The sequence below is a fragment of the Oryx dammah genome, unplaced genomic scaffold, assembly GCF_014754425.2.
Source record: "Oryx dammah isolate SB20612 unplaced genomic scaffold, SCBI_Odam_1.1 HiC_scaffold_2, whole genome shotgun sequence".
NCBI lineage: Eukaryota > Metazoa > Chordata > Mammalia > Artiodactyla > Bovidae > Oryx > Oryx dammah.
The window spans coordinates 121,016,483-121,088,571 of record NW_024070186.1 but is presented as its reverse complement, the minus strand read 5'-3'; the positions used below and the strand labels follow the sequence as shown (position 1 = coordinate 121,088,571).

The 72,089-nt window shown below is 36.4% G+C and overlaps 2 protein-coding genes across 3 annotated transcripts in view; one reads left to right on the top strand and one right to left on the bottom strand.

Annotated features, from left to right (window-relative positions):
* Window positions 1-24,729: 24,729 nt before the first annotated feature.
* Window positions 24,730-56,851, top strand: CHMP2B (charged multivesicular body protein 2B). Its single transcript, XM_040226930.1, has 6 exons — window positions 24,730-25,089; window positions 42,026-42,117; window positions 46,656-46,850; window positions 50,644-50,746; window positions 54,638-54,744; window positions 54,944-56,851. Exons 1-6 carry the CDS (start codon window positions 25,056-25,058, stop codon window positions 55,052-55,054), a joined length of 642 nt encoding a protein of 213 aa, XP_040082864.1. The 5' UTR covers window positions 24,730-25,055; the 3' UTR covers window positions 55,055-56,851.
* Window positions 56,852-61,353: 4,502 nt separating this feature from the next.
* POU1F1 (POU class 1 homeobox 1) overlaps window positions 61,354-72,089 on the bottom strand; it is a 15,179-nt gene continuing 4,443 nt past the window's right edge. For both annotated transcript variants that reach the window (XM_040226907.1, XM_040226916.1), the window contains exons 3-6: window positions 65,736-65,960; window positions 63,515-63,679; window positions 62,704-62,764; window positions 61,354-61,564 (exon numbers count right to left, since the gene is read on the bottom strand). In XM_040226907.1, the coding sequence (XP_040082841.1) occupies window positions 61,354-61,564; window positions 62,704-62,764; window positions 63,515-63,679; window positions 65,736-65,960 (662 nt within the window). The remainder of the gene's footprint in view (window positions 61,565-62,703; window positions 62,765-63,514; window positions 63,680-65,735; window positions 65,961-72,089) is intronic.

Genomic DNA, 72,089 nt, shown 5'->3' with positions numbered 1-72,089 from the left:
AGCTAAGATTGAAAGCAGTTAAGATTGCTTGAATTCCTTTACAAGCCTATTATAAGCCAATATTCAATCAAAATGATTATTGCTAGCCATTAAAAAAATCTACTAAGTATCAAGGGTAATAACTCTTGCATGTTATTACTGGGAATTCCTACAAAGCCAAAAGGCTTTTGTATTACTGTTTGCAAAGACTGCTTAATTTATTTGACGTCCTTGGGAAAAAGAAAAAAAATCTGCTGTTCAACCAGAAAAGAAAAAAAGAGAGAGAGTAGTCTTGTCCCCATTATCTCTGAACAAGAAGTGTCAGGAAGCTTCAGGCTAGAATTAACATGAGATAGGCTATTACGGTTGTAAGAGCATTTAGCAGCCGTCCCTACTGACTTCAGGGTGATAATACACACAGCCCCATGTAATCTATCTCTTCTGCAGCTCTTTCTTTGCCTCTCTCCTCCTCTCATTCTTTACTAGTATACATGCTTTACTGTAACGCATAATAAGTGATAAACAGCAGCATTTTTCTACCAAACTGACACCACTGGCAAGAGTTTTACCTTCAGCAAAGTCATATAAGAGTCACTGCTTATATGTAACCATTTTTTAAAAGCCAGATATATCATTCAAGTAAAGGAATATTTCATGAGTCATGCTCTAAAGAGTAGACTATAGCTGGCATCCTTTTCACTAAAAAAGTGATTTTCACATATTAATTTTCATAGAAAGAGAATGCAAATATCATCAAATTGGAAGTTCAAGAAAAGAATTGTTTAGAATGTGGTATCATAGTTAATGAAATAAAATTCAGCAATGTTAAGAGGAGAAAAATATGTCTTGATGATTCAGAATATCTTTAATTATTACTGTAAGTAATAATATCTACCAGGAACTGAGCATGCTCCAAAGGACATTTAAACCAGAGCAGCCCCATCTTTGAAACTTGTAAGGTAGAATGTATGAGAAATGATATTTGAGTCTTTTTAGCTCCCAAATTTCTCCAGTTATTTCTAGTTTAATTTGCCTTAAGTTTCCCTAAATTGGTATTATTCCATCCCTTGAAGTTAAAAATGAAAAGCAAAAGAAAAATGACACATGTAATTCGAATCTTAGGCATCTCCAAAATCCAACAAATACCAAGCTAATATAAAATCAAATTATTTCCATGAAAATTTCTTTTAAGCCAGGTGTTTTCAACCTCAGCACTAGTGACGTGTAGAAATGCACAATTCTTTATTGTGGGGTACCATTTCTAGTATTATGACACTGGATTTAGCAGTATCTCTGGCTTCTAACCATTATATTTCATTAGCATCCTCCACACTACACCATGAGTTGTGACAAACAGAAATGTCTCCTGAGGAGTAAAATCATCCTCATTGAGAACTATTTCTCTAAGTGGAAGACCTAATCTAAATTTGATAATGTTTACTTGCATTATTAACTTTAGAAAAAGGAACTATCACCAAACTCTTAGTGGAAAAATTTGAAAATGATACACTAGCTGTGGCAAGACAGAGCTGGGCTTCATGTACATTTCCTGCACACATTCTGGGAAGCTGAAACATCATTATGCATATACAGGCTTAAGGTCCAAATACCATGAACATCTGTATATACCAGTGTCTTAGTTTTCTCTGGCTGCCATAACAAAATACCACAGACTGAGTGGCTTAAACAACAGAACTGTATTTCTCATAGTTCTGGAGGTTGGAAATCTGAGAGTAGGGTGCCAACATGATTAAGTTTTTTTAAAAGATCTTCTCTTGACTTGCAGATGGATGCCTTTTCACTATGTGCTCACATGACCTCTTCTTTGCATGTACCACGTGAGAGAGAGAGGGAGCAAGCTCTCTGGTGTGTCTTCTTGTGTGTGCGTGCTCAGTTGCTTAGTTCTGTCTGACTCTTTGCAACCCCATGGGCTGTAGCCTGCTAGGCTGATCCATCTATGGGATTTTCCAGGCAAGAATACGGGAGTGGGTTGCCATTTCCTCCTCTGGGGGATCTTCCCAACCAGGGATTGAACCTGTCTTGCATCTCCTGAATTGGCAGGTGGATTCTTCACCACTCAGTTCAGTCACTCAGTCATGTCCAACTCTGCGATTCCATGGACTGCAGCACACCAGGCTTCCCTGTCCATCACCAACTCCTGCAGCTTGCTCATAACTCACGTCCATAGAGTTGGTGATGCCATCCAGCCATCTTATCCTCTCATCCTCTGTCATCCCCTTCTCCTTCTGCCTTCAATCTTTCCCAGCATCAGAGTCTTTTCTAAGGAGTCAGTTCTTCACATCTGGTAGCCAAAGGGTTGGAGATTCAGCTTCAGCTTCAGCCTTAGTCCTTCCAACGAATATTCAGGACTGATTTTCCTTTCGGATTGACTACTTTGACCTCCTTGCAGCCCAAGGGACTCTCAAGAGTCTTCTCCAACACCACAGTTCAAAAGCATCAAGTCTTTGTTGCCCAGTTTTCTTTATGGTCCTACTCTCACATCCATACATGACCTCTGGAAAAACCATAGCTTTGACTAGACAGACCTTTGTTAGCACTTTGTCTTTACCACTAGTGTTACCTAATGTGTCCCTTATAAGGCCATTAATCCCATCATCCAAGACCCAATCCTCAAGTTCTCATCTAAATCCAGTTACCTCACAAAGGCCTCAGTTCTTAATACCATCACATTGGAGGGATCTGTTTCTCTGTTGCTGGAAGATAAATGATTGTCAGCCACGTTTTAGTATGTCATACATATAGGGTGTTCACATTAGATAAGCCTAATTAATACTACTTGACACTTTCATTGAAATAGTTAAATTAGTTAAGTTTGAATTATTCTGGATCTTGAACTTGTCATCCTATATATATATGTACATATATATATATATGAATAAAATACAAACTGATACATATATATATATATATAAAATAAAGAGAAAAATAAAAAGGCACAGATTTATTCACATAGGACCAAAACAACAATGTAAAATAATTTCTTACTGTTTACTACAGAAGTTTGAGTGTGGCTACTGTTGGACAAGGGAAAGGTTTAGAGACTGAGGAATCATGGGTGTAGCTCTGTGGGTCCCTCTGAATGAGAGGTAACTGAGAATGATTCTGGGGGAAAATTTCATAATGAAAGTTGGGTACTCTTCATTATTCATCAAGTTGTATGCTTAGGGTTTGTGCAACTTTCCTTATGCAATTACTATAACTCAAATGTGTAAAGACTTCTCTTGAATTACATAGAATCTGAGTCACACATTTATTGCTTTCATGGATTCAAAGGTAAGTAAGACAGCCTCTATCCCCAATTGAGTCAAAGTCTAAAGAAAGATTCAGACCTATAAACAGATTGCACAATACAATATGATAAGTGATAAATGACATACATGAGCAGAGTTGTTTGAGATACGGAGGTAATTAACTCTGTCTGGGGAAATCAGGAAAGATCTTTTAATAAGTAGCGTTTGAACTGGTCAGGACACATGGTAAGAGCCCATCTTGCTTAAAGAAAATGTGTAAATAGAGGTTACCTGATTGGATTTCAGTTTTCAGGTAGTTTCTATACTTTTGATTAAGATAAAAAGAAAAAAAAAAGAAAAAACATGAATCAGATGCAACTAAGAAATCTCTTACTTTATTACCCATAACTTAATCTAAATAGTAAAATGCTAAACATAGTAGGCATGGATATCTGCTTATACTCTTATCTTTGGGTGCCTTTGTCATTGAAACAAACTTTAAGAAACAATAACAAAGAGTGAGAAAACAATAGAAGAGATAAAATAATAAACTATCACATAAATGCTGATGGAGTACATAACACAAATTTATACTATGCAAATATTTAAGCTTGGTCTTAGTAATGAAGAGATAGAAAACCATGAGCAAATTTCTTCAAAAATGATTGACAATTTTCAGGGACTGATCATCAACACAAAAATTAACTGCTGAAGAAGAGGAATGGTTATTGTTCTCACGAATCCAAGCTTTAACCGTGAAGAAAATACAGGCTTCTAGAAGTAGATTAACAGCAGTACCCACATTAACCAGCATTTGGGGTTCAAAAGGTACTACTGTTGGCCCTGTGTACTAGTAGTAGCTTTGTTTAAGATAGCAGTGAGAAAAAGGATCACTTTTCATGAACTCAGAAGTTAGGTATAGGAATCAGTGTGTTTTTGTAAGAGCTATATTCTTGAGAATTATTTTTCTTTTTCAAAGCTGCTAGTGAAAGGTATTGGAGAAGGAAATGACAACCCACTCCAGTATTCTTGCCTGGAGAATCCCAGGGACAGGGAAGCCTGGTGAGCAGCTGTCTATGGGTTCGCATAGAGTCGGACACGACTGAAGCGACTTAGCAGCAGCAGTGAAAGGTACGCTAGAAGAATTACTTAACTAGGTGTAAAATTCAAAATTTTAAACTATTTACTTTACCAGATATGATTTTAATTTGGGCATTTCTCATTCCTCCTTCTTTAGCAAAATTATTTCACGATGAGACAATAGAACTAGTCGACTCTCAGGGGTGATTCTGAAAGATTAAATCCTGAATTTCTTCTCACAATCACTTATTATTTCATAGTGCTCGCTATTTGTCTACACTACATTTCTGCTCTGACACCAAACAACAATTCTATAATTAACCCCAGCCTGGTTAGCAGCTCTGTGCTGATTTCATACCAATGGTACTTTCACCACCTTCCTGAATTCTCTTCCTTTCTCAGCTTTCTACTATTGTACCCTTAGTGTGGGTGTTAGTTGCTCAATCATGTCCTTCTGTTTGTGACCCCATGGACTATAGCCTGCCAGGCTCCTCTGTCCATAGAATTCTCCAGGTAAGAATGCTGGAGTGGGTTCCTATTTCCTTCTCCAGAGGATCTTCCCAACTGAGGAATTGAACAATGGACTAGTGAGCTGCAGGCAGATTCTTTACCATCTGAGCCACCTGGGAAGCCCGTATAACCTCACTATCCATGGATCATTACAAGAATTGCCTTCAATTCTCCTTTATTATCAATGCCTTACACACTGGTAATGATGAATCACATGAAAATATTTATTGGAATTCACTCAAGTTCTAGTTTCTCATTTCAACTATGCTACTAAAGTGCTTACTACTATAATTCTCTTCCAGTTCCTTGAGACATTTGCTGTGCTTACTATTATATGCCTTTCAAAACCCCAAACATATTCTACTCTGTTTAAAAAAAAAAAAACAAAAACTGAGTATCACTCAAAAACTCCATAACTTTACTACCACGCTCAGTTATCTGTATGTAATGCCATACATTCTTTTTTTCCTTTTCTTTTGTGAATCTAGATTTTTCCTATTCTTAGAGAGTAAACTTTTGACCCATGAACTGAAAATTTTATTCTTCCTATTCTGGGCTCTCATTCCACTTAATATCCTCTTTATCTTTACATTATTAAAACTCTGTTTTTCTAAACTAATTATTATAAACCAATTTGAGTTTTGTTCAGTTTGTTCAATCTAAAAACTCTGCCTCTCACACCAATCCCCTCAAAATAAATAAATAAAACAACTTTCCTCAATATTACTGTCTCCTTCAGTTACTGACTCATCTTCTTCCTTCCTTTTGTGGTCAAACATCTTGAAAGAATACTTTGTTCTTAATTCTGTAAATATGCTTGTCAATGGTATATGGAGTAGTATAAACCTGGCTTTAGCCTTTATAGTAGGCTGTATATCCTTGGGCAACTTATATAAATTTTCTAAGTCTATAAAATTTTAATAACTATGGCGAAAATTTTGTAGGACAATTATATGTCATCATGTTACGTAACACTTGCAGAGTACCCAGCACTGTGTAAGTGGTCCATAAATAGCAACTATCATCATTCTTATTCTTTCATATTCTTATTATTCCTACTATTGTTTCAACTCACTATATTTCACTTATGCCCATGACCTCATCCCCAATTATCTTATAAAACTGCGCTTCCTATACTCACCAATGACTCCTAATTGTCAAATCCAATGAACTATCTAAAAAGTTTTATTCTATTTGAGTATTAATATTTCATACAGTTAGACGCTCTTGTCACTTGAAATACTTTCCTTTCTTATGTTTTCATTGTCTGCCTCTCAATCTTTTCTTTCACTATTCTTTCACGGTCTCCTTTATTGACTCTTTGTTCTTTAGGCAAAAGTGTTAGTCTCTCAGTCATGTCTGACTCTGTGACCCTGTGGACTGTAGCCCGCCAGGCTCCTCTGTCCATAGGATTTTCCAGGCAAGAATACTGGAGTGGAGTGCCATTTCCTCCTCCAGGGCATCTTTCCGACCCAGGGATCAAACCTGCTGTCTCTTGTGTCTCCTGCGTTGGCAGGCAGATTCTTTACCACTAGCACCACCTGCCTTAAATAATCCCCCTCCTACAAACTTTATTTTAGTAGTCTCTATACTTCATGGGAAATAGATGGGGAAACAGTGGAAACAGTGTCAGACTTTATTTTGGGGGGCTCCAAAATCACTGCAGATGATGATTGCAGCCATGAAATTAAAAGACGCTTACTCCTTGGAAGAAAAGTTATGACCAACCTAGATAGCATATTCAAAAGCAGAGACATTACTTTGCCAACTAAGGTCCATCTAGTCAAGGCTATGGTTTTTCCTGTGGTTGTGTATGGATGTGAGAGTTGGACTGTGAAGAAGGCTGAGTGCCAAAGAATTGATGCTTTTGAACTGTGGTGTTGGAGAAGACTCTTGAGAGTCCCTTGGACTGCAAGGAGATCCAACCAGTCCATTATGAAGGAGATCAACCCTGGGATTTCTTTGGAAGGACTGATGCTAAAGCTGAAACTCCAGTACTTTGGCCACCTCATGTGAAGAGTTGACTCATTGGAAAAGACTCTGATGCTGGGAGGGATTGGGGGCAGGAGGAGAAGGGGACAACAGAGGATGAGATGGCTGGATGGCATCATGGACTCGATGGACATGAGTCTGAGTGAACTTCTGGAGTTGGTGATGGACAGGGAGGCTTGGCGTGCTGCGGTTCATGGGGTCGCAAAGAGTTGGACACGACCGAGAGACGTAACTGAACTGAACTGATCTTCTAGTCTCCAGTTCTAATTTTGGTCCTATCATACCTCAACAAAAATACTCAATTAATTGTCTAATGACTTTGAACTCCAGTTTACCTACCACAAAATGACCTTCTCAAATTTAATGTTAGCCATCCAACATGAATGTACTTATACTATGAAACTGTACACTTAAAATGTTTAAGACAGTCAATTTTTTGTCATGTACAATTTATAAAAATAAATTTAAAAATCAAATGCTGGAGAAGTCTTCAGTCATTCCAATTGCTACAATCTCATTGCAAACTAAATATTTCAAAATCTATTTCCAGTTTATTTCTCTAAGTTCCTCTAATACTGCTGTTTCAGTCACTCTGATCTTTGCATATATTGTTCCCTTTACTCAAAATGTGTTCCCTTTTTGTCTAGTAAGCACTTATTTATGATTTAACCCCTAATCTTTCTTCTGTTTTCTCAGAATCTCCCAGGCAGAGCCAGTGACTTCATAGTTACTCCAATAATAGTGTTTGTACATACACACACATAATACAGTGCTTAGGCTTTTCTGGTAGCTCAGCGGGTAAAGAATTCAACTGCAATGAAGGAGACCCTGGTTTGATTCCTGGATTGGAAAGATCCCCTGGAGAAGGGATAGGCTACCCATTCCAGTATTCTTGGGCTTCCATGGTGGCTCAGATGACAAAGAATCTATCTGCCATGCTGGAAACCTAGGTTCGATCCCTGTGTGGGGAAGATCCCCTGGAGGAGAGCATTGCAACCCACTCCAGTATTCTTGCCTGGAGAATCCCATGGACGGAGGAGCTTGGTTGGCTACAGTCCATGGGGTTGCAAAGAGTTGGACACGACTGAGTGACTAAGCACAGCACAATACAACGCTTATCACCTTATAACTATTTACTTCTTCTTTTCTCCTCAGCTAGACTGTAATGACATTAATCTCAAGACTATACCTCATTAGACTTTTTATCTCTAGTTTTTAGTAGAATTCCTAGAACAAAATTGCTACTTATTATGGATTGTACAAACAGATGGATGAGTGAGAGTAGACAGAAAAAATGATGACAAATAACATTGTGAAAATCCCTATTATAGTACTTTATTTAATCTAAGATGACATCAGTTCTCAGAAGTACCATCTCTTATATGCAATTGAGAAGGAAAAAAATCTGCCAATAAAATGATATACTTTCTTGAAAAATATATATTTTATTTTATACTGTTAGAAGAGCTTTTAGACTTATTTAGATGTAAAAAAATAAATATAATTTATGAATATATTTAAAGAAAATATAAGACTATATCACTTTGGGGAGGATACATAATTTTCTAAGTCTCAAATTCAATTGATATGCAATTTCTGAAATGTGTTTACTTTGAGAGACTATTTTTTTGAATTTTTTTATTCCTTCATCAATGGGCATGATTTCATATTAATTGTCATCTTCGTCCTGCTAAATGTGTTTCTGATGCATGGTTATTTTTTACATAGTCACTATTTCCTTCAAGATTTTCACTTAGATTCCTAATGGGCAGTTTTTATATCTGACACTAGATTAATCTTAGCAGGTGTTAACAGATAGCTGTCTTTCAGCAACAAGGCCTCACACCCTCCTTTAAATGGTCCTGAAATGATTGGTTGATTGAAAATCATGAGGTTGCAGTTATCTACTCACAATGGCAGCCTTTAACAACTAAGTCATTATAGTTTTGGGTAAGTTTGTGTTCAAACTGGTTCAGTGCATGCCCACTAAATAAATCAAGAATGAAATATTGCAACTCACTAAGATAGACTCCTACTTGTTTCTTCCAGAAAACATATATCCAGTCTAATAGTTCAGACAATTTTCAACCGACTGTGTGTACATGAACCTATGTATGTGCATACAAATATGGAGTAACATTTGCAACATGGAGGAAACATTTGACCATTGGCAATTATGCACAGTTTCTTAGTGATACAGTGCCTTTCTTCATCCATGCCCATAATCTTCATCTTCTCAGTGCTTTGGTATTGATGGTCTAACTTGGAGGCATGTCAAAGAGCTGCAGGATTCATCAGCTTATCCTATTTGACTAAATTGTAATTTATTCAGTTTTCTTCAACTGAATCACATGTTGCTGGAAGTGAAAGTGGTAATATTAAATTAGCTGAAGTTTCTGGCAAATGGATGTCAAGCATTTTAAAAATAATCTGTGTTACAACTAAGTTGGTCATACCATCTTCTCACTAGCTTGAAACTTCATCCATCTAGGCTGAGTTACATGGAAATTTCTCTTTCCTTTAGTTACAGAGCCTGGTGCGTGATTGCCAATCTTTTTACAGATATCTCATTAATAAATATGCATGTCTTATGTTCTTGGATCTCACTAATGCTTTTGGTTGTTTTTTTGGTAAGAAATTATAGAATTGCATTCATTTCCCCTCTGATTAACATTTGCTTCATTAATATCAAATTCAGGTCCCGCTGCTTTGTTCCCATGTCTTTCTAAGTACAAAATAACTTACTCTTTCAACGCTGAATCACAGAGTAATCATTTTGATGACATTTTCAAACATTGCGCATAACTCAATTTAAGTCACTATATGAAGTGCCACGATGGAGTCCCTACATGTGCTGGAAATAGCAGTTACGTTAAGAGTTAATCAGCACTGATTTTAAGTTGCCATCAATGGTTAAAATGTTAGACAAATATTATCCCTTAGGAACAACAGAATATTATTGACTTCTATGGAATTCAGCAAGTAACAATTTCAGAACTTCTTGATTATTTTGTTGTTGTTGTTCTTGATTTTTATCCAGTCACAATTCAACCCATTCACTTATTTCTCAATAGAGGGCTTTATCTCCTACGTCACTCAGAGAATCCAGATATTGTAAGCTAGTTATGTGATCGCATGTTCACTCTTCCATAAAGCTCATCCAATCTCTTTCTCTCTCTCTCTTTCTTTATTTGCTTAAATCTCAGAGGCAAAAATATTAATTTTCCTTTCTGAAGCTTAGCTTTCCCATGCTCTTTGCCTGGCACACCTATGACATAGATAAATTTCACATTGATGGTGATATAGGTAGTCTTCACCTGTTTGAAAAGCAATGGTGCCATCAGTTTCAATCTTTGTCTTCACTAGCAGCTTTCATGATATTATAAAAACACTCATGGGAGAATAGAAGTTTCTTGTTCCTTTTGTACCCTTTCTTCCTTTACGGTTGTCAATATTAGTAGAGAAATGTTTACCTTTTACATGTTATACTCAAAGGAATCCAGATGCTCTAAACTATTCCAAACTCAGGACAGGATGAAATCCAAAACCAGTATTAGTTGCCCTGACAGCAAGGAACGCTGTTGACGTTGGTCCTTTGGGAGTAAGGAAAATCAGAAGGATGAAAAAGATAAAAATTATGAATAAATTTTTTAAAAAGGTAAAAATACTCATGGGCACCCATTCAAGGTTGACAGTGTGTGGATTACAGAGAGTCCTGTACAAAACTTGAAGGCGTTTCTCACATTTCCCATGAGTATGCTTGGTCCACAAACTGAAAGAGTTTTTCCAGACCCATACACTCAGCCCACAAGATGTTGTGAGGTTATATCTCAATTATCTTGAAAAAAATCTACTTCTTTTTAACTCTCAAAATTTTGAAGTGTATTCTTTACTCGATGACCCCACTTTCTTTCTCATCATCATTTGCTCTGTATCTTAAAGCATTTTGATCTTCTGCTCCTACGTCAATGAAACTGCACTTCCTTTTTCTTTCACTCATACTTTTCATCCACTATTCATGCTTTTCACAATTTTGACTACTCATCCTTGAAATTCTCTTTCCTTTTGATTTTCCTAACACTAAACCAGAGATCCTCAACTTATTTATTTGTGTTGTTTATTTAAAGAAGCTGAGCGAGATTGCTTTCTTATAAAAAAAAAAACTGGAATGTTGAGAACAAAGTTTTCACAGAAAGTCATACAAAGAAAGGAACTGGAGACACACAACTTCACAACTTTTAACCCACATTTCAAAACTCTGGTTTTCTTCAGTGGTGGGTAAAGGAGTTAAAGCAAAAAGGTATTTATCTGGCAGCAGAGACAGGAAATGATCTTTTAAGCATGAAGAGAAGAAAGTTATCTTTCTCCCATATACCAAAGGATCTAACTTGCTTTTAATAACATTTAGTAATATGCTTATAGAAGTCAAGGGGTGATTTCTTGGTTCACAAATATTTTCCTGTATCTGCGAATAACCCACTAATAGGTTAAGTGTTAGTTGCTCAGTCATGTCTGACTCTTCACAACCCATGGACTGTAGCCTGTGAGGCTCCTCTTTCCATGGAATTCTCCAGGCAAGAATACTGCAGTGGGCAGCCATTCCCTTCTCCAGCCCAGGAACTGAACCTGACCTGGGCTGCTTCTTCCTGATCCAGGAATTGAACCTGCGTCTCCTGCGTTGCAGGTACATTCTTTCCTGTCTGAGCCACCAGGGAAGCCTGATTATATTATACTCTAACCTGCCTGTTCTGAGTGTGTCTGAATATCCAGGGTAAATATTTGATCTGAATTAGGCATATTGACTTGGTATCCTTGGAATCCCAAATGTTGAAGGAAGAAACACAAAGGCTTGCTGGGTATTTTACCTGTGTCACGTTAATAAATGTCAATACCTGGAATAAAAAGGCATTTCTTCAGCTCCTAACAGTCATCCTCAGTGCAGTTCCGTTCAGTCGCTCAGTCGTGTCCGACGCTTTGCGACCCCATGAATCGCAGCGCGCCAGGCCTCCCTGTCCATCACCAACTCCCGGAGTTCACTAGTCCCTCTTATTCAACTAAAGTATACTTTTCACTCTTTCAATTAAAGTTGTAATTCAGTATTAAATACTGCATAGATTCACAGTGAGAATGTACCATTTGCTGATCCCTCACATAAGACACGTTGCAGGGTTGGGAAGTGTGTTTCTCTTTTGTTGCCCCTCACAGACTCCGGAATAAAACCAAAAGTCCAAATCAGGCACATTTTGTGAAGAAAACTGAGCCTTATGAAAATCTTGGTAGGTGAACATTGTCAGAACAGATTTTTTGTTATCAGGTTAAATGTGATTCTCAGAGTTTTATTGGAAAGTTCAACTCACTTACTTTGTTTCTCTTAACCATTTGTTTTCCTTATCATCTGGGCTCTGAGAATACTTGTATGTTCAGTTACTTTTTATTGTCTGCTCTTTACAACACACCTGTGAGTTAGAGAAATATGATTATTCATACTGTACAGATGGTGGGACTAAGGTATAATGCCATCTACAACCTGAATAGCAGAGCCGGAACCAGAATTTATGATTCCCCAAACCTCGCATAGAGCAGTATTGCCTGTGATATCCCTGCCCTCCCCTTAACATTCGTGAACAAAAAGCTGCAGATAATTGCAATCTTTAATCAAAATGCCAACTACTTTTCCAGAATGGGTTTGGCTCTTTCACTGTAGGTAGAATATATTATTCATTAAAACATAGGTAATGATTATTAGTAGTACTCAGAGATAAGTTTTAGCTGATTATTGGAAAGTATTATCTTCTGTGTTAGGTATAAATTTAATTCCTTCCTCATTTGATTTCTTATTTAGGACATTAAAAAATTTATTTTATAATGGAGTATAGCTGATTTACAATTTGGCTTTAGTTTTAGCTGTTCAATGAAGTGGTTCAGTTATACATACACATATAGGACATATTTACTAAAACAAACAAAACTCTCTGGTGGGAAAAAATGTATTGGAAATAGCATGGAGCTAAGCTCTTAACCCTATGTGGAAACTTGCCAGCTTAGTCGCCTAGGGTAAATGACGTTTTGTGTCAGAAACATATGAAAATTCAGACTAAACTTATTTTACTACTCATAAAGAAAAGGAGGACATAGGGAGAAATATAATTTGGACTGATACATTTTTGTTATTTATAAAGTAGCTATACATTAACATTAATAAAAAGGCCTTTCCCCCTCTAAAGACTAGGTATAGAAAGAGAACTTATTGGCCTATAGTATGTATTTCCTCCACTCTTTTTCTTCTCTGGCTAATTTTGGAGAAACTAAATTAATTGAACATACAGAATAATATTATAGTTAATTTTCTATTATGTAGAAATTAAATACATCTTTGCCATATTGATCATCTCTATAATATCCTAATTAAGATTTTTAAAAGTGTTTTCAAAGTTTAGTTTACCATCCGTGTTGTTGAGACTTTTTTTTCCTGTTAGTTAATGAAGCGCAGGGGTAACCTAATTCATGTGATCCCCATCTGTCATCGCTGCAGCCGTGATGAAGCCCAAAATGAAATTCCATTCTTCATTTAGTTCCTGTACCTTGATATTAGTCAGGAAATCAAGCACAACTCCCGGGGTCTTGCATTTTCAGATGAAGAAACTAAGGTCAAGTGACTTGCCCTGTGTCACACAGCAAGACATCTAAGAACAAGGAAAAGATCCAGCATCCTTGGACTTTCTCAGACGTTACCAAGACCGCCGAACCATACCATCTTGTCAGGTAATTGCTTTCTCTGACATCGAGTGGGTCACATTTTCTTCCTTCTATTTTTTTTTTCTTTCTTTCTTATTTCTCTTCGTCTTTTAAACAGGCATTTAGAAATGCTATTCTCTGCTTAGCGTTTCTGGTAATTATCTTCAAGGAAACCAGAATACAAATTTAAAGTAGTCATTAACATGCTGATTAGAAATTTCTCTCAAAGACTCAAAAGGCTGGAAGAGACCCCCAGAGATCATCTGATCCAGGCCCTGACTTCAGGCATGTTTCACCTAAACAGTTTCCAGCAGATGGAAAACTATATTTATGACCCCCAAGGAGAAAGTCCCCATCCTCCCTTGGTAGCAGAACTCTGTGCTTAGATCTGCTTTTCTACATGATGCGCTATGTGCAAAATGTAGAAAAAGCAACCGCCCACTTTTGTAACATCAGATATTACTAAAATGATGGTTAACCATAATTTATACTTGTATTCATATGACTTATCTCACCAACATTTCTGACTCAATTTTGGAAAGTCTTCCTTGTCATTAAGCATTATTTTGACATAAAATTTTTTGTAATTTATTTTTCAATTTTTAAATCATATTCTGGAAGATACTGCATCTTCATGATTTTAATTTAGGTAAAATGCTTGCCCTGTCTATTTTTGTGCCTTTTGCTTCTTAAAAGCAGAATGTGTCCCAAAGAAATACTAGAATTTTCTGTCAGTCTCTATTTCACCATTCTAACCTGAATAACCTTACACTGAATTTGAGTGAACTGTGAGACTTAAGAACTGTTTCTAATGGTTTAGAATTGAATGATGAGCTGAGTGCATGTATATATTCTGACTTGTTCACGAGAACTGCCTTCATCACTTTCTAACTTCTCTAGCAGATTGTGGATAAAGGCTTCCTGCCCTCATGTTCTCAATCCTACCCTCCTGTTCCCAATCCCACCCTCATGTTCCCAAACTCTTTTCTGGATCATTCCTTTCAGGGGCTGAGTTTGGCTTTGCCATTTATGCTTCTGACCTAAAATAACTTTCTGTCTTCATTAAAATCAGAATATACTTATAAAAATATTAGTGTTCTAAATCTCCATATTGATGGCAGAAATCACTTGTTGAAAGAAAAAATTTCCTAGCTCAAATGTATCCTCAAATGCATCCAAGAGAATGGGGAGTTTACCCAAAGGGCTGACCTCTCATATTTACGCAACTGACCTCAATGAGCTACATGAATTATAACCTGGGCACTGAAAGTGGTAGGAATATATCATCATTTCTTCATAAACCAAAATGTCTCAATGCCTGCACATTTCTCAGAGACTGCCTTCCAAATCCTTTCTTTATTCTTCTTTATTATTTGCTTCTTTATTAAGACAGATCTATAGGATAGGACAAACACTGACTTGAGACCTGAGTCACTGGGGTTCCTTGTAGACCTACCACTGAGCGACAGTGAGCTTCGGCAATTCTTTGTTACGGGTCATGATAGCTATTTGTAAAATGTTGAGCTTGTAATAGATAACTTTTTAAAATCCCCTTCACCTCTGAAATTCTAGCATAAGTGAATGAAAAAATGAAGAAATAAATGACTGAATAAATTATTGAACATTCTGGTCTGTGCTCAGTATCTCAGTCATGTCCAACTCTGTGATCTCATGGATTCATCATGGATCTCATCAGATTCCTCTGTCCATGGCACTTTCTAGGCCAGAATACTGGAGTGGGTTGCCATTTCCTTCTCCAGGAAATGTACTTATTTCTTACAATAAAATTGAGTGGCATTAATCCAATACGCATTTTTGAAAAGTACTTAAATTATATGCTAAATGATGGTTGAATATGGTTGACTTGATATAAAGTTTATTGAAAACTTAGTTGTCAAACATGTGGAGGATAAAAGAAAAAGGAAGTCAGTCATCTAAACATTTAAATATGTTGATTGTCAGCACTATGAATGCAGCTTGAGTCCAAAATTAAATATCAATTAAATAAAATTGTCATGAAATACAAATGTACTATATCCATAAAAAAGAATTTAGAACAAAACATTAAGCCAGGTCTGTTTCAACGAAAAATTCCACGTCAGGATAGAAAAGTTCCATTCTGATGGATCCTGATCTTTTGGACAAAAAAGATCCTGATCTTTTGGACAAAAGACCTTTGTCCAAAGATCTTTACTTCCTTTCACAGAAATCTGCTACAGCTGATGTGAGAAAGCATCAGGAAAACTCCCACAAAAATGAAAATAGGATAGGTTAATATTTTGAACACATCTGACTATGATGTATAGTAGTAGAAAAGAGCAGTCTATTCACGTCAGTGGGGTCAACAGTGCTCTTTAGAACCACATGGGTGGTGTTACAAACCACTGGGGAAACAATCTACAACTCAAATATCCCAAAGAATGCTAGGCAGCCCAATGATTCATGCTTTTTATGAAAACATAGCCTCACTTCTGGCAGGCAGAATGCTATTCCTCAAAGATGTTTGCCTCCTAAAGCCTGAAACATATGAATATGCTTTGTTACATGGCAGAAGGAAATTAGTGTCTAGATGGAATTCAAGTTGCTAATCAGCTGACTTTAAAACAAAGAATTTTCCTTGAATGTCTGACTGCATCCAATGTAATCACAAGTTACCTTCCATGTAGAAGAAGGTTAGAAGACAGTGTCAGAGACAGATTTGAATATGCTAACCTGCAAGACTTGAAGATGAAGGAAAGAGCAAGGGCCCAAAGAATTCAGGCAGCCTCTACAAGGAATACATCCCTGATGAAACCTTCATTTTAGTCCATTAAGACCCATTTTAGATTCCCAGGCTCAATAATTAAAATATTACATTTGAGTTAAGTCACTAAGGTTGTGATAATTTGTTACAGCAGCAGTAGGAAACTCATACAGCATCCTTCTGGTAATAAAGTCAAGGGTAGCCATTCAAGGGAAAAGTTGGGAGTAAACAACTTCTGTACAGCCTTCTTTATAAGTCATATCCTATTCCAGCTGATCTCATTCTTGTACTTAGACTTCCCACATCTCCAAATGCAATAGCTGTTATCATAAAAATGGTTTTAAACTATGAAGACTGTTCTGATATGCAAATCAACTTGCTATTCTTGACTACAAATTTAACCCTCCTAATACAATTAGTTTTCTTGTAGGGTTATTTGTCATCACTAAAATATGTTATTCTTAATTTGGCAATTAACTTATCTAATATTTCTTCATACTTCTTTATGCTGTACATGGAGCAGATAATCACTAAATATGATTATTGTTTGTACTATTGTAAAGACCATGTAAAAAGTTAGATTCAGCTAGAAAGAATTCCACAACTGAGTCTAAATACATATTAACAAGATTTCAATAAACTGAATGCCCAGATCTCTTCTGAGTGATTGTCTAAATTTTTATACTATAGAAATGCTAAATTTTTAATTATATGTTTTGAAAAGACTAGTTTGTAGCCTAAATTGTAATTTTCACATATAAAGTACAGAGAGAAGATATGAAATTCTCATATTAAACCCTGAAAATGTGATACACCTGTCCTCCAGCATATGAACATTGTACATAGATGTTACTTATCACTGCAATTGTATCTATCAACAAGGTCCAGTTTATGAACTTTAGACGCTCTTACATTTTTTGCACCAAAAATAACTAAAATTATTTTCAAAATTATTTTAATTTTTCATCTACTCTTGGGGATCTTTGAGATTCTGAGCCAATTTTTTGAGTATAACGTATTTAAGAAGAAATGAGGCTTAAAATGAGGTTTAAAAATGAGGTTATATCTCTAAATACAATACATTAATTATAGCCCAACTATCTGAAAGATCTCCAAACTTAAAATTTATAGCCATACCTTCAATTAAAGATGCAATTTTGTTAGTGGCCTCAAGAGACCATATATTGTGACATTTAATTCTTGAGTGCATGTGTGAACGCTCATGTCATGTCCAGCTGTTTTGCGACCCCATGGACTGTAGTCTGCCAGGCTCCTCTGTCTATGGGATTTCCCAAGCAAGAATACTGGAGTGGATTGCCATTTCCTTCTCCAGGGTATCTTCCTGACCCAGGGATCAAACCCACACCCCCTGCATTGACAGGTGGATTCTTTACCACTGAGCAACCAGGAAAGCCAGGGGCACATTTATCTTTTTAAATTGTTTAATTCTTGACATACCACTAGTAATTGTAATAAACTTTTAAGTTCTCTAGAACAATCTTCATGTCTAACTCGTTTTTAGATCCCTCAGAGTTACTTCCCTTGTGACTCAGCTAGTGAAGAATCCACCTGCAATGAGGGAGACCTGGGTTCAATCCCTGGTTTGGGAAGATCCCCTGGAGAAGGGAAAGGCTATCCACTCCAGCATTCTGGCCTAGAGAATTCCATGGACTGTATAGTCCATGGAGTCACAAAGAGTCAGACATGACTGAGTGACTTTCAGAGTTACTAACTAGCACTATATATTTCATAGCACATGTGTTCTTTCACTATTTGTTACTGAATAAGCAATGACAAGAAAGCCACATAAACGTAGCTTGAAATGAGTACTACTCTAAAAGGTCAACTTATTTGTATAGAAAGTTCAATGTCATTGTTTTAGTAAATTATTCATACTTACTAATTTACCAAGATCTAATATCCAGAGCCTTTCTTAATTTCTATTCATGTGAAATACAAAGTGAGATAGCTATTAAGGTTTATTTTATTGAAGAAGCAAATCCATTACCCCTATGTTGAAGTTCATTTCTATTTGTATGGTAGCAGTTCTGTACTCTAGTGCTCTTATTGGATTGACGAGCAAATATACACATATGCTGTGTTGTGCCAGGGGGCACAAATTCAGTCTTGATTTACTCATGTGCAACTCCTATTAACACTGAGAAATTCAGGGCAAAGTTTAGTTTATTTTTCAAAAAGGATAACACTGTTACATATTCCAAATAACACAAGAACACTTTGTGACTATAAAACCAATGATGTGCAGCCATACACATTTAGGGTACTCATTTAGCTTTTCATTGACTAAATGTCTGACTTGTCCAACTCATTTTTTATAGCAGATATTTTATAAAGCAAGATTTGACAAAGAGAAAAATGAGGTGAATTTCTGGAACTATAAAAGCATGGAGGCAGAACTTACAGGGAATAGTTGAAATTTTAATGCAAAAACATGGTGAACATGCCAAAATGTGGGAAAATGTTGCATTGAGTTTGCACACATTATTTGTTGCATAAATGGTGCATACATTATTTGGCTTGAAATGGATATACATGTGTTTGAGATAATGCCATTTGAGTGTTTGACCTTTATTTAGTCAGATGGAATAAGTGATGCCTCTCTGTTTTGAATTTGGAGAAGCTGAGAGAGGGGGATCCATGTATAGATATTGAGCCCTGACAAGAGATGGAAGCCAGGAAATGAAGGTAAAACAGGTCCTTCTCCAATGTACCTTTCCTTGAAATCAAACCTTGGGTTCCTCTGTGAGCAAATGTGGGAAATAGCAACTTTAGACAGCCCACACTCTGCTGTCCTGGCCCCTGAGTACACACAACCTACCCATTCACAGTCACATGGTAACTGACAAACAAGAGCCAACATAATTGACTATGAAGCACGAACTCAGCAAAGGAGTCTGTCCCCACATATTCTGACTCAACGCCGGCTAGCTGTACAGCTTTGAAAAACCTTTTGATTTCTCTCTTAACTGTTATGTGTTTTAAGAAAAAGAGGTTTTTGAATTTTACCAACAACTCTTTCTGCCCTAAGTTTCTAAAGTACTTATAAGTGAATCAATACAAACATGAATGAATGTCTCCAGTGATGCATGATAACTTTTATATTTGGGCTACAATTACCCATAATCAAGAATAGGATGGGAAGACTGAATAGGAATTTATATTTTTTAAAAACACTAAAACTTTTACTTGACTAAAATTTCGATGTAATTAAAAAACAGTAATATAATTAAAGGGAGTTCTATCAGAAATTCCATGTAGATAACAAATAGCATAATTTTAGGATCGCATGTAAATAATTATGTTCCATGTGAGTGATGCACAATGAAGAGAAATGAATAGGAAAGCAATCTGGATGGTAAAAGTTTGGACATATGATGAAATAACAGAAGTTCAATGTGGAACAGTTGTGTATGTGTGTGTGTGTGTGTGTGTGTGTGTGGTCCAGACATAAGTATTGAGATTATGTTGATCTCCTTCTGAGAAATAGAATAGCATGCTCTGCCCTGATTCACATTTTGACAGGACTAAAAGTGGTCCTTTTGATACTCTTCTGATATAAAAGAAGAGTGAGGTGAAGATGAAAGCAGGGAAATATCAATTACATAGATGGTTATGATCTGGAGGAAAGTCAAGGTTACCTGAATCAGGATGATTCAAAAACCATAAAATATGATTATCCTCTTGGCTTTACCATATCTTTAAAGGTGAAGCCAATAAGATTAGGGAATGGAACACCCTGTCCCAAGATACTTGGCCTGAGCTATATTTTATTCGTAAAAGAATTTCAAAATTTAAAAGAAATTTAGAAACCTTCCAATCAAGCTTTTGATTCTTCAAAAGAATTCTTTCTACCACAACTTGCTCCTGCTTGAGCATTTCTGGGACAAAACGCTCACTATCTCATCTAGCACGCATCCTGTTTTTGAAAAGTTCTGCTCTTTTATTTATACCGAGCCAAAGCTTGTTCTGTGATGGACATGTATGCTATCATCACGTATAAAAAGAAATACATATTTTGTCTTTATCTTCATTTCTGACATAAAGCTCCTAAAATCCTTGAAAATTCATAACTGATAAAAGCAATAAATATGTGTTGACATTCATAACAAACCCCTTTCAAACACACCAAGTTTATGATAACAAAGTGACTTTTGTAAAGCTTCTAAGGATGGGGGCTGTTCCTGAGAGGAACGAGCCATGTTAGAGGGTTGGAATTTTGAGTCTCCTTCCTCCAATCTCTGGAGAGGGAAGAGGGGCTGGAAATTTAGTTCAGTCATCACTGTTCAGTGATTTAACCAGTCCTGCCTTATAAGGCATTAAAAATCCAAAAGGTCAGGGTTTAGGAAACTTCCAGGTTGGTGAGCTAGAACACATCCACATGCTACCTTGTTTGGGCTCAAAACTCCATGGGGACAGAAGATCCTTCATTCAGAACTTGGCCTTAGGTATCCCTTCATCTGATTGTTGATTCATATCCTTTAATATCTTTTGTAATAAACTGGTAGTCTAATGCAGGTGTCCCCATTCTCTGGGCAGGTTGGCTGGAACCTCCTGTCAAATCAGCAGCAGCATTAGATTGGAAATAAAGAGCACAATAAATATAATATGCTTGAATCATCTCAAACCCCCTCCCTGCCTGCCAGGTTTGTGGAAAATCTGTCTTTCACGAAATTTGTCCTTGGTGCCAAAAGGTTGGAGACCACTGGTCTAGTGAGTGAACTGGTTTCCTGAGTTCCGTTGAGATAATCTAACAAATTAACTAAACCCAAAGGAGGTGCTTCCTAGGTAGCCTTAGTGGCAAAGAACCTGCCTACCAATATCGGAGATGTAAGAGATGTAGGTTCGATCCCTGGGGTGGGACGATCCCCTGGAGGAAGAGATGGCAACCCACTCCAGTATTCTTGCCTGAAGAATCCCATGGATAGAGGAGCCCGGCGGGCTACAGTCCATAGAGTTGCAAAGAGTTGGACACTACTGAAGCAACTTAGCACGCATTCAAAGGTGGGGGTGGGTGGGCTATAGGAACATCAAGTTTATAGCTGGTTGGTTAGAGGCACATTTAACAATCTGGACTTGCAACTGGCACCTAAGTGGGGGCGTTGGTGGTGGTGGAATCTTTTGGGATCTGATGCTATCTCTGAGTAAATAGTGTTGGAATTGTTGGAACTGAGTTGAATTGTAGGACACCCAGATGGTGTTGGAGAACTGCTTGGTGTGGAAAAAAAATCCCACACATGGGAGTTGGAGTTAGAGTGTAATAAGTGAATGATAAGAGATGAAAAACCTGGTAGGAAGGTGGGTAAGAGAAAATGGTGGAGGAACACAGTTTGTTTCTTCATAGCATGTCCCCAACACATAACATGGTATGTGTCATTAGGAATATAACAAATATTTTTCAATGAATAATTTGGAAGACTAGTATTATGTCATAATCACCATAGGATATTAAATCATTATTTCTTAAGATTTAAAAATAACATTAGAAAGTTTTATCTGTCCACTATGCTTATACTTCCCTGATGGCTTAGACAGTAAAGCGTCTGTCTACAATTCAGGAGACCTGGGTTTGATCCCTGGGTCGGGAAGATCCTCTGGAGAAGGAAATGGCAATCCACTCCAGTACTATTGCCTGGAAAATCCCATGGACAGAGGAGCCTGGTAGGCTACAGTCTATGGGGTCGCAAAGAGTTGGACACATCTGAGCGAATTCACTTTCACTTTCTTTCACTTTCATGCTTATACATGTTTCTTTTTGATTCAGTGAGTTTGTAAGTGATAATGTTGGTTTTAAAGAAATGAAAAATACCATAGTGTTCTACATTATGACTCCTTGAAAGTGAAAGTCTCTCAGTTGTGTCCCACTCTTTGCAACCCCATGGACTATACAGTTCATGGAATTCTCCAGGCCAGAATACTGGGAGTGGGTAGCCTTTCACTTCTCCAGGGGATCTTCCCAAACCAGGGATCAAACCCAGGTCTCCTGCTTTGCAGGCGGTTCTTTACCAGCTGAGCCACAAGAGAAGCCTAAAAATACTGGAGTGGGTAGCCTGTCCCTTCTCCAGTGGTTCTTCCCCACCCAGGAATCGAACTGAGGTTTCCCGCAATGCAGGAGGATTCTTTACCTACTGAGCTATCAGGGAAGCCCCTATGACTTCTCGGTATCCTAAATCTCAGTTATATTTATGTGCACATGACCTTTAATAAGGTGGTGGTGGTAGTTTAGTCTCTTAAGTTGTGTCTGACTCTTGCAGCCCCATGGACTGTAGCCTGCCAGGCTCCTCTGTCCCTGGGATTCTCCAGGCAAGAATACTGGAGTGGGTTGCCATTTCCTTCTCTGAGTGATCCATAAAATATAAACAGGTACAGTTTGGCCACCAACTAATCAGAATAGATTCCAGTTTGCTTATCCAGCTATCAGCCTGCTTCAAACTAGGGGAGAATGACGCTATTCCAGTGCTGGGTTTAAATATACACATCTCTATTTTGTCTTTATTGTAATGATGAAGCCCCATCTTGAGCTCCTGCTGTGCACTTTTGGAAGGTCTTCCATATGGTTGCTGCTAAGTATTTTGGCATTTTCCCAACTGTTACAATTGGGTCAGTGGGGGGGATTGTGTAGGAGTAATAAAACAAGGGTGACTGCAGCAGGGAAGAACAGGATCACTACACACATAACAGCTTATTGCCTCTCAGGCATTCAAGCACTACTCAATGCCATTCATTACAACAGGCAGCCAGGGTAAATTGCCTCTTTGCCATAGAGCTTACTCCAGGAAAGACCAGGCCTTGGGCACACAGACTGTGTCCTGCTTACCTTTTTTTCCATTTCTTTACTTTTTCACCTTCCCACAATATCTCAAATAACCTGAGAAGGAGTAAGATGATTACACTTTCCCTGAGAAAAGAAAGTTTTCCTGAGCAGATTCTCAGCTAAATTTTAGTAGCAACGGCAGGAAGAACAGTTAGCCCTGAGGGCTTTGATGTCTCTGCTGCTGCTGCTGCTAAGTCACTTCAGTCGTGTCCGACTCTTTGCGACCCCATAGACAGCAGTCCACCAGGCTCCCCCATCCCTGGGATTCTCCAGGCAAGAATACTGGAGTGGGTTGCCATTTCCTTCTCCAATGCATGAAAGTGAAAAGTGAAAATGAAGTCGCTCAGTCGTGTCTGACTCTAGCGACCCCATGGACTGCAGCCTACCAGGCTCTTCTGTCCATGGGATTTTCCAGGCAAGAGTACTGGAGTGGGGTGCCATTGATGTCTCTAGAGGGGGATAAATGAGGAGGGGAAATCTGACTACCTCAAATACTTAAAAATCCTTGAGACATAATTCATAAAACCAGAAGTGATTGATAATACTGATACTGTTATTGAGGTGTCTTCCTATCAGAAATCACATCTTTGGGAAAAAATACTATTATTCTCATCCTGTGGAAGGCACTGTTGCTTAAAGCACTAATAGATTGGGAGAAAAAGAGTTCAATGCAAAATTAAAATTATAAATAGCAAAGTAATATATTAAGCAGAGATGCGTACAAATACAAACACACAGAGAGTAAAAGCGGGGGAAGGAGGGAGGGAGAGAGAGGGACACATACATACACACACAAAAATGAACAATGAATTTAAGATCTTGACCCAAACATAATATTTCCCATATTTATGCTTATACACAGAAGGATTCTTTAATTCTTTATGCTTTTCCTTGTACATAATAAAAAGCTTTTGTTCCACGGTGAACACCAATATACAGGTATGTAACATTCTAATAGGTTCACAGTGTAGCCATAAATTTTTCTTGAGCAACTGCAAGAAACCGATATTAAAAAACAGAGTTGGAGACATTTAAGCCTGTGTACAACAAATGTGTGTGGATTTCTTTTTTCTTGTTACCAGTCAAGAGCCCTAAATAAAAAACGTTGCATTAAGAAATGTGCTCCCCACCCTTCTCCCGGCCACTTCCAAGCCTAGAAACCGGATCTCTGGAGACCCACACCGGGTGATAGGAGCCCCGGGCCCAGGGCCGCAGTGAGCGCCTTGGGTCCGCAGGGGCTGCGCGGGTGGGCGTCGGGGAGATTGCTGAGCCAGTCACCGCGGAAAACTCCCAAGACAAACACCACCAGGGCATGGACCTCAGCATTATCATCAGCCCCTGCACTTATGAAAGGCTTGATACAGACAGCAAGGGGATGGTCATAAATCAACTGGTTTTAGGACGACCCACGCTTGTCCTAGGATTCTGGGGACCCCTACTTCCAGCTTCTTGATGGGCACGGAGAGCGCTAAGGATCATCTCTGTCCGCATTTAGCGTGGAACCCGGACAGAGAAGCCACCTGACCCCGCCGGCGATCCCCCAAGTACTGCTAACACCGCTAGCGGCGCATCACTCCCGGCGCCAGGACCGGGGCAAGCTGGAGAGTGGGCAGCCGCTGAAGTGAGGGCAGCGGCCGCGGCTTCAGGCGCCGCAGTACGCAGGCGCAGGCGCAAACCGCGCAGGCGCCGCCTAGAAGTGACTTCTCCAAAAAGTGTCTTAGTTCGCGGTCACCTGAGCTCCGGGCAACTCGGCTGCGGCAGGCTTCGTGGATACCCGCTCTCCGCGGGTCCTGACTGCAGACCCCGCCCTCTTCAATTGCCCATCCGCTCCGCCATCCCGAAGCTTTCGAGGGTCTGTCATATCCCTCCTTGTTCTTTCTCAGTCGCGGGCCGGATCGGGCCGAGCCGGGCTGCCCGGGTGCGGTTCCTGACCATGGCGTCCCTTTTCAAGAAGAAAACCGTGGATGGTGAGTTCCGTGCCTGGCCGAAAAGGCCTAGCTCTGCGTTTCCCAGGCTTATTTGGGGGACTTCCGGCCTTGACTCTTGTTGCTGTCCCTGGGGGCGGGGCTGGATCAAGTGGCCCCACAGGTGACCGCCTTCGTGCGTCACTTTTCCACTTCCCTGTCTCTTCGGACTCGCCCTACCTGTCTCACCTGGGCAGTCTGGCTTCCTCTCTCTGATAACAGAGTCCTTAACAGCTCCGCCCCGTCCCCAGGTTTCTCCTTCAGCTGTATCCTGAGCATTTCCTGGAGGCAGGATGCGGTTGACCCTTGAGTGTCATTAGACTTGGTGATTTGATGAATTTCTTGTTGGTTTCCTCTGCGTGTTTACTGCTCCTTCGGTTTGGAGCTGTACTACTTGGGAGCATCCAAACCGGAAACCCGTGTTGACGTGGGGGGGAGGGTGTAATAGGCTCCAGTTACCAAAAGAACTTGGTCTGGACCAGTCTTCCCCTGAGAACACACCATCAACAGAGATGTGAAATAAATGCTTCTAGACTGACACCAGTAGAAAAAAGAAATCCAAGGGAGGTACCTGGATTTCGTTTTCATAGTTGACTTCTGTCTCGTATAAATATCTTGCTGTCTAAAGTAAGAAATGTGGTTTGCATTATCTGCATAGACGCTTATGTTTGAATATGCTTGCATTGCTTCGGACCATTTAACTCAATGTCATTTTAAGGGGAAAAAGTGAATACAGGAATATACAAATTGGTGTCTGTAAGCAGTGATTGTCATATATGCTTATATAGCTGTTTAATTAGCCTTGATATTTTCATTGACTTTACCAGGAATCAAATTCATTCAAGTTATTTAGAAATCGTGTTTCACATTACATGTTGAGTCTAGGTTGTTGCTGATTCAATCAAAGAATCACTTCTTTGTAAGGGTCTAACTGCCACAAAAGGAGCAGTGGTAGCTAGACAGTGATTGGTACAAACAGGGTGCTCAATCCAGACGTGGGGTAACTCCTTCTTTCCTTTGTATTGACTGTTCCAGTGCTGCCACAATTATTTTTTGGAGGATGACAGAGATAGCATCTTTACCCTCCGCACTACCTTTTACTTCAGCACATGTCTTTTTACCCCTAATTTGTCACACAGCATAATACTGTGTGATACATAATAATAATTTTTGGTTATTCTGAATGAGTGAAATTGACTTTTTATTAACTGAGAAATACCACTTAGGATACTCGCAATAACTATCAAGTTTGGATAGGAAGTAATACAATTATGTGAAATGAGTTTTATGTGTATTTTACCTGAGAATGTTAATCTTTAACATGACACTTTATTTTTTCAGTGTTCAGTACCAACATTATGGTTTTCAATTATTGTATAGTACTCAGGGAGAGGGGGAGGTATATTTTTTTTTTTGGTTGTTTAAGTCTCATAGAGTGAGAATTTAGTAAACAGGGAAAGGGTTGCATCTTACTATGATATTACAAATTAATTTTTTTAATTAACATTAAAAGCCAAACGCCCTAGCTCTAATTGCTTGATGTCTGTCAAATTACAAAGACGTAAAAATCAGTTCTATATTCTCAGGGCTGTGCTTCCTGGTGCTTTTGGCAATCCAGTGACTATTGTACTTGAAGTATAGAGCAGAAAAAAAAGAAGACAATGAAGATGTGCTGTGAGGATGTTTAGCTGTATACTTATTTGCAGCTGGGTTAATTCATGCAAGAAATGATGTTTTTGCTGAATAGACTTACTTGCGAGAAAAAGATCTTAAGGACTTTTGGAAGGAACTATACTACTGACTTAAAGATCTGAGTGTGAAATTTCTGAATATAAATTTGGCCACTATGTACATTTTACTATAACCAGCAAACTGCATACTTGATGTTTTCTTAAATTATCATGTCAATTGAGATCAATTAATGACATCTTAATTGTAGATCTGTACTCTTATTACTTTGATCTGGAGATTTGCTGATGCTTTTATTCTTTATTTTCTCAGGGGAAAAAAAACATGTTTTGTTTAAAAGGTGACAGCATTCATCTTAGCAATAATGAGGCTATATATTTTGAAAGTGAACGTATTCTTATGCATGTCTGCCAGATCCTCAGACTCGTTGATTATTGATCATAAGATCTTTTACTGTATGCTGTCTTTTTACCTATTTCAGCAGTAATGAAATTCTGATATATAAGAAAAATATGTAACTGCTTATAGAGCTGGAGAATAATTGAATCTTTCTTGTCTCTTTGGATTGGCTAGAAGAGTTGCATACTATATCATTAAAGAATACTGCATATGTAAATTAAAAAGGGAGAAAACATTACAGCATTTATTACTATTCAGAGTTATGTTTAATTCATTTTTGACACAAAGATGAACAAGTCTCTGCAGTGTATACTTTGTTAGAGAAATTAATGAGAATTGTAGCTCAGTGCTAAGGAAGAGAAAGATTCTTTTGAATTTGAAATTACAGTTGACTACTTGCTTTTCCTTATACTGATTTCTAAGAGATATATATGTATGTATACACACACATACACAGACACATTATATAGGCCTTTCCCAGTAGCTCAGCGGTAAAGAATCCGCCTGCAGTGCAGAAGACATGAGAGACGTGGGTTCCATCCCTGGGTCGGGAAGATCATCTGGAAGAGGTCATGGCAACCCACTCCGGTATTCTTGCCTGGAGAGACTCCATCAATTGAGGAGTCTGGCGGACTATGGCCCATAGGGTCATGAAGAGTCGGACACAACTGAAACAACTTGTATATATGTACATATATATATACACATATACATGCATATATGTTTTTGTTTTGTTCTCCTTTTGTATTTTTTCCCTAAGTGGACTAATGGTGACCTATTTTTTAAATCTAATTATGAACCTGTAAGTCAAGATGCCATGAGGACTTGTGAATGCACAGCTAAATATGCCTGTTAAAAAGTAAAGCTCTTTAAGCGCTATATCCTTTTTGTCTGTTATCCTCAACAAAGACAAATTTGAGGTGCTAGTCTAAGCCAGCTGGAGAAGGCAATGGCACCCCACTCCAGTGCTCTTGCCTGGAAAATCCCATGGATGGAGGAGCCTGGCAGGCTGCGGTCCATGGGGTCGCTAAGAGTCGGACACGACTGAGCGACTTCACTTTCACTTTTCACTTTCATGCATTGGAGAAGGAAATGGCAACCCACTCCAGTGTTCTTGCCTGGAGAATCCCAGGGATGGGGGAGCCTGGTGGGCTGCCATCTATGGGGTCTCACAGAGTCGGACACGACTGAAGCGACTTAGCAGCAGCAGCAGCAGCAGCAGTCTAAGCCAGCACACTGTGTTAGCATGTTGTATCTTATTTAATTCTTACAAAGCCTATAAGTACTATTGTCATCTCCATTTTATAGATGAGGAAACTGAGAAGCAAAGGACTAAGTAACTTCCTCAGGATCATTCAGCTACTAAGTGACAGAGTCATGACCTCCTCTCTTTGAGCATTATCATTGTTATTTATTTCTTACTGAAAAGCCTGTGGCACGATTTTAATTTTGCGGTTCTTGCTAAGTACATGGACTTCTCAGCATTTGGTAGATACCATGTAAGGCATACCTTTGTCTATAAGGCAAACTTTTCTTAGAGGAAATATTTTCCCTTAACCCAATGTTTTCTTAGGAAGTATTTTCCAACTCATTTTACTCTTCATCTAAATCTCTCAAAGGACTGGTGATGTCTCCTATCCCCACTTCTCTACTTCTCTGACGTCCGCCCCCCGCACCCGCCATTGTACAGCAGTTTGATGTACATCTCATGTAATAAATGAGATCTTGCTAAGATCATCAGTGACTTCTAGATCACTGAATCCCATTTTTAGTGATCATCTCTTGGGCTACGTTTTGCATTTGATTTTGATAATAATTTCTTCCTTGAAATTCTCTTTTGGTTTGCATAACATAACACTGTCTTTATTTTCCACAGATTGTTCTGACTACTCCTTTTCCTTTTATGTTTTTCTTTTCTTTCTTCCTTCCTTTCTTATTTTAACCTTGCCTTTAAATGTTAGTGTTTTTCTTGGTTCCATCTTGGATTGCCATTATTCTAACCATACATTTTCTCCCTACGTGATCTTATCTAAACTCTTATTTTAGCTATAACCTAAGTGCTGATGGATCCCAACTGTGTATCTTTAGATATATTTTTCTGAGTTTCAGATCAGTATATCTAATAGTTTGCTAAGTATCTCCACCTTGATGTCCCAGAGTACCTCAAATTAAAAGAGGTCCCAAAAAAGATTCATCACCATGTTTTTCAAGTCAGTTCTTTTCCTGGGTTTTCCTCTTCCAATGTGTAGCAGTCCTTGATTTTGCCCTCTACCTTTAATTAATTACCAAGTCTTCCTTTTGTCTCTTAAATGTTATGAGTTTTCTTAAATGATATGAGCTTTCTTTTTCTCATTCAGGTCCCATTTATCTTAAACTTTTTTACATCACTTTTCTGTGTTTCCTTCTTGTAACTTCGTAGCCTTTAAATCATTCATCTGTAAAGGTGCCTGTGTGATTGATATATATATATATATATATATATGAAATCCAAATCTGACTATGCTCCTCCTCACTATAAATCCATTTATTGAGTCTCTGGCATGAAAGCATCGAGTGAGTGCCACGCTTGATCTGTCCCTTGTCTTGCTTACTAGCCATGTCATTTCCCTAAGAACCCTTCTCATATTCATCTGTACATACCATACTCTTTCTCACTCTGATGTATTTTTAGTTATGATACGTTTATGTGTAGAGTTCTCTTTTTTTCTTCCTGTAGCTAATTTGAACAGGTTTTTTTCTTTTTCTAGAAATTCTTCTTCAGGGCCACCTCAGTTCAGTTCAATTCAGTCGCTCAGTTGTGTCCGACTCTCTGTGACCCCATGAACTGCAACACTCCAGGCCTCCCTGTCCATCACCAACTTCTGGAGTCCACCCAAACCCATGTCTGTCGAGTCGGTGATGCCATCCAGCCATCGCATCCTTTCTCGTCCCCTTCTCCTCCTGCCTTTAATCTTTCCCAGCTTCAGGGTCTTTTCAAATGAGTCAGCTCTCCGCATCAGGTGGCCAGAGTATTGGTGTTTGAGCTTCAACATCAGTCCTTCCAATGAACACCCAGGACTGATCTCCTTTAGGATAGACTGGTTGGATCTCCTTGCAGTCCAAGGGACTCTCAAGAGTCTTCTCCAACACCACAGTTCAAAACCATCAGTTCTTCAGTGCTCAGCTATCTTCACAGTCCAACTCTCACATCCATACATGACCACAGGAAAAACCATAGCCGTGACTAGACAGATCTTTGTTGACAAAGTGATGTCTCTGCTTTTTAATATGCTGTCTAGGTTGGCCCTAACTTTCCTTTCAAGGTGTAAGCGTCTTTTAATTTCATGGCTGCAGTCACCATCTGCAGTGATTTTGGAGCCCAGAAAAATAAAGTCTGACACTGTTTCCACTGTTTCCCCATCTGTTTGCCATGAAGTGATGGGACTGGATGCCATGATCTTAGTTTTCTAAATGTTGAGCTTTAAGCCAACTTTTTCACTCTCCTCTTTCACTTTCATCAAGAGGCCCTTTAGTTCTTCTTGCTTCCTACCATGAGGATGGTGTCATCTGCATATCTGATGTTATTGGTATTTGTCCTGGCAATCTTGATTCCAGCTTGTGCTTCTTCCAGCCCAGCATTTCTCATGATGTACTCTGCATATAAGTTAAATAAGCAGGGTGTCAATATACAGCTTTGATGTACTCCTTTTCCTATTTGGAACCAGTCTGTTGTTCCATGTCCAATTCTAACTGTTGCTTCCTGACCTGCATACAGGTTTCTCAAGAGGAGGTCGGGTGGTCTGGTATTCCCATCTCTTTCAGAATTTTCCACAGTTTATTGTGATCCACACAGTCAAAGGGTTTCGCATAGTCAATAAAGCAGAAATAGATGTTTTTCTGGAACTCTCTTGCAAACTATGTTAAATACCTCACTCCTTGTGCCCCCTCCCACTTTTTTTTTTTTTTTTAACATCTTCTTGATTTGTATTTTCCTGAATGAAAGTAGATCTTCACATACTTCCAAAGTTGGATTATGCTTTTCTTAAGTTTTTCCACATTCCACATTTGGATGGTTACAGAGAGTCTTTAGCATAAATGAGAATGACTCTACAGCAGTTTAGAATTTATAGACTAAATGCCAAAATAGTGGCATTTACTAACCAAGAGTGGTGTTCCCAGTATCCAGAACATCCTATAGTCTACATCTATATTATCACCACCCACCTTGAACCTTAGTGCAAGTTTAGAGATAATTTGAGGACTGTCATTGACAGTAGAGGAACAAAGCTTCTTGGGTTTTGCCTTATTGGGTGCTATTTATGTATGCTGGTTTTCCAGAGTTCAAAACTTGTGAAATTTTGACTAAGTTGGATAAATCTGACAAGAGGGGGTAAAATTTATCATCTACATAAATTAGATCCCCTTCAGAAATATCCCTGCCTTCTTCCAGATAAACTACAACATTCTCATGGTGCTACCTACAGTACCCAGATCTTTCTTTGCATGGTATGTGTTCCCAGAATGATCATTATCTTGAATATTTAAAAACTCAAATTTTGCTTTCTGGTTGGTTCCTAAATTCTTCGTACACCAAAAAAAAATAATTGAATAAGGAATTCACAAACACAATACTCTTCTGAGCATCTTTCTGAGCAAAAATATTGCAACATTTTATTTATAGGAATAGAGACTGTTTATTTTCTTCTTTTTTTTTTTGGAACAATTTCAGATCTAAAGAAAAGCTGAAATGACAATATTCAGTGAATACCCATTTTCTCATTGCCTCAATGTACCAATTATTAACATTATGCCACATTTGTTTTCTCTCCCTTTCTATGTGTGTATGTCTTTTTAAGTACATTTGTACACTTATGTGGGTTTTTGTTGTTGAATTATTTAGGGTAAGTTATAGACATCATGAAACTGTGACAATCCAGCAAATATTTCCCAGAATAGGATATTCACCTGTATAACCACAATGCCATTATGACTCTCAAAAAATTTAATAGTGTACAGAAGTGAAAGTGACAGTGTAAGTCTCAGTCGTGTCTTACTCTTTTGCGACCCCATGGACTGCAGCCCACCTGGCTCCTCTGTGCATGGGATTCTCCAGGCAAGAATACTGGAGTGGGTTGCCTTGTACTCCTCCAGGGGATCTTCCGGACCCAGGGGATTGAAACTGTGTCTCTTATGTCTCCTGCATTGCAGGCATGTTCTTCACCACAAGCACCACCTGGGAACTCCCAATAGCATTATTTAATATGGAGTGAAATTCCAAATTGCCTTAGTTGTCTACCCCCTGCACCCCCCAATTCATTACTGCTGTTTTTGTTGCTGTTGTTTGTGGGGGAAGTGATTACCTGGGTGATAAAAAGACTTTCCTACTTATGTGGCATTTGAGAGAAAAACACAGTGTTGAGAAAGAAATAGTTATGTGATGATCGGGTACCTGAGCCTTCTAGGCATAGAGAACAGTAAAGTAGGAAGCCCTTTCAGAAGCCCAGGAACAGATATTTCTGTATGAAATGTCTTTCCTTTACATTTCTCCGTTCCAAACATGATACCAAAGGCTGGTATTTCTTTTCATGCTACCATTTTCTACCTTCAAGTCCATCCATTTATCTGTGAGATTGTTCTTTCAAAGGATCTTTCACTCATTCCTTTACTTATCCAAGCTGAAAAATGCCCTTGGCAGTTTTCTGAAGCTTTTACTGATGAGCATGCTAAAGGCTGTGTCTTTGAGACCCACATGAGACCCAAAGATCTGCTGACAGGTGACATCTTAAAACCTTCCTTAAATTCCTGAAAACACTGATATTTTAATAATCATGAACAAATTCATTCAATGAGTTCCTCAGGGCTTGAGTTACTTTTGAGACTTTCCTGGTGGGGGAAAAGCATTCCTTGTTGCTTCCTTTTATGCTACCATAGGTCTAGACTCCTATTCTCTTCTTAGTGTTCCACCTTTTCCTTTCAAGTGAGTCCTGCTGAGTTTTTCAACTTCAGCCTGGTTTTTAAGCAAATCCCTGGCTGTCTGGACCAAGTACAGAGTAAAGCTGTTGGCATGATTCTCTACTCTCCTTTCTGTTTCCCATAGTTGTTTATTTATTTTTTGTTTTTATTTTTTCTTTACCATGTATTAAAACTGGTTACTTAGGTGATATATTTTCTTTCAGATTTCTGATATACCATGTCCAAAGCCTGAGAAACAAGTTTGCTTTGCATATCAAATTCTGATTTCTTCTCACCCACTCTCTCACTGTTATTGTCCTTCTGCCTTTGTAAATTTGGTTTTCAAAGCCAGTATTCTCTAGTTACTGACCTCTAATATTAGTATTTCTTTCTTACCCCTTAACCTTTGAGTTTGTAGCATTTTTGCAGTTTTTTTTTTTTTCTCCTCATCAACCTAAGGAGATGGTATATCCTCACATGGCCAGTACCTCATCCCCCTTTATTGTTCATTGTGGAGCTCCACATGACAGCTTTAGCTGAACTCACGCTCCCAGCTCTTCTGTTTATAGCCATGATCAGAGTTTATCTAATACTCCTTCTACCAGTGCCACAGTAGCCACTATTTCCTCTGATACTAGCTTGCAGACCTTGCACATAAAATGCAAAGAGGACACTCGCTTTCCTCTTGGATCTTAATCCCCAAAAGCCAGTTCATGGAGATGGTAAAGCAGGATGTGGAAGCATCTTGTGCTCCTTTTTCAATCCACGTGATCGTTAGATTCAGGATAGGCAATACGGTTGCATAAATCAATGATTTTTCTCTGAAGAAATACATTTAAAAGCAGACAATATGGTATATGTTAAGTTAAAAAGTCCATCATGACCTTACAGTAAAGTGGCAAACCCAGTACACGGTAGAGCCGGTGCTGTCTAGGAGACCAGCTTAAACACAGCTGAGTGGTATAGTCATGAGTTGTGCCTTAGTGTTCCTGAGGCACAGTAATCCTGACTGCAAGCTTGAGCTCCCTCCCTTCTCTCAAAATATAGGCACTTGAAAGGATGAAAAAAAAGAAAAAAGTGGGCTTCCCTGATAGTTCAATTGGTGAAAAAAAAAATTAGCCTGCAATCCAGGAGACCCTGGGTCAGTTCCTGGATGGGGAAGATTTGCTGGAGAAGGAATAGGCTACCGCCTCCAGTATTCTTGGGCTTCTCTTGTGGCTCAGCAAGTAAAGAATCCACCTGCAATACGGGAGACCTGGGTTTGATCCCTAGGTTGGGAAGATTCCCTGGAGAAGGAAAAGAAAACCCACTCCAGTAATCTGGACTGGCCATGGTGTCGCAAAAAGTAGGACACGACTAAGCGACTTTCACTTTTCATATTTGCAGCATGTAATTACTTTTTGCTTTAATCCTCAGATGTGCAAACAGTATGGAAATGAACAGAGTCTAGAAATAACAACTATGATTCAAGTTGGGCCTTGGACTCAAACCCAGTAGAAAATTCTAGTGAGCTAGATCACATGGGAGACCCTTTTATATTTCACTTTTTATTTTTGGGCTCTCTGTTTTTCTTTTCTTGGTAATCAGATAAACCTTATTGACTGGGAACCAAAGAATGACCTTAGGTCTGTTTGTATCATCTTAAGTCCAAAATTTAACTCAGTGATCTTATCACTCTTATACATATGTGTTACTTTTTCAATAAGAAGAGCCTGAAAGGCTTTAATGCCCAGGGTGGAGCTGGCCTGAATGGCCTTTTCTCAGTGTTGTGCTGGATGTGGGTGAGGATAAGATGGTGGGTGGGGCAGCCCCTGGATCCTTCCGACATGTCCAAGTGGTAACAGAGCGAGCACACCATAGGCACATCCCTGCATTTTCACAGTTTGAAAGTTCAGTACTCCATTTTTCCTTTGTAGAAAATGTCATAAAAATCTGTCATAGGTCAGATTTTGCCATTGTTATATTGTCAACCATCTTTCTTGATAACTAGTAGATTTTATTGTTAAATTATTAGCCATCTTTCTTGATAACCAATAAATTTTATTACATATTTTTAAAGAACCTGTTAAATTATGGCTATAAGATAAGTTCTTTCATATTTTGGTATATATATGTTTGTACTCCCTTAGATTACAATTAACAGATATATTGGTATAGTTGTTGACAGGAAGTAAAATGTAAATACAAATAGGTAAATAAATAAAATATACTTCTTGCTCTTAAAGAGCTTGTAATCTTAGGAAGAAATCAGACCTACTAAGAAATAAATTTAATGGGAAATAAACTTTGACTTCAGAACATTAAGAATGTCTCCTAACCTTTCTCATGTTATTCCTTCTGAATTATTCGAAGACCAAATTATTAACTATGAGTTTAGTACAGGAATTGTTTTTAAAGAAAATTTGTTTTATAGGATACACCCATTATCTCATATGAAAAAAAAATTTACTGTCTTTTCCCTCTTACCTTAATATATTTTAAAGTGTTACAGTTTTGTTTTATACAGTCTAGTGTATAACATTAGATGCTCTCGGATTATAGCTTAGAACTCTTTAAATATTAATAGGTCATTAACAACAGGCTGTGAAATATGCGGTCGTTAATTTTCTTTATTTTTCCTTCTCTAATATACAGTGACAGTTACGGTACACATAGTTACATAAAATTAAGAAAAGTGAAGTCAAACAATTTTGATTAAATTATGTTTTATTAAAGTATCATGTCATAATACTTGTATTTCAACAAAGATGGCTATATCTATTCTTTACTCTGATTCTCTGACACCAAGTGGGTGTCTCCAGCACTTTAGTCCAATCCTAACAGCAACTGTTTGGAGTTAGTACAGACCCCAGGGTTAAGGGCTCTGTCCACAAAACTGTCCTCATTTAAGAGGCCAGTCACAAGTCTTAGATTGCCACCGGTACTTCTGACTGACTGGCTGTAAACACTAGTGTCAGCCCAGCTACCTCTTCAGATTTGAAAACATACTAGAACTCTCAGAACTCAAGAAAGTACTTAGTATTACAAGTTTATTTATAAGAGTACAACTCAGGAACAGCTAAATGGAAGCAAGGTACTATGCAGGGGGATGGGGTGAGGGGTGGTGCTCAGAGTATCTGTGCCCTCTCTGGACATGTTACCTTCGTAGAACATCAGTATGTTCACCAACCTGGAAACTCTTCCAGTCTCTTCAAGATTTTTATAACCCTGTCTCTGGCTCTACTCCCCTCCCCTGAGGGATGAGGTTGAAAGGACTCACCTTCTAATCAAGCATTTGGACTTTCTGGTAAGCAGCCCCATCCTGAACTCTCCAGAGGTACACTTCCTTAGATCAAAAGACATCTCTGTCACTCAGGAAATTCCGAGGGTTTTGGGAGCTCTGTGCCAGGAATTCAAGACAAAGACCAAATATAAATTTGTCATTATATGACCTTAGTAATGAAAAAATATATATTGATAACATTCTAGATCTTTCTAGATCCAACAGTCAGTGCTTTCAGCAGTTGCTTTACACTGTGTCAATTACCTAGTCACAATTCAACTTATCAATATGGTGGCTTCTCTCTCAGCTCAGTACTTCTGTAACTTCAGAAGACCGTCATCACTATGTTAATATTTCATCTTATCCTAGTTGAATTCAGGGAGTTTTTAGTGCACAAAAGGATTGTATTCCAAAAGTTCACTTGTACTACTATAATGTAAAGTTTAGGGCATATTTTCTTTTGAAATAGTAGGATAATTGGTCAGTGTTTTCATACCAATCCATTGTCTTGGACAAGATAGGGGAACTATGTCCAAAACAGGGAAATTGAGAAGGTTTAAGTAGTGAGGATGAAAAGGCTGATGATTGTTTTGAAAGATGGGGAAATGAGAGCTTTCTTTGCTCTTTTGTTTAGTGTCAGTCTGTAGATTTCAGAGGAAAAACATCATGTGTGTAGACCTAATTAAATTATGTCCACCTAAAATTCATATGTAGAAGCCCCAACCCCTAATGTGACTGTATTTGGAAACAGGGTCTTTACAGAGATAACACGTTAAATGAGGTCATGAGGGTGGAGCCCTAATCCAGTAGGACCAGTGTTATCATCATAAGAAGAAAAGATACCAGAGAAAAGGCCATATGAGGACACAAGAAGAAGGTGGCTATCTGCATGTCAAGGGGGAGGGCTCAGAAAAAACCAGCCCTGCCAGCACCTTAATCTTGAACTTCTAGCCTTCAGAACTAGGAGAAAATAAAATTCTGTTGTTTCTGCCACCCAGTCTATGGTATTTGTTGTAATAGCCGTAGCAAACTAACAAGTCATGTTTTTTAAGAGTAGGATCCCAGCCAGTGCTCCATGAAACATTTCTACCCAAAAAATGCTAATAGAGGTTTCTTTAAAAGGATTCCTGGTTTAATGACTTTGGAGAATAATCGACCACATATTCTTCCCTTAAAGGTTGACAATGTACTTTTGTATATTAAATGTTCTTAGAAGCCTTGAAGCAAAGAAATTGGTTTAAAATTTTTTCAACTTGAGCATTTCCCAAATATATTTTCCTACAGACTATCCCCTTCTTTTAACTTTTATTCAGTCGTTGTAGTTGATTTTATATAATGACACGAAATGTTTTTCATTCTGTTTAACAGTATTATTTGTTGATATCTGTCTCTATTTGTAAGGATTATGTCCTTGATAACTTTATTTTTTGTTTTCCTACAAGCTTCATAGTCAGAGGCTTTGGAATCAGAATGCCTGTGGGGTGAAGCCTAGCACTTTTTCTCCCTTAGGCAGATTACCTCACCAAATACCAATTCCCACCTCTGAAACAAGTGAAATAATAGTACCTACCTTTGGGGGTTGTTGTGAAGCACTTAATATACCTATTACTCAGTATAATTAGTTATTTTTATTCTGAGTAAAGTTTCATTATAATAAATGTGTAGAATATAAGTTGTGATGCTCCATCACTACAAAAGATAATGGTTGCTGGCTTTGCTGTTATTTTAATGGAGCTGAAATTCACTTAACATTAATCACTTTAAAGTGAATAGGTCAGTAACATTTAGTACATTCACAATGGTGTATAACCACCATCTCTAATTCCAAAACATTTTCATCACCGTAAAATAAAGCCCTGTATCCATTAAGCAATGACTCATCAGTCCCCCATCTTTCCAGTTCGTGACATTTGGGTTGTTGCCACCTTTTGACTATTTTAAATAGTTCTGAATTTGTGTAGAGTAATGGTCTAGGTACTTTTTTTTCAGTTCTTTTGGGTAAATAGGAGGGAAATTGTGAGATGAGTTGGAATTTTATGTTCAACTTTTGAGGAACCACTGAACTTTTATCCACAATGGCTGAAATAATTTACATTCCTACCCACAAGAAGAACTAAAGAGCCTCTTGATGAAAGTAAAAGAGGAGAGTGAAAAAGTTGGCTTAAAGCTCAACATTTAGAAAACAAAGATCATGGCATGCAGTCCCATCACTTCATGGCAAATAGATGGGGAAACAATGGAAACAGTGACAGACTTTATTTTGGGGGCCTCCAAAATCACTGCAGATGGTGACTGCAGCCATGAAATTAAAAGATGCTTACTCCTTGGAAGAAAAGTTATGACCAACCTAGACAGCATATTAAAAAGCAGAGACATTACTTTGGCCACAAATGTCCATCTAGTAAAAGCTATGGTTTTTCCAGTAATCATGTATGAAAATTAGAGTTGGACTATAAAGAAAGCTGAGCACTGAAGAATTGATGTTTTTGAGCTGTGGTGCTGAAGAAGACTCTTGGTTATAGCCATTTTGGCAAATGGGAAATGGTTTCTGATTTCCCTAATGAGTAGTGACACTTTGTATCTTTTCCAAGTATTTATTTGCCACTTATGTATTTTCTTTGGCGAAATGTCTGTGCAAGGTGTTCACTCATTTGTTGAGTTGTCCTTTGTTTTTGAATTGTAAGAGCTTTATATGTATATATATATATATATAATGTTCTGGATTCTAGACTCATATGTAATTGACGTATATATTCTCCCGTTTTCTACGTTGTCTTTCCACTTGATAATGTCCTTTAGTCAGTTTTTAGTTTTCATGGAGTCTGCTTTATCTATGTTTTTCTCTTGTTGCTTGTGCTTTTAGTGTCATATCTAAGAATCTATCGCCAAAACCCAAATCCTGTAGATTTACTCCTATGTATTCTTCCAAGACTTTTATGATTTTAGCTCTTATGTTTGAGTCATTCTTCTCTTTTGAGTTAATTTTTATATATGGTGTGAGGCAGGAGTCCAGTTTCTTTCTTTTTTCTCATGTAGCTGACTAGTTTTCCCAGTGCCATCTAATGAGGAGACTCTTCTATCTGTTGTAGTGGTGGTAGTTTTAAATTCTACCTCTTTACTGAAAAGGTCCTCTAGTAAAATGATTAAGACCACTGATTCAGGAGACAAAACTTGGGTCCAAATCTGGCATTACTACTTACTACCTTGTGACCTTGGGCACATTATTTAAACTTATTAACACATATTTTCTGATACATATAAAATAATAGAAAAACCAACTCCATGGCATTATTGTGAACGTCATACTGAATTGTTGTTTTTCAGTTGCTAAGTCATGTCTGACTTTTTGCGACCCCATGGACTGGAGCACCCCAGGATCCTCTGTACTTCACTGTCTCCCAGACTTTGCTCAAATTCATGTCCACTGAATCTGTGATGCTATCTAACCATCTCACCCTCTGCCACCCTCTTCTCCTTTTGCCTTCCATCTTTTCCAGCATCAGGGTCTTTTCCAGTGAGTTGGCTCTTCATTTCAGGTGGCCAAAATAGTGGAGCTTCAGCTTTGGCAGCAGTCCTTCCAATGAGTATTCGGAGTTGATTTCCTTTAGGATTGACGGGTTTGATCTTCTTGCAGGGCAAGGGAATCTGAGGAATCTTCTCCAGCACCACAACTCAAAAGCATCAATTCTTTGGTGCTCAGCTTCATTACAGTCCAACTCTCACATCCATAAATGACTACTGGAAAAACCATAGCTTTGACTATACAGACCTTTGTCAGCAAAGTGATGTCTCTGCTTTTTAATGCACTGACTATGTTTGTCATAGCTTTCCTTTCAAGGAGCAGGTGTCTTTTAACCTCATGGTTGCAGTCACTGCTTCCACTTTTTCCCCTTCTATTTGCCATGAAGTGATGAGACCAGATGTCATGACCTTAGTTTTTTGAATGTTGAGTTTCAACCCAGCCTTTTCACTCTTCTTTCACCCTTATCAAGAGGTTCTTTAGTTCCTTTTCACTTTCTGCCATTTGGTATTATCCTCATATATGAGGTTGTTATTTCCTCTTGCAGTCTTGATTCTAGCTTGTGATTCATCCAGCCTAGCATTTCTATTGATGATACTCTGTATAGAAGTTAAATAAGCAGGGTGACAATACATAGCCTTGTCATACTTCTTTCTCAGTTTTGAACAAGTCAGTTGTTCCATGTAAGTTTCTAACTGTTGCTTCTTGACCTTCATACAGGTTTCTCAGGAGACAGGTAAGATGGTGTGGTACTCCATCACTTTAAGAATTTTCCACGGTTTGCTGTGATCCACACAGTCAAAGGCTTTAGTGTAGTCATTTAAGCAGAAGTAGATGTTTTTCTGGAATCCCTTTGTTTTCTCTGATCCAGCAGAATGTTGAGAATTTGATCTCTGGTTCCTCTGCCTTTCCTAAGTCCAGCTTTTACATCTGAAATTCTTGGTTCACATACTGTTGAAGCCAAGCTTGAAGGATTTTGAGCACAACCTTACTAGGATGTAAAGTGAGTGCGATTGTGTGGTAGTTTGAACATTCTTTGGCTTTGGGATGAAGACATCTTTTCCAGTTGTGGCCACTGCTGAGTTTTCCAATTTTGCTGACATGCTGATTGTAGCACTTTAACAGCATCACCTTTTAGGATTTTAAATAGCTGCCCACATTTCCTCAGAACTCTTCACTATGACTTGTCCCTCTTGGGTAGCCCAGCATGGCATGGTTCGTAGCTTTTTTGTTACACAAGCCCCTTCACCGTGACAAGACTGTGTTCCATGAAGGGATCACATACTTTATGTAAAGTACTTAGCAAGTTTCCTCACAGTGAGGAAACAGTTTGGCAAACATTACCATCCATATCTGTGATCTTTTGAAGTAATCACTATTTAGTAACAATTAATCTAAATTGTGGTCAGTTAGACTAATACTTTAATTCTTCAAAAGGTAAGACTGATGGATCCTCATGAATTGAAATAAATGAAAGACATTAACAATGAATGGCACTTACAATATATCAGGTCATTGTGAATGTTATTTGTACCTTCATGACAGTTTTTATTTTCTAAGAAACTGAGGTTTAGAGTGTTAACTGACTTTACAAGAAACCATCATATAATGATCCAGTAGCAGATGTGTGATTCAGATCCCTGTCTGCTTCATTGGAAGGCTGGCTGCTTCTCTTTATTCTGTTACAATGATGATGACATAGTGTAGAAAAAAAGATTTAATAAACACATTGCCAGTCTTCCTTTTTGGAATTTCATGTAATATTGAAGTAGGGAAGAGATGAAAAAGGTTGTGTGTGTGTGTGTGTTTGCTCACTTGCTTGCATACATGTGACATATATATATACATGTCATAAAAGCAATGTATAATAATCAGTTCTCTAAGGGAGTATTTTAGTGTGATTTATATATTCTTTTGACTAAATCTCAGACTATAATGTAGTTGTACTTCAGTGTTTTTTTATATAATCAATATTTATAATTCATTCTAACATTTGATTAATTTTTAGTTTATTGAAACAAAAAAATTTAACATCTTGTAATTTTTTTCAAATTGAGGTTTCTAATTCCAATATTTTAAGTAGTATTAAAGAAGATCTTACAATTCATACATTTAGGTTTCTTTTCTGATTCTCTTAGATGTAATAAAGGAACAGAATCGAGAGTTACGAGGTACACAGAGGGCTATAATCAGAGATCGGGCAGCTTTAGAGAAACAAGAAAAACAGCTGGTAAGTAGAACATTAAATTTCAGTTTAACTTTTCTAACAAATTTAGAAGTCAGTGTTGGAGTAATTAGCTAACTAGGAAAAAGACACATGGCAGGTGGTAAGTGATTTACTTTACTAAGAAATGGCATTTAATACCTTCCTGCAATTTCTGGTTACCTTTGTTTACTGTGTCATTCTTCTGATTTTTATCAGGAGTCTTTATTCTGCTGAATATAAAATCAAATTATTCTTCTGTTTGTGAAAGACATAAATGCCTAGGAAGAAATATTGCTCAAAACAGCCATCTTCTTCTCAATCAACAGCAAAGATAAAATAGACACAGATGTATAGAACAGACTTTTGGACTCTGTGGGAGAGGGAGAGAGTGGGATGATTTGGGAAAATGGCATTGAAACACGTATACTATCATGTAAGAAACGAATGGCCAGTCTAGGTTCGATACAGGTTACAGGAGGCTTGGGGCTGGTGCACTGGGATGACCCAGAGAGATGATATGAGGAGAGAAGTGGAGGGGGTTCAGGATTGGGAACTCATGTACACCCGTGGCAGATTCATGTCAATGTATGGCAAAACCAATACAGTATTGTAAAGTAAAATAAAAATAAATAAAATAAAAACAAATAAAAATAAAATAGTCCTAGAAAACAAGAGACCTACACAGTATTGTAAAGCAATTATCCTCCAGTTAAAAATAAATTAATTAATTAAAAAAAAAGAGGGTTGCAAGAAAATAACTATGTTAACCAATGGGGTGCCTTACTTTATGTTTTAACTGTTATTGACAATGTCTGTGATAATGAATATACTTTTAAAATAGATTGGCTATCTTTAAGTATTTTTCTGCTATGTTTTTAAATGTATATTGCTTAAAACATTTTTTAAAACCAACATGCTTGAGGTATGTTGACATGCAATTGATTGTCCATGTTTAAAGCAAATAATCTGACACATTTTAACATATGTATTAACTCATGAAACCATTACTACAGTCAAGGTAATGAACATAGCCATCATCCCAAAAAGTTTCCTTATTCCCTTTGTGATCGCTTCTACCCATCCCCTTTCTTCCTATTTCCTCCTCAGTTAGGCAAACACTGGTCTGTCATTGTAGATTTTACATTTTCAGGAATTTTATATAGATGAAATCTTAAAGTGATTTCATTTTTATATGGCTTCTTTCATTCATAATTATTTTGAGCTTAATGTCATTACATGTATCATCATTTTTACTGATAACTGTTATTCCATTGTGTGGACATTGCAAAATTTGACTATCCGTTTACCAGCTAATGAACATTTGGGTCATTTCCTGGGTCATTTCAGGGTTATACTGATCTTGTGCTACTTTTATCATATTTCTGATATTTTTTGTTGCTGGTATATAGAAATACATTCATTTTTTTGTACATTGATCTTTTATTCTGTAACTTTCCTAAACTCACTTAGTTGAGTAGCCTTTTTGTAGATTCTATTAGATTTCTACATAGGCAATCATGTCATCTGTGTAAATAAAATTTTTCATCCTTTTTTCATTAAATATATTAGCTATAGGCTTTTTGTAGAGGCCCTTTCTCAGGTTGAAGTTCCTTTATCTAGTTGTTAAGGGTTTTTATCAGGAACTAATTTTGTCAAGTGCTGTCTTTTTTTGCATCTATTGAGATGATAATTATGTAGTTTTTCTTCTTTAGTCTGTTAGTATAGTGAATTACATAACTGATGATTTTCCAAAGTTGAGTCAAACTTTTGCTATTGGGATAAACTTCCTTAGTAATGATGAATTTTTAAAAAAATATTTTATTTAAATTTGTTGAAATTTTCATAAGAATATTAGTATCTCTGATCATAAAAACTATTAATCTGTAGTTATCTTTTTGTGTGGTATCCTTATGTAGTCTAACATCAGAGTACTGCTGACCTTAGGGCATGAGTTGGCTAGTTTCCCTTTCTGTTTCATTTACTGGAAGGGTCTGTATATTTCTTTTTTAAATGTTTGATCGGTTTCATCAGTAAAGTCATTAGGAGTGAAGTTTTCTTTGCGGATAGATGTTTGAACTTAACAAAAATCTCTTCGTGGCTAGATTTTTAAATTCTAAAATTTGCAATTTTTAGAAAATAGGTATGGAATGGATCAAATTTTCTACGTTTTGAATGAGGTTTGGTAGTGCACATCTGTCAAATAATTTATTTATCTCTACTAAATTTTAAAATGTAATAACATTGTGTTTATAATATTTTCTTACTATTCTTTAACATCTTTTGGTTGTTAAGTGATGCCCTCCTCTGCATTTTCAGTATTTGTTATTTGTGTATTCTCTGACTGTTTTTTTCTCTCTTCTAATTGGCAGTGGTTTATCAGTTTGATCAATTTCTTATAAAAGAAAAAGCTTTTGATCTCATTAATTTTCTGTATTTTTTTCCTCCTAGTTTATAGAGTTCTTCTCTTGTTTATATATTTATTTCTTTCTATATACTTTGTGTTTTATTTTCTCTGCTTTTTTTCTTCTTTCTCTATTTTGAAGCCTACTAGATACTCAGTTTTTCTAAATGTAAGCTCTAACACTTTAAATTTCTAAGAACTGTATTTACAGCAACTCACACATTTTGATATGTGCATTTTTATTTTATTAAGTTCAAAATATTATCTCATTTCCCCTGTGATTTTTTTTTCTGTGTTGTTACTGTTGTTGTCATGACCCCATGTACTGCAGCACCAGGCTTGCCTGTCCTCCACTATCTCCCAGAGTTGGCTCAAACTTATGTCCATATAGTCCGTGATGCCATCCAACCAACTCATCCTCTGTCTCCCCCTTCTCCTCATGCCTTTCATCTTTACCAGCATCACGGTCTTTTCTAATGAGTTGACTCTTTGCATCGTGTGGCCAAAGTATTGGAGCTTCAGCCTCAGCATCAGTCCTTCCAGTGAATGTTCAGAGTTGATTTCCTTTAGAATTAAGTGGTTTGATCTCCTTGTTGTCCAAGGGACTCTCCAGAATCTTCTCCAGTACTACAATTGGAAAACATCAATTCTTGCATGACTTATTTTGAACCATATTGCCTAATTTCTGCTTGTTATTTTTATTTCTTATTTTTCTTACTGCTTTCTAGTTTAATTTCACTCCAGTTAGAGATCATACTTGTAGGATTCCAATCCTTTTATTTTTGTTGAGCCTTGTTTTCTGATCCAGAATGTGGTATGTTTTTGGTAATTCCTTTTCCTTTTTTTTTTTAAATGTGCACTTGCAAAGAGTATTCTGCTGTTGGCGATGGAGTTTTTAGTGAATGTTGGTTAGGTCAAATTGTTGATAGTGCTTTTGTAAATCTGTATCTTGATAGTTTTTCTGTCCACTTGTCCTAAAATACAGCAATATACTTAAGAAAGGAGTTGTTGATGTCGCTTATGCTACCTGTGTCTTTGTCTGTTTCTCCTTTCAGTTGTATCAGTTGCACTTAATAAATTTGGAAGCACTGTTTTAGGTGCATACACATTTAGGATTGGTTTGACATCTTTATGTATTAATTCCTTTGTTATGAAATGCCCCCTTTTATTCTGGTAATATTCCCTTTTCTTTCTTTCTTTTTTTTTAAATCTATATATTCTATATAAATACTTAGTAAAATTTGGAAATTTGAAGTGGTTACATTAACTAGATTAAAAAAAAAAGAAAGAAAAGGGAATATTACCAGAATAAAAGGGGGCATTTCATAACAAAGGGCTAATTAAGCTTCCCTGGTGGCTCAGAGGTTAAAGCGTCTGCCTCCAATGCGGGAGACTTGGGTTCGATCCCTGGGTTGGGAAGATCCCCTGGAGAAGGAAATGGCAACCCACTCCAGTATTCTTGCCTGGAGAATCCCCTGGATGGAGGAGCCTGGTAGGCGACAGTCCATGGGGTCACAAAGAGTCAGACACGACTGAGTGACTTCACCTTCACCTTGCTAATTAAAGTTGCTTTCTTGAGATAGCATGTATTTTTATGTTCTGACAAGGAAATGACCACCCACTCCAGTATTCTTGTGTGGAGAATCCCATGGACAGAGGAGCCTGGCAGGCTACAGTCCATGGGGTCACAAAGAATTGGACGTGACTTAGCAACTAAACAACATCTAATTTGCCAATCTGTCTCGTACTTAACGTAGTAAATGGACCTTTTCATTGAAGATAGGTGTCTGTATTACTAGCTTCAGATATACCACTGTACTCTCTTTTTTTTTTTTTCTTTGCTATTCTCTACCAATTCCTCATTTTTTTTTTTTTCCTACCTACTTTTGGATTGAGTTTTTAAATTTTCTTTTTGGCTTTATGTGAGCACTGTTTTGTAGACTTGCTTTATATGTGTAGAACACAGTACTAGTTCCGTCTTATCCATATAAACATGTAAAACAGTTTGCCCTCTCAGATGACTATTTGTATGACTTTGTAAAACCCTCGTTCTTCATAATCAGGGTAAAAGGGTATAATGTTATGCTCAGTCTAGTCTTCTCAAATCACTGAGGACTTGCCCTTTAATGATCTTACTCCTTCTTTTTATTTCCTCTGATAGGAATTAGAAATTAAGAAAATGGCCAAGATTGGTAATAAAGAAGCTTGCAGAGTTTTAGCCAAGCAGCTTGTACATCTAAGGAAACAGAAAACAAGAACTTTTGCTGTAAGTTCAAAAGTCACTTCCATGTCCACACAAACAAAAGTGATGAATTCTCAGATGAAGATGGCAGGAGCCATGTCTACTACAGCAAAAGTAAGTGGAAACCTTTATATCCATAGCTTTGTGATTTCATCTGAGACGTTTAAATATCAGCATTCAAATTAGATTTAAACCTCCCTCTTTTATGTATGTGTATATAGGAGAAGGAAATGGCAATCCACTCCAGTACTCTTGCCTGGAGAATCCCATGGAGGGAGGAGCCTGGTAGGCTACGTATTATAAAAATAACATTTATATGGTATAGAATCTTTGTAATTTTTAATCAAATGAGTTATAATTAAACATAATTCACATAAATATTTCTAGGCTTTTTATCAATTTGTTTTAATATAAAATTTTTGTTTTAGGCACTTCCACTCTTCCAGGATTACATGTAACGTCTAAATTTTTAAAATTGACTTAAAACATTATTTAGTTTTTTTTTTTTCCTTAAATTTTAAAAAGATTTTGGGGCTTCTTATTTCATATGCTAGATATTTTGATATAATAATTTGAGTTATAGTTTGTTCTTGATTCATTTTCATGAATGTGTCAGAAAGATGCATGAATATTTTCAGAAGAATTTATCAGTTCATTTTATCAGGAATGTAAGTTTAACTTACAGTCCTTAGATTAAAAAAACTTAAGATTTTACTGTAGAACTTAAAAGACTGTGAGCCTTTCAGACATTTAATAAATAGTGAGCTCTTTGCTGTGTATTAAGAATTGTGAGAGACCAGAAGAAGTTCAAGACAAAGGCTCTGCTCTCACATATATTACATAGTTCATTTTGAGGGTGGGAGAAGGTTGAGATGTGCTAAAAAGGAAGCTTACGCTCTACAACATTCTGTTCTCCATGTTTCAGTCAACTGCACAGATCCTTGAATAGATTGATGTGAAAGACTTTCTGGAAGACCAAAATTATCAGCAGGCTTTAAATAAAGGGAAGAAAAAGCATGAAAATGAAGAACAAAAAGAAAAGATTAACCACAGAGGGGAGAAAGTATAGGGTTATATATATTAGGAAAATAGTCCATAACCATTAATTCTCATTATTTGCAGTAGTTACATTCTATAAAGTTTGAGGAACACTGAATTAGGGAATATCGAACCATTGTTCCTAGGGGAAATGGAGGGTTAGGTTTCTGTGAGCCTTTGGTCACAGTTGTTGTTAACTTGTCCAGACCATACTTCAGTCCTGTGCTTAGGGGAGCATTTTAAACAGTGAAATCACCAACCAAAAGGAAAAAAATAGACCACAAAGATGACACTAATTTACATTATTAGTGCTGAGTCAAGACGGCAGGGTGTCATCTTGGGAGACCTAAGCTGGAATTATGCTTGTTGGGCCACTCAAACTTTGTGCCACTCTGTGCATGTCCACAAACGAGCATAAAAGTCCTGCAAGTATTGACTTGAGGTTACAAATACATTTTAGTGAGTAGGCAAATTCACAAATAAGGAATTCAGAAATAATGAGGATTGACTAAAATTGCCTTTTAGACCACAGAACACATGAAATAGAATGTGTCCATTTTATGTACAGTAAGTACAGTGGCACATTGTGTTCCTTAAGAAACAGATTGTTTCAAAGCTGTTTATTCTGAATAAAGCTTATTCGGTCAGTTTACTTACTTTTGATGGATCTTAGTCATTTACAGTGGAAATGCATGGTTAAGAGCAAAAAAACTTTATTGTCCTTTTTTAGTTTTACAAATCGATAGAACTAAATATCTGTCTAACTTGAAGATAAGGTCCTATCTTAAGATCACACACCAGAGCTGGATAACTTTTCAATAATGTTGAAGAGGAAGACAACTCATTTTGTAATTTTCTGCAACTGATAGGGGAAGAAAACATACCTAATGTGGTCCTGCCATATAGCAATGTATGAATTAGAATTTTCACTTAAATTTCTTAAAAATTTATTAATTCAAGAGATATTTGTTTAGGTCCACTAAGTAGGAACTATAATAAGTGATGGGGATGAAATGGGAAGCATAACCAGGCAAGTGCTGATTAAAGTCTGTTTACAAAGCAGCCCATTTGAGAGGTAGTTTTAGTTCAGTGATTGGGCTTCCCTGTGCTCACATGGTAAAGAATCTGTCTGTAATGCAAGAGACCCGGGTTCAGTCCTGGATCAAGAAGATTCCCTGGAGGAGGGAATGGCTACCCAGTCCAGTACTCTAGCCTGGAAAATTCAACGGAGAGAGGAGCCTGGCGTGCCACGGTCCATGGGGTCGTAAAGAGTTGGACATGACTGAATGACTAACACTTTTTACTTTTTTTCCCTTTAATTCAGTGATTAGAAACATGGGCTTTGGAGTCAGATTACTTGGGTTCATATCTTACTTGATAGCTGTGTGAACAAGTTCTTCATTCTTCATTTGTAATAGAGAGGAAATGGTAATACCTAGCATATAAAGACTTGTTAGGTTTAAATGTATTTAACTTTAAATATTATATTGAATACATATAGTGCTTAGAACAGTGCCTGGCAGACAGAAATAATATATATCAGCATTAGCTGCTCTGTTATCACTGTCAGCATTGTAGTTGTTGTTAGTATATTTTTGTAAAAGTACTGTAATTTGCAAATAAAGTCATATAATTTACACCAATACATAAACTTTTATCTGTAGTGGGTAGGATTTAACAGGAATATCTATTCTAACCTAGGGTGTCAGAAACTGCTGCCCTAAGGTGGGAAACTAAAATCTGAAGTATTTATAGTGAAAGCAAGTAAAGAAGAGCATTCTAGCAGAGGGACAGTATATGCAGAGGTCCTATGGTGGGAGGGAACACAGTACAGTTAAGGAAACAGAAGATCAGTGTACCTAGAGGGCAGTGGTGCAGAATGTGACTGGCTTGTTAGGCAGGGTTAGGATGTTTGGTCTCACAGGTCAGTTTATGGAATTGAGTTTTCAATGCTAAGAACAACGCAAAACCCCTAGAGAATTAGGTATGTGTGAGCTGGTGGGGGATGGGAGGGTACAGTCTTGTATTTGAAAAAATTACTTTGGCTGCAGCATGCATAAAAGACTGTTTGCTTTCTGTCTTTGAACTGACATTTTATGTAACACACATACAATAAACACATATACCCAGATACATATATGATAATAATATATAAAATATTTTGGCCATACTTGATATCATTAATTTGTTTTAATTAAATTAGTTGTGAATATAAAATGTTCACATATTTTTTGCAAAGCTCAATGTTTTTATCATTTCTTGAAATCATGGTTAAGTGAATAAATAGGTTAAATAAGTAAGTAAAGTCACTCAGTCATGTCTGACTCTTTGTTACCCTGTGGGCTGCAGCCCACCAGGCTCCTCAGTCCATGGGATTCTCCAGGCAAGAATACTGGAGTGGGTTGCCATTTCCTTCTCCAGGGGATCTTCCTGACCCAGGGATCGAACCTGGGTCTCCCGCGTTGGAGGCAGATGCTTTAACAGTGTCCTTTAATTCAGACATGAAAATTTTTGGAAAAAAATTAATTAAAATTTAGACATTACCTGCTTGCCACATAATAGGCAAATGTAGTTTTCCTATATGAGTAGCAATGGATTTTGTTAGCAGTATTTTTTTATTACATAATTTTTTGCCTACTGTTCAGATAAATTTTTCCACAGTGGTCTTTATTATATAGATGTTAAGCAGATGGTTTCCAAATGAGTAGTTTAATTTTTTTAATAATATTAACACTTTCATGTTTGATTATGGCAGAATGGTTATCTTTAAAAAAAAATCTACCTTTATTGATATGTTTCCTTTGGACTTATTCCATAGTAAAATTTTCATAATTATGTACGTAACATGAATCTTTTCATATATTTAAAGACAATGCAGGCAGTAAACAAGAAGATGGATCCACAAAAGACATTACAAACAATGCAGAATTTCCAGAAGGAAAACATGAAAATGGAAATGACTGAAGAAATGAGTAAGTTTAATCACTTGTAATGAAATTTTCAGTTTTTTTCATCTTTCAATTAGCAAGTTTCTTTACTAACAGCCTCATATTCTCACCCATGAAGACACAAAAGAGAAAAGAAATGATGCAGCTCCCTTTTAAATAGACAACTGCATTGGAATTTCATCGAGTTTTTGTGTAAGGCTCAAAATTCTGTTAACATTTAGCTGAAAGAAAAATGTAAAATATGTGATGCCTTGTTTCTGTGCTATTTGGCCTCAGCAGGTTACTTTATAGATTAGAGAAACAAAACCAACTTGTGACTAAAACAATGCTTCCTAGTATAAGTTAGATAATTTAAAAGTTGTGTTGATTATTTCATACTGTAGAAGATCTATAAATATATAGAAGATATATTTATACTTTTTCATATTATAGAAGATATATATTTCATACTCTAGAAGATCTATTTATATTAGAGGTAGAGATAATGGAGCTTTTTCATTCTTTTTTCTTTTTCCCCTTCCAGAATCTAAATTTAATATTTAATTTTCTTCTTGTTGAGTATAAACTACATACTGTGATAGAATTATGAGGAATAAGAGGAATAAAGCTATAAACAAATTTATCATTATACCACCTATAGTGTTAATATTATTTCTTTCCTATATTTTTCTATATCTTATAAAGTGAGATAACATAGATGATTTTGAATCTTATCTTGCCTTTAAAAACATAGTAGTATAACATAAAGATGTCCTCATAACCTTGAATTTTCTGTTTTTTAAAATGGCTTTAATATTATATAACATCAATATATCCTAATTTATTGAACAGTTCTTATATTGGTAAGATTGTTTTAAAATGTTCAGTTTATTTGACAGTCCTTTGATAAATATGTTTCTGTAATATCTTTGTCTGAGTTTCTTCAGTGTTCTTAGACTATAACTTTTATAAGACTTTTGGTTCATCAGTTCAGTTCAGTCGCTCAATTGTGTCCAACTCTTTGTGACCCCATGGACTGCAGAATGCCAGGCCTCCCTGTCCATCACCAACTCCCAGAGTTTACTCAAACTCACGTCCATTGAGTCGGTGATGCCATCCAAACATCTCATCCTCTCTCGTCCCCTTCTCCTCTCGCCTTCAATCATTTCCAGCATCAGGGTCTTTTCAAATGAGTCAGTTCTTCGCATCAAGTGGACAAAGTATTGGAGTTTCAGCTTCAGCATCGGTCCTTCCAGTGAATATTCAGGACTGATTTCCTTTAGGATGGACTGGTTGGATTTCCTTGCTGTCCAAGGGACTCTCAATTTGGTTCAAACTACCAGATTATTTCAGAAGGACTATCCAATCTTTATTTCATCGATAACAAATGAGTGACCCTTCACAGCACCCTGGTCAACATTGAATTGTTACTTGTATAATACATTGAATTGTTACTTGTATAATATGTCAAAACTAGCATCACTGTTTCACAAAGATATTGTCTAACTATTTTACAGCTGTATAGGGATATGTCAGTTTAGCTGTTGTTTATCTCCTAGCATTTTAATTTGACAGCATTTATTGTATAAAGTAGTATCTAAATTACTAGGATTACTAAATTCACCATAGTCCTAGTATTTTATTTCAGAGTATCTATTTTCCTTATGAGGTTTAACAACACTGTGCTTCCTTGGTGGCTCAGATAGTAAAGAATCTGCTTGCAATGCGGGAGACCCGGGTTCAATCCCTGGGTCAGTAAGAGTCCCTGGAGAAGGGAATGGATACCCACTCCAGTATTCTTGGGGCTTCCATGATGGCTCAGATGGTAAAGAATCTGCCTGCAATACAGGAGACCTGGGTTTGATCCCTGGGTTGGGAAGACTTCCTGGAGAAAAGGGGAATGGCCACCCACTCCAGTTTTCTTACCTGGAGAATTCTCTGGATAGAGGACCCTCATGGGCTATCTTTCATGGGAATACAAAGTGTCAGTCATGACTGAGCACACATGCATATGTCTTTACAGTTTCAAAAATTCTTTAGTTTTCACTTTAACCTTTACTTTTAAAAATATAATTTTTCAAAAACATCATTAGTGAATTTTTAGTGACTGAGAGAATTGCCATTTATATAATGATCATAGTATCTAACATGTTTATGTGGATTCCAGTGATGGCACAGGTGTGAGCAGATCTTAGTGGAGGAATTAAATATTCCATTAAGCCATAATGAAGAGAATCAATAAGCCTGTATTTAAAATTCGTGTCTATCACTGTTGTTCTCATTTGTATTTTAGTAATTTGCAAGTCTGAAAGAATAGTAGTTATTGGTGGTTACTCATTTTTTCAGTAAAGTGTATTAACATTAGTATTTTCATCCAGAGATAAATACAAGGTTTAGATGGACATATCTTTTTCAAATTAGAATTTATATTTTATAGTGTTGTTCCAGTGCTTGTTCACATTCAGGATTTGGAAACAAGATCTTTGGGAAATTTTTATTACATCTTTAATTTTGTTAATACTTTTCCTGAAAACATTTTTCTCTGCTAATCCTGATTACACCATTCTGGTGCTGCTTCTCTATCCTCTTCTTTCATTTTTTTCTGTGAGTAGTTTTTCATTCAGGCCCTTATTAACTCTAACCTGGACTCCCTATAGCCCTTGTAACTTCACTACCATCTGAGTATCACTGCTAAATAATTTTTCTGGAGGCTTACTTCTGAGCATGCTGATCAGATTCCCATAGTGGCACTTTTCTGACTACAAAAATAAAGTCCCACATCATAAATCAAAAACAATTTTCAGGTCAAGCCCCTTTCTTTTCTCAATGCAAATATTGAGGCCCAGAGTGGTAAAGTGACTTCCCATAAAGTTGGCCAGTTACTAAGTGTAAGAACTGAGATTCTAAATAAAAGTTTAGCATTCACTTTACTTCTTCAGAGATGGTGTTCCTTTTTTTTTTTTTTTTGGTCTTAAGCTGTTTAGCTTTTTCCAGTTGATTTTATACTATTAAACTAACACAGAAAATCAAAATTATCAATGCTCAGTAGAGATCTTAATCAATATCAAGCTTTATTAGCAATGTCAAGGATACAAGCTGTTAAGATACTCATGCAGAACAGGGAGAGGGGTGGGGCCATCCGAAATGACTCTCCAAATCTTTTCTTCCCATAACAACATAAGCATCATAGATGATATGTCTAATCTGTTTGCTTATTTCATGTTCAACAGAACATTTACAAAGTGTAGGAAATATATTTATACTTCAGATGGTCACCTATCTTATATGTTATTTTCAAGGAACTCATAGATATAAACCCATAGGTTGTAGCTACAACAATCCTAAAACAAAAACAGCCTGCTAAGTTCATAAACAGGGACTCTCTTGCTGGCAAATATTAGTCGGTTTACTGGACAACCAATTAACAGGGTACTTACATGAGATCAGGCTAGGTTACTTGTCTTTCTTCCTCTGGGACCTTCCCCAGTGATCATGTTAATAACAATCATAGGCCAGTTTTTTAAATTCTTTCCTTCCCAACCACTTTCCATTTATACATCTTACATAGTCAAACAGAAGAACTTACTCTTCCTTACGTGTATCCCTGTTGCTTTCCACTGTGACTTTGCTCATGCTACTGTATCTCTGTGTGTCCTTCAGTGACCATCTCAAGTATTTCTTCCTTCCAGATGGGTGTCATCTCTTCCATTTGAAACTTTTATAATCATTTACCTTTCCATTTATCAGAATCTGTTTTTTTTTTTTTTTTCTGTTCTCCTTAAGTGTAAAACTATCTAAGGTATTTACTTTTCTCCATCTATTCATAGATTTTATTTGCACTGTGTAAATTACATTGCTGGGCCTTTTTCTAAAAATATAAACCTAACCTGAAATCTGTTTGAAAGTAACTGCTTTGTTTCCTCTTCTCCCCTCAAGTCAATGACACACTTGATGACATCTTTGATGCCTCTGATGATGAAGAAGAAAGCCAAGATATTGTGAATCAAGTTCTTGATGAAATTGGAATTGAAATCTCTGGAAAGGTATGAACGAATGTCCTATTCTCTCAGATGGAAATACTTTCTCTTCACGTCATTATTTTAAGGTTTCCTTTATGTTAGGTGTATGTTTTTTAATATCTGTTTGAAAAGTAAATTACACCTCTTGCAGCATATCCTTTATGTCCTAACCCGAAAGTTTGTTAATACATTTTTTTTTTCTCTTTTTCTCTCTTTAATGTAGATGGCCAAAGCTCCATCAGCTGCCCGAAGCTTACCATCTGCCTCTACTTCAAAGTCTACAATCTCTGATGAAGAGATTGAACGGCAACTCAAAGCTTTAGGAGTAGATTAATTTAAAAAGCCATTATATTTTGCCTATTATAATTATTTAGTATAAACCAGGCACAGTGAAGATTCCTTTTACAAAGCACATTTATTTTGCAAAAATGAAGACCATGAGTAAACAGTTTTTCCTAACCCATGGCTATTTTGAATCTTTTGCCAAAGAATGACAATGATGCAAAAATGGGAACAGTTTGGATTTTAATTAGAACTCTTTGAGAGTGATGATGTGTAAAATGTTGACTTCTTTTCTGCATGGCATAGAGGAATTATATTCATTCCTTAGTGTATTTATGTTCTGAATCTTTTTACACAGAATACAAATCTTGTTAAAGCCATGAGGCACCAACTTAAAGAGACTTGTAAGAATATTGAAAGTACCATTAATTTTGTGTCTGTTACTTGTCCTTTGTAAGTGATATTGTTATGACCATAGGCGGTTCAGCTGTCAAATTATTTTTAAATCACCTAAAAGAAGAGTGCTATTTGAACATCTGTCTTAAACAAAAACTGTTATGAGCTTTTCTTTTCTTTCCCTTTGGGAGAACACTCTACTTGGTAAGTTTATTACCTTTGAAAATGTGCTTGGCACCTGCCTTAAACAGGACAGACGTATTGTGCACACCTTTAAATTATTTTAATGGACAGAAAAGAACTACATTTTAAACTCAAATTGAAGCCTCTTGCAAAAATTAGCCAGGCACTTTTTTTAAAGCTTATAAAGTGAATTAAATATAATAGCAAAAACAGACACTGAATTAATAACATTTTATATTAATAAAACAATATATTTTGGTCTTTCTTCCAGAACTGAGAAGATTTCCTCCATATGAATTATAATTTAATGTCTTTAGTTTTGAATTGTATTAATGTGTATATCAAACCCTCATTGGGGTTTGATGAAGCCATCGTTCTTAATTAAGTAACACTACTAAGACAGTACTCAACCTAAATTTTAAAAATTAACATTTTTTTCTTGGTAAATAAACTACACCTTTGTCAGAAATTGCTGCCTGAATGTGTATTAATGTATTAACTGCATTTTTTAAGGTAAAGTTGCTATGTTATTTAATGTATGGATAGAAAGTGAGAAGAAATGAAGACATGGCAGATTAGTTAGATAGAATTTAGAATTACGTTAGCTTTGAAAAATGATGTTGTCATATATGGATTTTAGTACATCCCACCCTTTAAAAACTCTTATGGAGGAGGTCAAATAACTGTAACCTGGCTAATTTGGGACAATGAATGTTTTGGACTAATATGGACAACATAAATACATTTTAGGACTAGTGGACATATGGCATAAGGATTGATGAGAAAAATGAAAACCTAAACTTTGTAATCCATAAACCATTTTATAATGTTCAAAGATAAGATTTCATTATTGATGACATTAAATACAGGTACCCTGAGCATTGATGGGTCAAAATATTTTACTTGATTATGGAATGTTAACACAGGACTTGTTTTGATTCTTGGATGTACATAATAATGCCAACTAACTTTATTTACTTTCTTGTTTACATGTGGGGTTGTTTTTAAAATTATTTTGTTTAAAAGAACCTCAGTAAAGATTTATTGCTGTTATGTTTTTTTTCCCCCTTATCTCTTTTACTCTATTTTTGATTTCTGCTAAAGTTAAAAGTTTTATGCATATCTGGTAATTTTTCAAAAGAATGATTTTTATTACTTTCTTGGAAGGAAAAATTAGATAACAATGCTGTTTATACGTCTGTTTAAGAACTAGCAGTTGGTATAGAACTGATGCTTGTGAATGGAATAAATCTAATAATTGGTGGTTTCACATGAAATTTATCTGATAATTTCTTTCCTGGAACTTGCAGGGGATAACCATTTCTAAATCTTTAAACAGATGTCTTAGAGATTTTTAAAAACAATTTCAGTCAAACATAAATGCCATAGAAGACTTTGGGACCCAAAGGAAAGAATAGAGTCATTTTGATTTGGCTATATTTATAAAATGCTCTAGTTTTCATGAGCATTGTCTGTAAATTTGTAAGTTATGCTGCTTCTTGTTCAGTCAATAAGTCATGTTTGACTCTGCGACCCCAGGGACTGCTGCACGCCAGGCTTCCCTTGGCTCAAACTCATGTCCATTGAGTCAGTAATGCTCTCTAACCATCTCATCCTCTGCCACCCTCTTCTCTTTCTGCCCTCTATCTTTCCCAGCATCAGCATCTTTTCCAGTGAGTCAGCTCTTCACATCAGGTGGCCAAAATATTGGAGCACGTTCAGCATCAATCCTTCCAATGAATATCCAGGGTTGGTTTCCTTTAGGATTGACTGGTTTGATCTCCTTGCAGTCCAAGGGACTCTCAAGAGTCTTCTCCTGCACCACAGTTGGAAAGCATCAATTCTTCGGTGCTCAGCCTTCTTTACGGTCCACCTCACATCTGTACTTGACTACTGGAGAAACCATAGCTTTGACTATATGGACCTTTGTCAGCAAAAAACAAAACTTCCTTTTAGACCCTTAAAATTAGTAAACAAGGATTCTTACACACTGAGTTTAATGAAACAACTGATTTATATGTTTACTTGATTTTCCTCATTTCCTACTTTTGGCAAAAGGATTTCTTTAGCAACTGACAAGTTTGCTAATAGAAAGTGAGCGGAAGAGGATAGCAATTTCTCTTAGTGAAGGATGCAGCCCAATGTCATATTCTATTACTGGATGTTAATGTCATGGATGGAGATCACTGAGTCTGAGAGAAGTAGAATTTGGTACAAAAATATCAATACTCATCTTAGAAAACATAAAATGACCATCTGTCAGCTGATTGTGTTGCACAGACTACTCTTATGTTTGGAGGGGGAGTGTCTGGTTATGGCAGAGGTGTGGAAATGAGTTCAAGAAATTAACACAACCTTGTAAATCGACTATACTTCAATAAAATAAATTTTAAAGCAATTGTGCCTGTGTAGACCAGAGTGGAAAATCTGGTGACCTGTGAGCTTCATGTTACCTGCACAGTGAGGTGTATTATTTGTAATGAATGCCTTTAGGAGAAGCCCACCCTCACCCCATGGGCATTCCTTACTAGCCCAGTAGCCACACCCCTAGCTTGGTCCTGGCTGGCCCAATTTAAATCTGTACCCCTGTTTCAGACATTCCCATGTTTAAACTGTGTATGTGCAAATCTGAAAAAGAGACCTGTGATGACTTTCTCTTTTGATGCCATTACTCTACATGAATAGGGTTTTATAGTTACAGTAGATTAACTTTTCAATTTCTATAGAATCTGAGTCCATAAATGTGTTTAAGACAATTCCTATTACTTAGTTCTTTCAAGAGTCAACTGGATTGAATTTCCTTTCAAGGAAGCCTGAGGATCCTGAAGTCTGATTTCAGGTACCCAGCTATAGGAACAGCATACACATTCCCCCTCCCCACAAGCCATCCTCCCAAGAATCTGAAAGTATGCATGGGTGCACACACATCTCTGTCCCAAACACTGAAAATATTTCTTTTAACTATTTTTACCATTAGATATGGAAAGTGAAAGTGTTAGCCATGCAGTTGTGTCTGACTCTTTGTAACCCCACAGACCATAGCTTGCCAGGCTCCTCTGGCTATGGGATTTTCCAGACAAGAATACTGGGGTGGGTTGCCATTTCATCGTTCAGGGGATCTTCCCGACACAGGGATTGAAACTGCGTCTTCCGCTTTGCAGATAGATTCTTTATTTTTACCATTAGAAATGGAAAGGTAAGTTAAATGAATTTTTCAGCCGCCTCTATAGGGTAAAACTGAGTTACCAATAGGTATAAGTGACAAACAGAGCCTTCCGTTTTAATGGAACTCTATGAAATTCTTGACAATTTCTCACAGAAGAGCTCATAAAAACAAGAAATGGAAAGGCTGTGTGGCTAATGTCAGCTTTGGGTGTATTCCCAAATGTTAAACACATAGACACTGCACAGTAAATCACATTTGTCACTTGTTTAATTGCAGTTTAGAATTCTAAATAACATTCACCATTTTCTATTTTTAAGGAAGCCAATATCTATTAAAATACTATCTAAATAGTTAGAAAATATAGTCTCAAAACTCATTTATACAAATGAGTTAATAGCAAACACCAGTACATTTACAACTGGTAAATAACTAGTAATAAGGGACTATTATTATTATTATTACTAGTAATAAATAGTAAATAAGGGATTGCTATTTCAATATTAAATATTGCCTCGACGTTTTTTAGGGAGAAAAACTGGTTTCCAATGCTAATTGTATCTAAAGTTGGAAAGAATGACCTTATAGAAGAATGTCTGATTATAATCTAAACATCTGTAATGATGACTGAGGCACATATCTGTGCTTGTTTTTGCTATATAGAGTCAGATTAAACATTCCCAGAAGTTTCATGTTTAAGTGCAAAGAGTCACTGTTCTAGATTTATAATGCATTACATTTGCTTTTATTTGCAAGTTTTAACAGCACACATACATGTATCTTTAGGAGTGTCGGTCTGTATGTACATTTTGCTCTGCCTTTTACAAACTAATGAATCACTTCCCCAACTAATGCATGTTTTAAGCAAATGAATTATCAAGAGAAAAGTTACAAATCCACACAGCTGAATAATTTGGAATTTACTGTCATGAAAAGTCTTTATATATACATAGTATACATAAAAAAAATATATATATATATGTATGTATCTGTATAGTATTTAACACCTCCTGGGTGCTAGATGTGTACTTAAGCATGGGTTATCAGGCCACTGAAAACTGATTTTGTTTTGTTTGCTTTTAATAATATATCAGTGTTTCCAGCTACCCAATTGATGTTGATTATGTGCACACATATATATATATATAATCTACATAGATTATGATCTGCATAATCCTTAGTCTTTATTAACATTACAAAAAGCAAGAGACAGGACAGTATAGTTTATTTAGTAAACATTCTAAATAAAGAAATTTAGTCTAACTGTTCCCATTTTTTGTTATATAAAATAAGTTAGGTAAACATTGCCAGCAGATTGACATTCAAAATACAAAACAAAGTCGCTATTTGATTGTGGTAACACATCACAGTTTGCTTCTACCTACAAGTTTTAAAGAAGTGCATTCTTTTTTTAAATTGAAGTATAGTTGATTTACAATATGTTAATTTCAGGTGTACAACAGTGATTCAATATTTCTATAGATTATACTCCATTTAAAGTTACTATATACTATTGGCTATATTCCATATGCTGTACAGTGGTGCACAGTCTTATTCATTAAATACATGTTCCTTAAGGTGCAACTCCCTGAATTGAAAAGCTCAATACAGCAAATTTTTTCATTAACAATAAATCATATTTTAACTAATTAAACCAAAAATGATCCTCTTTTCTGATGGGACCCCAGATGATTTTCTAGGTTGTGAGATTTCAAAAATGAGCTATGGTATTAAATTTGACTCTCTTCAAGTTTGTAGCCACTGTTAAGAGTAAACTCCCTTGTTCATTTCACAAAGATTTCTTTCCGCTGTGAGCAAAGGCTTTCCCAGGCACTGGAGAAATAGCAAGTAAGCCAGACATCTTCCTTGTACTTTTATAGCTTATAGAAACAGTAGTGTGGGGCTCAAGAATCCATAAAGCATATTTTCCATAGCTAAACATCAAAAAGCTAATGTCTGGGAAGAATAAAAAGATCATAAATTAATATTTCTACAAATTTCTTTTGAAACACTTCTTTGGGCTCTGTGCCCTAATTATTACTTCAAAGGTGTCACTTCTGATTAAGATTTATTCCTAAATGCAATAATAAAATTCTAAGGCACCTCTGGTTCTTAAGTGCAAAACTTTTAGTTCAAACAAACTATTAAAATTGATGGCAAGCAAGGCATCAGGTAAGGAATTTTCTAATTGGATCTTCTCTACCGATATTCTTTATGTGACAGAACTGACTAAAATATTAAAAAGCAGATATACAGCCTTTGCAAAAAGAATCTTTAAAAGACCACATGTGCATACTCCTGTGTGTGTGTGTGTGTGTGTGTGTGTGTGTGTGTGTGTGTTAGGGAGAGATAGAGGGAAAAATATAGTGAGAGGGACAGAATCATTGTTTTAATCCTATTAGTTTTTGGCTTAAAATGTACAATATGCCTTCTGAGAATAATTCATCAAATAATTTAAATTGTATTTGTTTTTAAAGTAGAAGAGAAACACTTCTGCAAAAATTACTGATGTGATGTTTTGAAGCTAACCAAATAACTAATTTCTATTTTGGCTGGAGAAGAGAAAGGAATGAAAAGTAGAAAAACTCGCTATTACACAATAGGAGAGCCTATCTGCATTCAAGATGCTCCTTAGAAATAGTAAATAAACTCTGATTCAGGCTTGTTTTCACCCGTTTTTCTCTCTGTCTTCGGTTACAAAACCAAACCCTCACCACTTCTTTCTCCAGGTTTAGTTCTTCAGCCATCCTCAGGATCTCCTGAGAGGAAGGCTTATTCTGTTCTCCAAAGTGTCTCTCCAGGGCGTCTTTAGCAGCAATACTGGGAGGTGGGGAGTTGGCAGGAAAGAAGAACGGAGATGATAGAAATCAAGTTAGGTTAAATTTCCTAAACATTAGTATTAACATTAACGTAAAAAGGAAACCTAAAGACTCTGAAAACACCTTCCAAGCTCTTCAACAATAATAAATGTGAAGTTTTTTTGAACATTTAGATGCTTGTCTCACGTAGGCTCCTTTTACCAGAGTCACAGGAAGAAATTAAATAAATAAATAAACTAGGGCTTAAAAATAAATAAATAAATTTAAAAATAAATAAATAAATAAATAAACTAGGGCTTAAAAATAAATAAATTATTTAAAAATAAATAAATAAATAAGGAGGGGAACCCAGACATTGTTTACCCACTTTCTGCCACAAGAGGGCACTGACTTACTGAGAAGAAAATAATTCTGTATGCATTTCTAAACGTCCCCCAGAACTCAGGTTATTGAAATGTTTAGTGTACAAACAACCAACCAACCAAAACAAAACCTGTATTTTAGCAATTCCTCCATGAACCTAATGGAAACTACAAAAAGATAAATGAACAATCTGGCTTGAAATGCTAGAAGTCACTTTGAACTTTAAGCAACTAAAATACTAGTGACCAGTATTGTTAATTTGTAATAACATAGATAACATATTGACTTCCCTGGTGGTTCAGATGGTAAAGCATCTGCCTACAATGTGGAAGACCCGAGTTCAATCCCTGGGTCAGGAAGATCTCCTGGAGAAGGAAATGGCAACCCACTCCAGTATTCTTGCCTGGAAAATCCCATGGACGGAGGAGCCTGTAGGCTACAGTCCATGGGGTCTTTCCCAAAGCAAGACTTATGTCTAAACCAACAGTAGAAACAGTCATTCTTTTTCGCTGTGATTGTACAGCTTCTGTTTTATCCAAAACTTGCAGAGCAAAACTGTTCTTGAATCAAACAGTACATATTTTTCCATCAAATTTTAAATTTCCAGCTGTTTCTCAGCAGTACTTTATTGAATGTTGTGCTTTTTCACCTATCTTATTTTCTCAATTGGCTCTATTCATTTTTATGTTATACTGAACCTATATGATACTCAAATGCTCATTACATTTTAAAATATCATTTTCTTCTCTACTAACTTTTAATATCTCAAAAGTATACCTGATAGTTGTTCTCCGTTTCCTTTTTCTTTCATTTGCACCAACTTTCTCATTGTATAAAGCTGTGTTGCAAAAACAGTGAATAATTACAAATACAAAGCAGGTTTTTTTTTTAAACTATCAGATTTGGATTTAAAGTTTCTTTATAAAACAATACAAAATAGAATTACCATACGTTTTTGTTTTAAATTTTTGCAGTACACATCATTTTCGATTAAAAGCCCTAGGTTAAACTGTTGACACAGAAAAAAAATACTAACTTTATAAATATTAACAGTTGTCTTTAAATCATATCCTATCTTTGTTGAAACAGTTGCTCTAAACGCTATCAAACCTTGCTCTTTAGCCAGCTTTGACATTAATATAAGTAAATAATTTTATCACCTTAAATTGTTCATCTAGCAATTGCTTGTTATTCACTAGAAAGAACGGTGTGTGCAAATGGTCTGGCTACACTTATATTAGGTTATAAAAATGATTCATGAATAATTACTACAGTATATAGCACAGCAGGAAAAAACCTGGATACATTAAAAAGAATCATTTCACCACTTTACACCTATGCCACATTGTGTAGAAACTTTCCCTATATATTTTATTCTCTGATTATTTACCTTCTCAATACCTTTATTTCTACGCTTTCACTGGCCTTGCTTTTCTTTATAGTGTGATGAAACAAGATACTTATTTTTCATGTCAAAGAGAAAAATCAAACCAAACTTCAAACCTCTCGCTTTAGCACAAATTCAACCGAGGGAAACTATTGTTTTTAGGTTAAAACATCACTGTTTCCAGAAACACAGCTTTTGTACCTCCTACTTGCTCGGCTTCCTCCAGCCATTTGGATAATATTGCTTTTAGTTTGCATGCATTTTTGAAGCTGAGCTGCAGGTTTTCAAATCGGCAGATAGTTGTTTGACTGAATTCAGAGCCATGCACAGCTGCCAGAGCTTCCCCAACATTTGTCTGGGTATATCCTGTGAAAGAACAACAAAGGCCATCAGCTTCAGTTTTGCAAGAAACACTGATTTTGGTCCACTATTGTGTAAATTTGTGTATGTATCTTTGTCAACTATTAAATATTGCTTTTAACAATATATTTGTTGGCAATTTAGAATAACAGTAACGTTATTCAGTGTAGAATTGTCTGGTATTTTAAAAAATTCCTTCTAGTTAATAAGTTAATATTTTAGAAGTCAAAAGATTTCAGATAGGAACATCTGCCATTCATATTTAGCCAAACTGGATAAATGTGTTATACACACTTTGCAAAAATATATAAGAAATGTTTCTAGACAATATAGCATAGGTGTTCTACCAGGGAATCCTTAACATTTAAAATTTCTCTCTAATCATTATTATTAGGCATCTGTTGCAATATGCTCAAAATCTATAGATATTAAATATAATACATAAAATATATGGTGATATATCACAAATATTTTTATCTCAACTGTAAGAGTGAAAAATTCAACATGTTGAAGTTACCAAATAAAACTAAGAACTGTGTTTACTTTCCCTAAAAGCATGTTTATTATGAGACTTTGGTCACACAACATTTTATGTATATCGCCAAGCATTTATTATATCATTTGGTAATGCTTCTATCTCCAGGCAAAAAGTTTTCATAGATTGTCTCAAACATTCTCAGAATATGTTGATAAATGTCATCAATGTAGAATTTGAAACATTCACAGTCATATAAAAAGTAAATTGAAAATGAATGTTATAAAGATGCCTACTGCTGTGTTTATGACAAATAGTAATACATATTAATTCAGGGCCCAAGGCTATATACCTGTATGCATAAAATGATTACATACAATGCCCATCAATTGATATCATTAAAAGTTACCAATGGCTCAGTCCACAAATGCAGAAGTTTATACTATTAGTTCAGTCCATTAAGAATATATTTCATGCATTTAAATCAAGGTTAATTATTATGATTATTTACATTAAAAACACTTCACCCTAGAAAGTGAGCAAAGGCTATGAACAGATCGCTCACAGAAAAGGAATTACAAATGACTGTCCAACACATGAAAGAACTTCTTTCACTCTTCACTCATAAGGGAAATTTAAAATGAAACTACTACTTTCACCTAACTGATTTGCAAAGGTCCAACAGATTTAATAGCATCTTTTCCCTTCAATAACTATTTTTTATTCTACATGCCAGTCACTGTTCCAAGTGCTGAGGACATGCCATTAAGGAGAAAGCTAAAGGAAATAAACAAAAAACAAAAAACTTCTGCCTTAACAGAATTCATATTCTGAAGAGTGGCAAAGGAGATACTCACGGTGGCAATAAGATTTGTTAGAACTTACATAGAGACCAATTTGACATCTATTGAAATTACAAATATACATACTCTTCAATCAAGCAATTTTGCTTTTAACACTTTCCCTCCACATATATTTTTATAGGTGCAAAATGCTATTTATGAAGTTAATCATTGCATCATTGTCTTCAGTAACATAAGACTGAAGACCATCTCAATTCCATCAGTAGGAGACTGGTAATATATTCATAAAATGGAATTGAGAGATGCATTAAAAAGAAGAGCTCTCTAAAAAACTAATACTGAGAGCTCTCCAAAATAGTCAAATGAAAAACGTCTATATGAAAAAATACATGAATTTGCTTATATGAATATGCATAGAACAGAAGGATACACAGAAACTAATAACATTGATGAACAGGAAGGATAAGCAGAGGGATACAATTCACACAGCTTTTAGCCTTTGAATCACACAAAGGTATTAATTCAAATAAAACAAAGGTATTTCTGAACTTATGTTTGAAAAAGAGACCATTAATTTAGAAATCTATACATTTTGGCTGCTAAGAATTTAGAAGGAAATGAAGGTTTCTGTAGGTTTTCATAATTCAAGTAACTTACATCCACAGTAGAGATGTAGAATGAGAACTGTCTTAGATTTCTGAGCAGCGTGTAAGACACTAAACAGTAATAGCGTAAGACTTTGCAGATGGGGTTGTGTGTCCCACAGCTGTTAACAAGCACCTACCTAGCTTAATTCTTCTCACTTTAAACTCATTGGCAAATTTTTCAAGTTCTCGGATTTCTGGAGAATCCATGTCTATTGGCTCTTCAACCAATTTGCTTTTCCGCCTGAGCTCCTGCTTGAAATCAGCGGCAGTGGGATCCTCTGAAAGGAGAGGCTGATGCATGGGAGGAAAACCATGACTCAACGTGTGGTCAGGAAACTTATAAAGACAAGGGGTTAAGCTCCCTGTAACAACAAGAAAAGGACCATTTGTAATTATTCCTCATTTTGATACATGGAAAATTTTGGCCCATCAGATTTTTCTGTGAAGGCCAGTCTCAGTTCTAAAAGGTTACCTGACATTCGGTTTTCTGAAGTAAAAGTCAGTGTAGCTTAGTATAAATGGGATCATTTTTTCCCACCTTCCTGGGAGCAGCGAAAACAAAGATAATGCAAAGCCAAAGGAAAGAACCAGGGACTTGCAAATAATTTAAATAGAAATAAGCAAATTTCAAAAAAGTGTGAGTTTTCCATCATTGTTTTTCTCTTAAAAGACATCTAGGGACTTCCCTTGCGGTCCAGTGGTTAAGACTTCATCCTTCTAGTATAGGAGGCCTGGGTTTGATTCCTAGTTATGGGATTCAGCTTGGCTCCCCAAAAACAAACAAACAAAATCTATTCATCTGTTATTGTGAATCTGAGATTCAACTCTACCAGAATGTATATTTTGATCTCTATTTTCTTAATTATAATCAAGGTGTATGTTAAGTGCTATGCTGGGAAATTTTTATAGCATTGAAAAATTGATATTACAGCATTAAGAAATCCAATGTTTTATCAGTAAATGCTTAATTTAGTAGAGGCAGGCGAAAAGAAAATTATGAGAACACAAAATACATTAATAAGGTTTAAACAGATTTAATGGTAATGATGGATGCTGACAAAAAGTAACTTTTAAAGATCTATTAGAAGGTCAGCAACAAGATTCTTGCAAATCATATACTATGATGGAATCATTTCTTGATTACTATTTAAGAAGAAAAAGTAAGTGTCAAGGAAGGGTGCAAGTCTAGATATGATACATAATCCCTCATAAATGATGAAGCACTGAATCCATTGAGTTAGTTAAATGAGAAATCTCAAAAAACTACATGATTTAATTGTTTAATTGCTTCTAGATTTTATTCTTCACTTGGAAAGAAGAGACTGTCTCAGTCAGGGAATATGGGTGACAGAATGGTATAAGCCAAATTCCAACACATTTTATTTCTGTTTTCTTCAGCAGTATATTACATTTTTATTCCTAAGGATTTCACTTTATATTAAATGACATAGGTATAACTAAGACATTTTGATATAAATAAAATATTCAATAATTAATCATTTTTCTTATGAGTATAAATTAAATATAAATGACTATAGAATATAGGCAGTAATCATTCTTAGAAACGTACTAATACATCAGTTTTATGCTATTTATAATTTCTCTATAAATACAGTTAGAAATCAGACATGAGTAATAGTGTATTTTGCCAGAATATATAAATCTTAAATTAATATATCAATATGTAATGAGCAAAGAATATTGCAAGTCAGTAAATTGTTGGCTCATATTATTTATATGAGAAAATATAATTTTGAAGTGTACCCCTATCCAGTAGACTATTATTTTTCTGAAACAAAATACATACAAGTGAGAAATTAAGCAAAATATCATAAAATAAGTTTAGCTGTTTCATGGATATAAAAAATGTACAAAAGAAACTATTTCTGTCTAAAGCAATTCATATTACTTTCAAAAATCAAAACTATCCAGTTTTTGTTGTTGTTGTTAATCATTCACTTTTTGCTTTAGTGGGTGGTACATTGAATAGACCAGATAAAATTTTAAAAAGCAATTTTATCAATTTTTAATTTATTACAAGATTCAATTTTTAAAATGTTTGTTACATTTTAACAAAGCTCATTTTTGGCCTAATATTAGTTTTAAATTTCTACCAGTTAAGTAAAATACTAATATATAAAAAAATTTATCACCTTTATATTAACATTTACTTAATATATATCTAAGGACTTTTGCTTTATTTTCAGAGGAAAAAAATGTGTATTTTTTTATCCACAATGTAAAACCCATATAAAAACAAATAACTTTCCTTGGGTGCTAAGATGAATTCACTATACAACTGAAACTAGAAGTGAAGCCCAGTGAACACTGCAATAAGCCACATCAATAATCAGTTCATTTTTCAGGTAATCTGTACTCAGGGATATCAAATAACTCAAGGATTCTGCATCTTAAATATATTTGGCCACATTAAACAAATGCTTTCAAACAAAAGTATTATAAATATTTACTAAAATATTGGAAGTGTGTCATCTCTATTTATGGAAAGATTTAAAGCTAGTGTATACATTATAAACACTCTGGAGAAATGGACATTTAGAAAATAAATTTGAACATGAGTCCATAAAGAGTACACAAGAAATACCATGTTCAAAAGTTTGGCATCCAGAGGAGAAAGGAAAACACAATGTGTGCTGTGTTATTTTTCATTAACTGAAAGTATCCACAATTATCCACAGGGACATAGTTTTCCTGAAACTAATGTTAAACAGAAATTTGGGACAGTCACAAGCACAGTCAGACAAACTGATTTCTATTATATGATCCTATATTTGGGGGGAAATGGGGATTGATTGGTATGGTATATGTGACAAGGTATTTTAAAAGGTTTTTCTAAAACCTGGAATATTAAGAAGTCGGGGTTTGAGCATCGAGAGAAAAGATGCAGGATGTTGTGTGCCGCAGAAGTTTCATGAATATTTTCCAAAACACTGATAAACCAAACTTGTCTATAAGCCTAGAACAAGTGCACACCTAAATAGCTTGGAAGGGTTTGTACATTCTTTACAGTCCAAGATGGATTTTCACTCTTCAGATTAATCTGCCATAGCCTCTCTGAACTGCTCTGCATGGACTTCTGGACAGCAGAGGAGGGAGAGGAACAGAGGTTATGTCTTTAAAAGCAGATGGTGGGAAGCTGAGGTCCAGCGTGCCTTACAGGCACCTGATTCAAGGTCCCATGACACGGGGAAGACTGCTTTTCTGCAGCACGTGGCTCAGCCAGATGCTAACTGACAACATCTCTGAGGTTGTGGGCTAGAAGCTTTAAAAGAGCAGACAGGGGAAGCAGAAGGACACAGTAAAATACCTCCACCTTGCTGTAGATATGCACAGCAAAGTTCATTTAAATATTTCCATTTATTTTCTTTTTTTTATGTTCATGCATGACAATGTGAAACAAATCATAAATTTGAATTGTGATTTTTTTCTTTTTTGTGCATTGCTACATCCTATCCACGCATAAACAGGTCTTCTGCCTAGTTCTGTAAATTAGGTTGATTTGGAGCACAGCCATGGCCATTTGTTTACAGATTGCCTGTGGCGGCTTTTGAGTTGTGAAGTTGAGACAGATGCTACATAATTTAAGGAAAATACACAGTGTCCATGCTACTGCAGGTGCCTTTCATGATCCAGAGGCAAAAGATGGTCAGAAATACTTCTTCCCTTAGTGTCAACACATCCAGAATAAGTGAGGCAAAAATAAAACTAAAGAAAAAAGGAAATAGAAAAAAGACAAGAATGAAGAGATGGCTTCCAAAGTAGACTGTTTTCCTATGTAAATGTGAAACATATTTCTGGTACCTTTCGTCCTAGCCCAGATGGAAAAGACACTTTTCAGCTATACTCATCTTTTATTCTTATTATCCACATCTCATTAAAAAAGAGCATTCATCTCCTTGAATAATTTTCCAACATCAGCTCTTTTGCTTTCCTCTTATGATCAATTTTTAATCAAGGACTCTTACTGCATATCTTGGGTGGCCATTATGACACATAACCTTGCTGGGTTTAGCAGTCATTACCATGTAGCTGATTGGCCCAGTTTACACAGGATAGTGGACAAGGTACACAGCTCACTAAGTTTGCTTTCCAACTTGCACCCAGCTTTACAAATGAGAACAAACACCACCTTGTATACCCAGAAATCAGAATTTTGAAAGGTTTTTGTTATTACTTTTCTTGTGTGTTTATCTAGAAGAGATTTTTGAATAGTATTTGTAATTCCCTCTTTCCTATTATCCATCCTGTAGGCTTTTGAATTATTTAAGTACTTAGGAGAGAAGAGACAGAAGAAGAAATTTAACTATGAATGTATCTGAAGAGAAGATCAAGGAGAAAACCAGGCTGAGTTGGTAGAAAGCTGCCATAACTCAGCTCCGATAGAGCTATGTATGGTACCCATCACAACTTGGATGTGAAGAGACTAACACTTTGAGATGCTCACTTGAACGAGGTTAATAACTAGTTCCTGGTGTGGCTAATTCATTTCACCCCACCAGCCATTCTATTTGATATCCCCACACCTGGACTATGAGGCACAGAGGATTCATCTGATGATTAGAATCCTTCCTACCAACCTTAGCTTAAAATATGAGCTGTAGCTCTTGCTTTCCAGTGGGTTATTAATTTAATGAAATGCTCAGACTAAATATAAGCATCAGAGTATAGGGATAAAATAACTATATTCAAATAAAGCAATTTCACACCCTTTGAAATATGGCTTTTTCTGCAGCTTCTCTTTTATATGGAGTATATGACAATGCGCCTTCGCTGTTGGTGATTAGACGCTTCTGCACACTGTGTGCAAGTGGCTGATTTGATGAATGCCTGAGACTTCTCAGAAAATTCAAATGACATTACCAGGTTTCTCTTGTGTATTTTAAACCTTTTCTGAATTCCTGAATACTTCTGAATCCCTGTGTTTTATAACTCAATTTGTGTAGCTTCTCTGGGGATGACAGCGGAAAGGTTCAGATTCTCTGAGATTTAATCTGCCGTGATGCAAAGGCCAGTACTGAATATATGTCAAAATAGTGACATTGTAACAAATTACAAAGCACATCACATTTTAATGATCACCCTCTCAAAAATATTCAAATATAATCTCTATGCTTGCCATGGTGAATTTTTCTTTCAGTGACAAAATATATGTAATTTTGGTTTAAGACTACAGCGATACCTCCAAAGCTTAGGACATCAATTTTTTTGTTATTATCACCAACCTGGGCTTTGAATCATTTTAAAAGGTTTTTCCAAAGACCTCTCCTTTTTAACTTTTAATGAAGAAGAGAGTTTGCTGAGGGCCTGCTGAAGAAACTTGGACCAGCAAAACCTGAGTTGCCTGTGGACTCTCAGTGTGAACCTGGGCTTGTTATCTGCAACCCTGGAAACGGGAAGGATGTCAGATTTCTCAGGCCAGCTGTGAACTCAGCAGCTTCTACCTAGATCTGGTGTTCTACCTAGATCTCACAGTGTTTGGTCTGAGTGCTAACCTCCACTCATTGCTGCCCCTTGCGGGGTGCAGAGATGACTTAATTTGCACCTGGGTCCCTGGGAATTACTGTGAAGGAACAGCAAGGACTCTCTCCTCCAAGAAAGAGTAGCAGATGTCTATGAGCTCGTCATTTCTTGTGTCTGTAATCCAAGTGTGGTGGAGGCCACAGAAAGCATTTGACCAGCAGCGCTAGTGGCTAAATGCACATTGTTCTACTATTTCTATAATGAAAGTAGTTCATCTTCAATGAGAGATCCTCTCATTAACCATGGATACTGATTAACAGCTAAGTACACGAATCATAAATGGTCCGTTTTCACAGAGGAAGAAAAATACGACTTTCCCTATTTTTTTTTTCCTATTTTTTAATTATTGAAGAGAGACATTAGGATTTAAAGGTAACCATTAAGAACATCAGTTTTCACTTCATCATAAAGGTGAGGATATGAATTTGTTCAGAATGCTTTCTAACAGAATGTAGGGAAAGCTAATTTGTTCTGGAATATATCATTTTAAAGTTTTAATGTTTTATTTAGTGTTAATCTGAGAAATTTTTAGAAATTAAAGGTTGGTGAACTAGATTCTTTGTTCAATTTAATTTCAAATTTATAGGCATAAATCTATGTTTGATTTTTTACATTACCTACTTAGATAACAACTATCACAGAAGCATGCACACACACATTTATATTTTTCACATAGAACATTAGTACTTTATTGTCACTGAAATTATTTCTTGCTGCAGAAATAAAAGATTAAGAGATTTCTAAATAATTTCTGTGCACAAAAAAATTACTGTATAGCCACAGTCTAAAATTAAGTCATAAATTTTGTGATGAGTGGATCTCTTAGGTCAGATTTTCCTTTCCTTAAGAAATTTGCTAACAAAACCTTCATTTAAGTGTCAACAAACAAGATACTTTATCTTGATCTAGTGATGCTTTCTTTATCCAGAGGGAAATAAGTATGTAACTTA

Coding starts and splice junctions, on each gene's coding strand:
- CHMP2B (XM_040226930.1), top strand. CDS start 25,056: ATGGCGTCCCTTTTCAAGAAGAAAACCGTGGATG. Junction 25,090..42,025: donor CAAGAAGAAAACCGTGGATG/GTGAGTTCCGTG, acceptor TGATTCTCTTAG/ATGTAATAAAGGAACAGAAT. Junction 42,118..46,655: donor AGAAACAAGAAAAACAGCTG/GTAAGTAGAACA, acceptor TTCCTCTGATAG/GAATTAGAAATTAAGAAAAT.